Source organism: Pristiophorus japonicus, unplaced genomic scaffold (genome assembly GCF_044704955.1).
Source record: "Pristiophorus japonicus isolate sPriJap1 unplaced genomic scaffold, sPriJap1.hap1 HAP1_SCAFFOLD_58, whole genome shotgun sequence".
NCBI classification, from domain to species: Eukaryota; Metazoa; Chordata; class Chondrichthyes; family Pristiophoridae; genus Pristiophorus; species Pristiophorus japonicus.
In genome coordinates, this window is record NW_027254488.1 from 3,923,533 (window position 1) to 3,995,621 (window position 72,089).

At 45.9% G+C, this 72,089-nt stretch overlaps 3 non-coding genes across 3 annotated transcripts; 1 reads left to right on the plus strand and 2 right to left on the minus strand.

Moving 5' to 3' along the window:
* Window positions 1-17,708: 17,708 nt before the first annotated feature.
* On the minus strand, window positions 17,709-17,782 carry trnan-guu (transfer RNA asparagine (anticodon GUU)). The gene has a single exon. It is a non-coding gene; the product is annotated as a tRNA-Asn (tRNA).
* A 7,619-nt stretch (window positions 17,783-25,401) lies between these two features.
* On the minus strand, window positions 25,402-25,474 carry trnai-uau (transfer RNA isoleucine (anticodon UAU)). The gene has a single exon. It is a non-coding gene; the product is annotated as a tRNA-Ile (tRNA).
* A 34,516-nt stretch (window positions 25,475-59,990) lies between these two features.
* Window positions 59,991-60,064, plus strand: trnan-guu (transfer RNA asparagine (anticodon GUU)). The gene has a single exon. It is a non-coding gene; the product is annotated as a tRNA-Asn (tRNA).
* The last annotated feature ends 12,025 nt before the right edge of the window (window positions 60,065-72,089 follow it).

Below are 72,089 nucleotides of genomic sequence, written 5' to 3' on the forward strand. Positions count from 1 at the left end.
TTGTTGGGCGTTGGCCTGAGTGTCTGCTGTTTGCAGTGCTCAGGCCTGTCCGGACTGTGACTGGGCTCTCCTCCCTTTGGTTCCGGTGTTCGGTCACCTGTGGTGGAGTGAACTCTGTATCGTTCTCTTCCTCTGCTTCTTCTATGGGGTTGCTGAACCTTCTTTTTGTTTGATCCACATGTTTGCGGCATATATGTCCATTGGTATGTTTAACTACCAGAAACCTATTTCCCTCTTTGGCAATCACAGTGCCTGCGAGCCATTTGGGCCCTACAGCGTAGTTGAGGATAAAAACAGGATAATTTACATCAATACATCGTGCCCTCGCATTCCTGTCATGGTAGTGATATTGTGACTGGCGCCTGCTCTCGACAATTTCTTTCATGGTGGGGTGTATAAGGGATAATCGGGTTTTGAGCGTCCTTTTCATTAGTAGCTCTGCGGGTGGAACCCCTGTGAGCGAGTGTGGTCGGGATATATAGGCCAACAGGAAGCGTGATAAGCGGGTTTGTAGGGAACCCCCTTGGAATCAGAGTATCCCCTGTTTGATTATCTGCACTGCACGTTCTGCCTGGCTGTTTGAGGCCGGCTTGAACGGTGCCGTTCTAACATGGTTAATTCCATTGCCTGCCATGAAGTCCTGGAATTCAGTGCTTGTGAAGCACGGGCCATTGTCACTGGCCAAGATGTCCAGTAGACCGTGGGCGGTGAACATTGCCCGTAGACTTTCTACCGTGGCAGAGGATGTGCTTGAATTTAAAATGTCACACTCGATCCATTTGGAGTAGGCTTCTACTACAACCAAAAACATTTTCCCCATGAAAGGACCTGCGTAGTCCACATGGATGCGTGACCAAGGCTTGGCGGGCCATGGCCAGGGGCTAAGGGGGGCTTCCCTGGGCGCATGGCCCAGCTGGGCACACGTGTTGCACCTGCGAACACAAAGTTCCAGATCTGCGTCTATACCTGGCCACCAAACATGTGACCTGGCAATTGCCTTCATCGTGACAATGCCCGGGTGCCCATTGTGGAGTTCTCTGATGAACACCTCTCTGCCCATCTGGGGCATGACTACGCGGTTTCCCCACAGTAGGCAATCGGCCTGAATCGAGAGTTCATCCTTGCGCCTGTGAAATGGTTTAAATTTCTCAGGGCATGCCCTGTACGTGGCTGCCCAGTCCCCATTCAGGACACATTTCTTGACTAGAGACAATAGCGGGTCTCTATTTCTCCAGACTTTAATCTGACAGGCTGTCACGGGTGAGCCTTCGCTTCAGAAAGCTTCAACAGCCATGACCATCTCAGCACCATGTTCGGTAGCCCCCTCAGTGGTGGCTAGTGGGAGCCTGCTGAGTGCATTGGCGCAGTTTTCGGTGCCCGGTCTGTGCCGAATTGTGTACTCATAGGCAGCTAACGTGAGTGCCCACCTCTGTATGCGGGCCGATGCGTTTACATTTATGGCCTTGTTGTCGGCCAAAAGGGACGTTAGGGGTTTGTGATCTGTCTCCAGCTCAAATTTCCTGCCAAACAGGTACTGGTGCATTTTCTTTACCGCATATACACATGTGAGCGCCTCCTTTTCTACCATCCCGTAGCCCCTTTCTGCCTGGGACAGACTTCTGGAGGCATAAGCTACCGGCTGTAACTGACCCTTGGCATTGACATGCTGCAACACACATCCGACACCATAGGATGACAGATCGCACGTTAACACAAGTTTCTTACATGGGTCATATAGCGTCAACAGATTGTTGGAACATAACAAATTGTGTGCTCTATTAAAAGCCCTTTCCTGGCTGTCCCCCCAGACCCATTCACGACCTTTGCATAGGAGCACGTGTAGCTGCTCTAGCAGCGTGCTCAATTTTGGAAGAAAGTTGCCAAAATAGTTCAGGAGCCCCAGGAACGAACGCAGCTCCGTCGTGTTCCCGGGTCTGGGTGCTCTCTGGATTGCTTCCGTCTTGGATGCAGTTGGGCTGATCCTGTCTGCTGCTACCCTCATCCCCAGGAATTCTAACTCTGGAGCTAGGAAGACGCACTTCGCCTTTTTCAGTCGCAGACCTACCCGGTCCAGTCTGCGTAGCACCTCCTCCAGGTTGTGGAGATGTTCTTCAGTATCGTAACCCGTGATGAGGATGTCGTCCTGAAAAACCACCGTCCCTGGAATCGACTTGAGGAGGCTTTCCATATTTCGTTGGAAGATCGCGGCGACCGAGCGAATCCCGAACGGACATCTGTTGTACTCAAACAACCCCTTGTATGTCGTGATGGTGGTCAGCTTCTTCGACTCACTCGCCAGCTCCTGGGTCATGTAAGCTGAGGTCAGGTCCAATTTTGAAAAAAGTTTGCCACCGGATAGCGTCGCAAAGAGGTCCTCCGCTCTCGGTAGTGGGTACTGGTCTTGGAGTGACACCCAATTGATGGTGGCCTTGTAATCGCCACATATCCTGACCGACCCATCCGCCTTGAGCACCGGCACAATCGGGCTCGCCCAGTCACTGAATTCGACTGGCGAGATGATGCCTTCCCTCAACAGGCGGTCCAATTCGCCTTCTATCTTTTTCCGCATCACGTACGGCACCGCTCTGGCCTTGTGGTGTCCTGGCCTGGCGTCCGGGTTTATGTGAATCACTACCTTGGCCCCCATGAAAGTGCCAATGCCGGTTTGAAATAACGAGTCAAATTTGTCCAGGACCTGTGAGCATGGTACTCGCTCCACAGAGGAAATTGCATTGACATCGCCCCATTTCCATTTCATGACAGCAAGCCAACTCCTCCCCAGTAGTGCGGGACCGTCCCATGGGACAATCCAGAGTGGCAACCTGTTCTCTCAATCTTTGTGGGTCACGACTACCGTGGCCCTGCCTTGCACCGGAATGATCTCCTTGGTGCAAGTCCGTAACTGTGCGTCAATCGGCGCTAATTTTGGCCTCCTGGCCTTGGATGCCCACAACTTTTTGAACTGTTTGATACCCATCAGGGACTGGCTGGCACCCGTGTCTAACTCCATTGATACTGGGATGCCATTGAGGAGCACTTTCATCATTATTGGTGGCGTCCTGGTGTATGAACTGTATACGTGCTCCACATGAACTCACTGAACTTCAGCTTCCAGCTATTTCCCCCAGTGTCCATTTCTGCAATTTCTTCAGGTATTTTGCTCATCTCTGCAAACTCCAGCTGAATGCATGCCTCCACGCCTCCAGCATGAGTTATGGTTTGAAACAAAAGGTCCCTTGCCAGTCGGTCGTCCCTGACTGACCCTGTTATTGTCCTTGAGTGCACCATTAACAGGTGTTGATGGCCCCATTACTGGCCGCATTGTCCCTTGCAATGGCGTGAATCGCTGTTCAGCTTGCCATTGTCTCTGTCGAACTCCCCCTCTGGTATCGACTACATGTTGGGGCATGCCTGACTGCCCTTGTCTGCCTGGAGAACTGTGTGCTGCTTTAACAATGTTGAATCTCTGTCCCAACCATTCCTTAACACAATACCTCTCGTCTGTTCTGCTAGTGGCCATGCTCGCGTGGTTTAAATCCCAGTTTCTTGTCGCCATTGAAGCGTCCTTACTTCACAGTATAAATGCACACAAGGCCTATGCTTGAGAGAAGGTCAGTCTGTGACCTGTCCTTTATTCCATAGCACTCAAGTGATGAAAGTGGGTGGAGTTTCCACTTTTATACCTGAAGGTCCAGGTTAGGAGTGTCTCCCACCGAGTGGTCAGTGTTCTCACGGTGTACAACTTCGGTCAGTTTATACATGGGTTACAATGCTGGTTGAATACATGACAATGCCTGCGACATTTTCCATCATTGATAAAATATTCTACGTGATCCTTGCAGTCACTGCTCTTCCTGGTCAGTAATTATAGTCATTGACGTTGTGTAACTCTGTGTGTGATCCATATTTGGCCTTGTTCTGTATCTTAAATGTAGTGATGACCATTAAATGATAGGGGCAGTGACATAATTTCAATAAATCGGAAGTCCACATTAGCCAAATTCCCACTGCTCATTTATGCCGTTCCTTTAACAGAAACCGTAACTCTGTTATCTGCAGACACGCAAATGATGAAGTTATTGCTGTTGTTGGAACACTTTGTATACTTGCACCTGCCCGAGGCACTAAAAGCTCTCTAAAGTTTGTTTCTTCGGAAACTGCTGCCTGGTGCAGTGCCCAGAGAGAAGTGTTCAGCGACAAGCTGAAATGCTGAATCCCTTTTTATGAAAAAATTCCTTTCACAAACATTTCTCTGACCGAAACGGCACAAAACAAAAATGTTCCTTTCAAATGTGCCAATTATTTTCGTTAAACTTTCATTTTGCTTTCATGGGATAACATAATTAATGATTCGATAATTTTCTTTTGCACAATGAAAGAAATACTAACTGAGGGAAAGTCACTACGTCAATAATTTGTTCTGTGCTCTGCATGTTTGTAATGTCGCCAAGTTTGCTGATGATACAAAGATAGGTGGGAAAGCAAGTTGTGAGGAGGACGCAAACAATCTGCAAAGCGATATTGATAGGCTCAGTGGGTGGGCAGAAATTTGACAGATGGAGTATAATGTGGGAAATATGAGGTTATCCACTGTGGTAGCAATAATAAAAAAGCAAATCATTATTTAAATGGGGAGAGATTACGAAATGCTGCGGTGCAGAGGGACCTGGGGGTCCTTGTACATGAAACACAAAAGGTTAGTCTGCAGAAACATTCTCTCTGCATCCTCCTTGTCAAGCCCCCTCATAATCTTACACGTTTCCATAAGATCAGCTCTGAATCTTCTGAATTCCAATGAGTAGAGGCACAACCTACTCAACCTTTTCTCATAAGTTAGCGGCCTCATCTCCGGAATCAACCTAGTGAACCTTCTCTGAACTGCCTCCAAAGCATCTATATCCTTTCTTAAATATGGAAACCCAAACTGCACGCAGTGTTCCAGGTCTGGCCTCACCAATACCCTGTATAACTGCAGCAAGACTTCTTTGTTTTATACTCCATCCCCTTTGCAATAAAGGCCAAGATTCCATTGGCCTTCCTGATCACTTGCTGTACCTGCATACTAACCTTTTGTGTTTCATGCACAAGTACGCGCAGCTCCCGCTGTACTGCAGCACTGTGCAATTTTTCTCCTTTTAACTAATAACTTGTTCTTTGATTTTTTCTGCCAAAATGCATCACCTTGCACTTTCCAACATTATACACCATCTGCCAAATTTTTCACCACTCACTTAACCTGGCTATGTCTTTTTGCAGATTTTTTGTGTCCTCCTCACACATTGCTTTTCCTCCCATCTTTGTATCATCAGCAAACTTGGCTACATTACACTCGGTCCCTTCATCCAAGTCATTAATATAGATTGTAAATAGTTGAGGTCCCAGCACTGATCCCTGCAGCACCCCATTAGTTACTGATTGCCAACCAGAGAATGAACCATTTATTCCGACTCTCTGTTTTCTGTTCGTTAGCCAATCCTCTCTCCATGCTAATATATTACCCCCAACCCAGGAAACTTCTATCTTGTGCAGTAATCTTTTATGTGGCACCTTGTCAAAATGCCTTCTGGAAGTCCAAATACACCACATCCACTGGTTCCCCTTTATCCACCCTGTTCATTACACCCTCAAATAATTCCAGCAATTTTGTCAAACATGACTTCCCTTTCATAAATCTCGGAGGAGCAGTGACCGGAGGAGGTGTGAGCAGCGGCCTATAAAGGCCCAGTGGGAGTCCGGGAATCGACGGCAGTCGGAGGAGCAGTGGCTGGAGGAGCAGCGAGCAGCGAGCTACAGCTGGTGCAGGGTCAAAAGTAACAAAGAAGTCAAAAATAATCAAAGGGTGACGTCACAGCCAAGAGGGTAAGTGATTGGCTGGTTGAGTGGTGAGTAGTTTTCTGTTTCTTTGATTTCTTCTTGTTCTTAGCAGCAAGGAAACTTTGGAATTGTTGCCAAATTAAGTAAATCTAATGGTTAAGTCACAGCAGGAGAGCTCGGACACATGTCATGCTCCTCCTGTGCTATGTGGGAAGTCAGGGATGCTTTCAGTGTCCCTGATGACTACATGTGCAGCAAGTGTATCCATCTGCAGCTCCTGACAGGCCACATTGCGGCACTGGAGCTGCACACGGATTTACTCTGGAGCATCCGAAATGCTGAGGATATCGTGAATAGCACGGTTAGTGAGTTGATCACACTGTAGGTAAAGGTTACTCAGGCAGAGAGGGAATGGGTAAACATCAGGAAGAGCAGTGGAAGGAAGACAGTGCAGGAGTCCCCTGCTGTCATCCCCCTGCAAAACAGATACACCACCTTGGGTACTGTTGGAGGAGATGACTCATCAGGGGAAGGCAGCAGCGGCCAAGTCCATGGCACCATGGGTGGCTCTGCTGTACAGGAGGGCAGTAAAAAGAGTGGGAGAGCGAAAGTGATAGGGGATTCTATTGTAAGGGGAATATATAGATGTTTTTGCGGCTGCAATCGAGACTCCAGAATGGTATGTTGCCTCCCTGGTGCAAAGGTCAAGAATGTCTCGGAGTGGCTGCAGCGCATTCTGGAGGGGGAGGGTGAATAGCCAGCTGTTGTGGTGTATATAGGTACCAACGATATAGGGAAAAACGGGATGAGGTCCTACAAGCTGAGTTTAGGGAGCTAGGAATTAAATTAAAAGGTAGTAATCTCAGAATTGCTACCAATGCCACGAGCTAGTCAGAATAGGAAATGCAGGATAGCTCAGATGAATATATGGTTTGATGAGTAGTGCAGGAGGATGGGATTCAAATTCCTGGGACATTGGAACCGGTTCTGGGGGAGGTGGGACCAGTACAAATCGGACGGTCTGCACCTGGTCAGGACCGGAACCAATGTCTCGGGGAATGTTTGCTCGTGCTGTTGGGGAGGGGTTAAACTAATATGGCAGGGGGATGGGAACCTATGCAGGGAGATAGAAAGAAGTAAAATGGGGGCAGAAGCAAAAGATAGAAAGAAGAAAAGTAAAAGTGGAGGGCAGAGAAACACAAGGCAAAAATCAAAAAGGGCCACATTACAGCAAAATTCTAAAGGGACAAAATGTATTAAAAAGACAAGCTTGAAGTCTCTGTGATCAATGCGAGGATTATTCGTAATAAGGTGGATGAATTCCCTCAGAGGCAGCAATTCACGAATATGTTATAATTGGGATTCCAGAGATATGGCTCCAGGGTGACCAAGGCTGGGAACTCAACATCCTGAGGTATTCATCATTCAAGAAGGATAGACAGAAAGGAAAAGGAGGTCGGGGAACGATGCTGGTTAAAGAGAAAATTAACGCAATATTAAGGAAGGACATTAGCTTGGATGGTCTGGATTCTGTATGGATAGAGCTGCGGAATACCAAAGGGCAGAAAACACGAGTGGGAGTTGTGCACAGACCACCAAACAGTAGTAGTGAGTTTGGGGACAGTATCAAACAAGAAATTATGGCTGCGTGCAATAAAGATACAGCAGTTATCTTGGGCGACTTTAATCTACATATAGATTGGGCTAACCAAACTGGTAGAAATACGGTGGAGGAGGATTTCCTGGAGTGTATTAGGGATGGTTTCCTGGACCAATATGTCGAGGAACCAACTTGAGTGCTGGCTATCCTAGACTCGGTGATGTGTAATGAAAAAGGACTAATTAGCAATCTTGTTGTGCGAGGCCCCTTGGAGAAGAGTGACCATAATATGGTAGAATTCTTTATTAAGATGGAGATTGAAACATTTAATTCAGAGACTAGGGACCTGAAGTTAAGGAAAGGTAACTTCGATTGCATGAGATGTGAATTGGCTAGAATAGACTGGCAAATGAGACTTAAAAGGTTGACGCTGGATAGGCAATGGCAAACATTTAAAGATCACATGGATGAACTTCAACAATTGTACATCCCTGTCTGGAGAAAAAATAACACGGGGAAGGTGGCCCAACCGTGGCTAATAAGGGAAATTAGGGATCGTGTTAAATGCAAGGAAGAGGCCTATAAATTTGCCAGAAAAAGCAGCAAACCTGAGGACTGGAAGAAATTTAGAATTCAGTAGAAGAGGACAATGGGTTTAATAAGGAATGGGAAAATAGAGTATGAGAGGAAGCTTGCTGGGAACATAAAAACTGACTGCGAAAGCTTCTATAGATTTGTGAAGAGAAAAAGATTAGTGAAGACAAACGTCGGTCACTTGCAGTCAGAATCAGGTGAATTTATAATGGAGAACAAAGAAATGGCGGATCAGTTAAACAGATACTTTGGTTCTGTCTTCACGAAGGAAGACACAAATAACCTTGCTAATGTACTCAGGGACCGAGGGTCCAGAGAGAAGGAGGAACTGAAGGAAATCTTTATTAGTCATGAAATTGTGATCTGGAAATTGTTGGGATTGAAGGCTGATAAATCCCAGGGCCAGATAGTCTGCATCCCAGAGTAGTTAAGGAAGTAACCCTCGAAATAGTGGATACATTGGTGATCATTTTCTAACAGTCTATCGACTCTGGATAAGTTCCTATGGACTGGAGGGTAGCTAATATAACACCACTTTTTTAAAAAGAAGGAAGAGAGAAAACGGGTAATTATCGACTGGTTAGCCTGACATCAGTAGTGGGGAAAATGCTGGAATCAATTATTATGGATGAAATAGCAAAGCATTTGGAAAGCAGTGACAAAATCGGTCCAAGTGAGCATGGATTTAGGAAAGGGAAATCATGCTTGACAAATCTTCTAGAATTTTTTGAGGATGGAACAAGGAGAGTGGACAAGGGAAAACCAGTGGATGTAATGTACTTGGACTTTCAAAAGGCCTTTGACAAGGTCCCACACAAGAGATTAGTGTGCAAAATTAAAGCACATGGTATTGGGGGTAATGTATTGACATGGATAGAGAACTGGTTGGCAGACAGGTAGCAGAAAGTCGGGATAAATGGGTCCTTCTCAGAATGACAGGAAGTGACTAGTGGGGTGCTGCAGGGCTCAGTGCTGGGACCTCAGCTATTTACAATATACATCAATGATTTCGATGAAGAAATTGAGTGTTATATCTCCAAGTTTGCAGGTGACTCTTAGCTGCGTGACGGTGTGAGCTGTGAGGAGGATGCTAAGAGGCTGAAGAGTGACTTGGAAAGGTTAGGTGAGTGGGCAAATACATGGCAGATGCACTATAATGTGGATAAATGAGATGTTATCCATTTTGGTGGCAAAAACGTGAAGGTAGATTATTATCTGAGTGGTGGCAGATTAGGAAAAGGGAAGGTGCAACGAGACGTGGGTATCATGGTACATCAGTCATTGAAAGTTGCCATGCAGGTACAGCAGGCGGTGAAGAAGGCAAATGGCATGTTGGCCTTCATAGCTGGGGGATTTGAGTATTGGAGCAGGAAGGTCTTACTGCAGTTGTACAGGGCCTTGGTGAGGCCTCACCTGGAATATTGTGTTCAGTTTTGGTCTCCTAATCTGAGGAAGGATGTTCTTGCTACTGAGAGAGTGCAGCGAAGGTTCACTAGACTGATTCCCTGGATGGCAGGACTGACATATGAGGAGAGACTGGATTGACTGGGCCTGTATTCACCGGAGTTTAGAAGAATGAGAGGGGATCTCAAAGAAACATATAAAATTCTGACAGGACTGGACAGGTTAGAGGCAGGAAGAATGTGCCCGATGTTGGCGATGTCCAGAACCAGGGGTCAGAGTCTAAGAGATAAGGGGTAAGCCATTTAGGATCGAGATGAGGAGAAACTTCTTCACTCAGAGAGTTGTTAACCTGTGGAATTCTCTGCCGCAGAGAGTTGTTGATGCCAGTTCATTTGATACATTCCAGAGGGAATTAGCTGCGGCCTTTATGGCTAAAGGGCTCAAGGTGTATGAAGAGAAAGTAGGAAAGGGGTACTCAGGTGAATGATCAGCCATGATCTTATTGGAATGTAGAAACATAGAAATTAGGTGCAGGAGTAGGCCATTCGTCCCTTCGAGCCTGCACCACCATTCAATGAGTTTATGGTTGAACATGCAACTTCAGTACCCCATTCCTGCTTTCTCGCCATACCCCTTGATCCCCCGAGTAGTAAGGGCTACGTCTAACTCCTTTTTGAATATATTTAGTGAATTGGCCTCAACAACTTCCTGTGGTAGAGAATTCCACAGGTTCATCACTCTCTGGGTGAAGAAGTTTCTCCTCATCACGGTCCTAAATGGCTTACCCCTTATCCTTAGACTGTAACCCCTGGTTCTGGACTTCCCCAACATTGGGAACATTCTTCCTGCATCTAACCTGTCTAAACCCGCCAGAATTTTAAACGTTTCTATTAGATCCCCTCTCATTTGTCTGAACTCCAGTGAATCCAGTCTTTCTTGATATGTCAGTCCTGCCATCCCGGGAATCAGTCTGGTGAACTTTCGCTGCACTCCCTCAACAGCAAGAACGTCCTTCCTCAAGTTAGGAGACCAAAACTGTACACAATACTCCAGGTGTGGCCTCACCAAGGCCCTGTACAACTGTAGTAACACCTCCCTGCCCCTATACTCAAATCCCCTCGCTATGATGGACAACATGCCATTTGCTTTCTTAACCGCCTGCTGTACCTGCATGCCAACCTTCAATGACTGATGTACCATGACACCCAGATCTCTTTGCACCTCCCCTTTTCCTAATCTGTCACCATTCAGATAATAGTCTGTCTCTCTGTTTTTCAACCGAAGTGGATAACCTCACCTTTATCCACATTATACTTCATCTGCCATGCATTTGCCCACTCACCTAACCTATCCAAGTCACTCTGCAGCCTCATAGCATCCTCTTCGCAGCTCACACTGCCACCCAACTTAGTGTCATCTGCAAATTTGGAGACACTACATTTAGTCCCCTTGTCTAAATCATTAATGTACAATGTAAACAGCGAGGGCCCTTGCGGTACCCCACTCGTCACTGCCTGCCATTCTGAAAAGTAACCATTTACTCCGACTCTTTGCTCCCTGTCTGCCAACTAATTTTCAATCCACGTCAGCACACTACCCGCAATCCCATGTGCATTAACTTTGCACACTAATCTCTTGTGTGGGACCTTTTCGAAAGCCTTCTGAAAGTCCAAATACACCACATCAACTGGTTCTCCCTTGTCCACTCGACTGGAAACATCCTCAACAAATTCCAGAAGATTTGTCAAACATGATTTCCCTTTCACAAATCCATGCTGACTTGGACCTATCATGTCACCTCTTTCCAAATGCGCTACTATGACATCCTTAATAATGGATTCCATCAATTTCACCACTACTGATGTCTGGCTGACCGGTCTATAATTCCCTGCTTTCTCTTTCCCTCCTTTTTTAAAAAGTGGGGTTACATTGGCTATCCTCCACTCCATAGGAACTGATCCAGAATCTATGGAGTGTTGGAAAATGACTGTCAATACATCCGCTATTTCCAAGGCCACCTCCTTAAGTACTCTGGGATGCAGATCATCAGGCCTGGGGATATATCGGCCTTCAATCCCATCAGTTTCCCCAACACAATTTCCCGACTAATAAGGATTTCCATCAGTTCCTCCTTCTTACAAGAACCTCTGACCACTTTTATATCCGGAAGATTGTTTGTGTCCTCCTCAATGAATACCGAACCAAAGTACTTGTTCAATTGGTCTGCCATTTCTTTGTTCCCAGTTATGACTTCCCTTGATTCTGACTGCAGGGGACCTACGTTTGTCTTTACTAACCTTTTTTTCTTTACATATCTATAGAAGCTGTTGCAGTCCATTTTAATGTTCCCTGCAAGCTTCCTCTCGTACTCTATTTTTCCTGCCCTAATCAAACCCTTTGTCCTCCTTTGCTAAGTTCCAAATGTCTCCCAGTCCCCGGGTTCGCTGCTATTTCTGGCCAATTTGTATGCCACTTCCTTGGCTTTAATACTATCCCTGATTTCCGTTGATAGCCACGGTTGAGCAACCTTCCCTTTTTTATTTTTACACCAGACAGGGATGTACAATTGTTGCAGTTCCTCCATGCGGTCTCTAAATGTCTGCCATTGCCCATCCACTGTCAACCCCTCAAGTATCATTCGCCAATCTATCCTAGCCAATTCACGCCTCATACCTTCAAAGTTACCCTTCTTTAAGTTCTGGACCATGGTCTCTGAATTAACTGTTTCATTCTCCGTGGTGGTGCGGCTCGAAGGGCCGAATGACCTTCGCCTGCACCTATTTATTTCTGCACGCAGAGGGTTGTGGGGGTCTGGAACTCACTGCCTGAAAGTGTGGTAGAGGCAGAAACACTCACCACGTTTAACAAGTGCTTGGATGTGATCTGAAGTGCTGTAACCTGCAGGGTTATGGACCTAGAGCTGGAAAGTGGGATTAGGTTGGATAGCCTCTTGTTGGCCGGCGTGGACACGATGGGCTGAATTGGCCTTCTTCCGTGCTGTAAACCTCTTTGATTCTATGAACTCCTTCACAAAGAGTTGAGGTATGTGTGGGGTGATTTGGGCACATCTTTCCTCACGTGACAACATTTCAAAGGTAACTCAACGGCTGTAAAGCGCTTTGGGGCGTTATGAGCTCCTGACAGACGCTGCAGAAATGCAAGTCCTTCTTTGCAAAAGTTCGATGCAAATTCAAAATTCACGGCAAAAAAAGGGCTCGCCCGGGATCGCTCGCAAATTTCAAGTAACAACCCCAAAGTTAGAATCATACAACTAGACCAACGAGCCAACTGCTTAGAAAGTATGGAGATAAAGGCCTTACGAAGTGCTATCTGTTAATAAACGTCCAGTAAAATCTTCTCAGATTATTAAAAGCATTGCCAAAGGAAAAGCATGTGTTTTACCCGATATCTCAAGGGATATTTTGATGACTGCAATCAAGAGTTGCCACAACAAAGTAGCACAAGTAGAACTTTGATGGGAAGAATGTATTCACACTACCGTTGTGGTGTCTTTAGACTGTAGAGGCTGCACGAGATAAAGTGTAACCATTATTGAAGCATTTTTAGTGTGTGTTGTTATTCTTGATCGGAGGAGCACATGAGACGGAATCAGTGACTTTGCATTTTCGACATGTTTTCTGAAGCGCTGCACGGTCTCACTCCTGCAGTCAATGAGCTGTTGGGACGTTAATGTATCCATCATCATCATCATCATAGGCGGTCCCACGAAACGAGGATGACTGGCTTCCACGCCGAAAAAGGATAGTTCACAGGTGTTTTAATGAAGGACCCGAACTACATCACGAAGGGTGGAAGATCCCTGTGCGTGGATTTTTTTAAACGTGTGGCAGCCATCACACGGGCTTGACAGAGCGAGGTCTTGGTCCAGTGGCAAGGGTTAAGCAGGTCGACTGGAGACCAGTTCTGCTGCACGGACCATGTGCACACATATCGCAGTGTGGGCTGGCCCGTGCTAACCCTGGGCCACTGGCCACGAACTCATGCCTCCCCTGGGCCCTGATCACATCCCTCCACAGTCTCTCGCCGCTCCTTCGCCCCGATCTCACCGCTCCTGCTGTACCTGCCCACGCGCCAATCCCCGACCTGGACCTTGATGATGTCACTCTTCGCTGCCGCCGCCCTCCTGCACCAGCTCGCGCTGCTCCCTGGAGTCGTCTCCCGGGACCTCCAAGCTGCTCCCAGGGCCGTTCGCCGTTCCTTTTATGGCCCCGACCTGCCGCTGGTGTTCTCCCGTTAGTGTATCCAGGCTGTGGGTGGCCACCCCGAGCGCAGCAGAAGGGTTTCTGCATTAGTTCTGGGTGGGGACAGTATCTTTCCCCTTCTCTCTTCCTCTTGCATATATCCCTGTGCTTTATTTCTCTATTTATTCCCCCTGTCTCAGTCTCTAGTGTTTCAAAGGGAACAAAAGATGAAATGAGTGTCACTGTGGAACAATTTCTCTCACTCAAAGTTAGATACACTTCCATTGCACCATGAGGTCTAGGTAGCTAGCCGTTGATATTCAGGTTCAAATAAGAATATATATAAATATATCTACATGTATCATAACTCTTCCCTGGTGGTCGAGGGGTTAAGATCCGGCGCATTAACCTGGTTTCAATTGTCGATAAATTCATCGCATAAAAATAATTGAGGTTTGTGAGACGATTAATAATTGCTGTCGTCACCATGAATACCAATAGTTTCTGTGATAGACCGAGCTTACAGACTATCTGGCTTCTCCTGCCCTTTGCCGGGCACGTATTCCGGGTTTAATTTAGTAAACTGGGCGAGTTCGCTGATCGCGGGGAGATGGTAGGAGCCTCTGTGGCCCCACTGTGAGGATGTGGAATTGAACACGGTGGCTGGGTGATCCGTGACATTTCTGTGAAGGGCAGTGGAGGAGAAGGATTGAGAACTTTCAGTGTGGGACAGAAGTTGTTTCAGGTGAGCCAACACATTCCTGATCAGCACAGAGGGAGCTCACTGGTCAGCTCCCCTTTGTTGTGCCAGCTGTGCCAGAGGTTTCTGTCGTGTAGTGGTTATCACGTGTGCTTATCACGTTTGCATTACACATTAAAGGTATGAGGTTCGGTCCCGGGAAGGAGCATTATGTTTAAACTTACTATAGAGGAACAATCATAGGCGAGTTTTGTCTCCTGGCAAATGCTGCCTGACCTGCTGAGATTTCCAGCATTTGCTGTTTTTATTTGCTATTTATTCTCCTGGCAAAAGTGATCCCTTATTCCTAAAGTTCTCTTTATTTCACTTCAATAAATAGATAACTTTCAGTGAGAGAAAACGGATTCACCGGGGAAGTTTCGTGTGTGACGCCAACGTGATATCCGTTACACTGCAGCCCATCAAAAGGTGAGAAACCACTGAATAGAAAGGATGAGCTCACAAATATCAGGGGCAGTGCAGTCTGGTCAACGTCAGACCCTCCTTTCTTATTCAGCAGAGGCATGAACGGGAGTCAGACGCCACAATGTTTAATTAAAGACACAAATACAATAACACTTCCAAATCTTTTCACTGTAAAATTCTTAAACTTTATTTGAAATCCTACTGCGTTGAATCTGAAAATGAGCACCATGGGCTTTTACCTTCACTACTGATTCTATTTTCTGTGCATGGTCGGAATAACCGGTGCTGTTAAATTTGACAAAAGTTGCCCCAGATTCCTGATGTCATCGGCAATGAAGATTTTGAACCAGATCCTAGAATACAGTGTGTAAAATGGGTCAACGTGCAGAATAACATAAGAACATAAGAAATAGGAGCAGGAGTCGGCCATACGCCCCTCGAGCCTGCTCCGACATTTAATACGTTCATGGCTGATCCGATCATGGACTCAGGTCCACTTCCCTGCCCGCTCCCCAAAGCACAGGACAAATGATTGAAGTATCGACTGTCCCTCAGTTAGCATTTCTTTCATTGTGCAAAAGAAGGTGAGGGGTTAATTAATGATGCTTTCCCGTGAAAGCAACACAAACGTTTAAGAAAAAAACATACAGTGACTGGGAGGTGAGCGCTGCTTCTGACACCAGGTGGGAATGGGCGGAGATTTTAAAGCTCCTTGTATTGTGACACCTTCATATCGACGAACATCTGAGTCTTATGACGTCGACCTCGTGGCGCAATGGTAGCGTGACTGATTTCAGTTCCGAAGGTAGCGTGTTTAAATCACATCAGGGTTACTGTACTTTTAGATATTGTTCTTCCACAATTAATATATTCTTTGGTGTTTGGCAATAACCAGACCCTTGCTCCAAGGTTTGTCTCACTGTTTCCCCGGTGTCAGACAGAGATACGCCTGCTGCCCTCATTTATTTCATGTGACAGGATACAAAAGTTCAAAATCAACCTGCAGATGGCCACATACAGCATTAAATACTCAGGATGGCCGAGCGGTCTCAGGTGCTGTGTTCAGGTTGCAGTCTTCTCTCGAGGTCTGTGTTTAAATCTGACATTTCTTATTTTTAATCATTAAGTGAAACTCATTGTTTGACACCACGATCAACTCCTTCAAAGTGGGATTCAGCAGTTCACCTGCTCGCTTAACATTTCCGTCTGACCGGGTGCTGAAAGTGGAGATGTTTCCGCAGTATAGTGGTTAACACGTTCACCTCACACGCGAAAGCTCACCGGGTGGGAATATTTTCTGGAGCTATCTCCTCATGCATGCTCAGGGGCGAGTTTGTTCTCCTGTGAAAGGTCAGAAGGTCATAAACATGTAAGGATTAGGGGCCGGAGTAGGCCATTCGGCCCCTCGAGCCTGGTCCACCATTCAAGAAGATCCTGGCAGTTCCTTGACAGCAAGTTTATACATCTGGGGCGGAGCCAACAGGCGCCTGGCTGCAATCAACGACAAAAACGTCTATTTGGTAGAAGCCCCGTGAGATCAATCGGTCGAGCATGAGAATCTTAATCTCGAATTTGGGGCTTCGAGCCCCACGTTAACTGTTAAAGCATGTCCCAATTTGCACAGTGTGTTCAAAATGTTCATTGCTGGTAACATCAACAGGAGACTGGGCAAATAGTGAGAAAGACTTTAGAGCAAAGGTCTGGTTATTGTGAAACACCAAAGGAAATATAAATTCAAGAAACAGAGAAAACATAGAAAATAGATGCAGGGGTAGGCCATTCGGCCCTTTGAGCCTGCACCGCCATTCAATGAGTTCATGGCTGAACATGCAACTTCAATACCCCATTCCTGCTTTCTCACCATAGCCCTTGATCCCCCTAGTCTGAAGGACGACATCAAACTCCTTTTTGAGAAGAATAACCTCGAAAAGAAATGTGACCCCGACACCCACGAAGAAGTGTTAAGGCAGAAGATTAAATGCTGCATTCATCTGTTCAAAAAATTATTTTCACAAACATTTCTCTGACCGTAACTGCACAAAACAAAAATGTTCCTTTCAAAGTCATTAAACTCCCGAATTTCCGCGCCCCCCGAATCTCCTGAATCAGATGCCTCTAGTTTTGCCGACTCAATCCATGTCCCTTTGCAATGTTCTGCTTCCACCCACACTATGAAATGTACCACTAACTTATAGAATCATGGAATGGTTACAGCACGGAAGGCCATTCGGCCCGTCGAGCCCGTGCCGACTCTCAGCGAGTCCCACTCCCACGCCCTTTCCCTGCAATTGTTTTTCATTCAGACACTGATCCAGCTCCCGTTTGAAAGATAAGATTGAGTCTGCCTCCACCACCCTTTCAAGCCGTGCATTCCAGATCCTAACCACTCGCTGCTAAATGGCCACCTCCTGTTCCTATGTGTAAAGTCTGGGAAACACTAGACCAATTCCTGCCGCACTCACAGCCTTCCTAAATATAGCACCATCACTCTATTCTCATAAAACTAGGTCCTGAAGTACAGGCCAGCTGTGTACGTTAAAGCTCTGGTTATGTTCCGAACATTGCTGTAGTGTTTCCGTAATGTAGTGGTTATTAGACTCACCTCACACGCGAAATGTCCCTGGTTCAAAACTGCGCGGAAACATTTTGAAAACATGTTCAATTAAATATTTGAAGAAATGGATTTATTCATATTAGTGGTTCAATATTAACAAAAAACAATGTCCCACAACCTTGTTAAATTTTCTGATATCTCTGTTAAGTTCTGTATACACTCAAACTGAATGCTCATAAAAATATTGGAGTGGGAACTCACTGGATAACAGCACAGCTGGCAATGTTTGTGGAATATATTCACTCAGCCAAAACGCACAATGACAACCTGGAATCGTGCAGCATCGAATCCACGGGGAAAAACAGTTAAATGCTTCGTCCCTGGGTGGGCTCGAACCACCAACCTTTCGGTTAACAAGCGAACGCGCTAACCCATTGCGCCACAGAGACTGACACAATTGCACACTGCAAGACATCCCAAACCAGGGTGTCAGTCAGTTAAAGCTTCAGATTGCTCTGACCGGGATGGAACGTGTCCACTCTCAGTTGTACTTTTCCCAAGTAAAGGGTGGGACATTCATTGTAGATGTGTGGAAGCAGTCTGGTCCCTCACACTGCAGACACTTCCATGTCACCACCAACCAGCTCTCCCACAACCGGTGTGATCTACCTTCCAGCCTTCCGGTGCCTTGTCTGTGACGAAGTATTCTGATTGTCCCGAAGCCGGTATTCGGTTTTAATTCCTTTTCAGCTCCTGCCTGCGGATATTGCTGTGATTTAACGCGAACACAATGCTAACAGGGACAGTTCAATTCACCGTTTCTTTGCTTGGTGAAATTTCAAAGATTGAAAGCGACGCACATCAACCCCAACCCTCGTCACCTACTCGCTAACTCGACAAAACTTTGCATTTTCTTTCCATGCCAAGCATTTTACATTCATACATTGCAATGCCAACGCACTTTTTACCTGGCAAGACTGAAGTACAAGCTGTGATGAACAGTGTGAAACAGAAACAGCTACTTGTAAAACCATAGCCTCGATGGCATCTGTGTGAATTGTTCTGCATCGATAATTAGCAGAGAGCAAAGAGAGGAAACTGATGGTGTGGATGAGAAAAGGCCGAGCCAAAGTGTACTGTTGGAGATGATTTTGTTGTTTTTGAGAAAAGTTTGAAATATTTAATCATGGTTGGTTCCATCGTGTAATGGTGAGCATTCTGGGATCTGAGTTCAAATCTCGGTGGAACCTGATTCCTTGTTGTCCCAGCTGCTGAAAATTTGGGACAAACAAGTGAAAGACACCTGGTGCTGGTGGGCAGTTTTGTTGCCTTTGTCATTGATGCTTGATCTACAAGTCTAGTTATCCAATCGTGTGCTCAACCATCAGTTATCTGTTACAAAATGTTGTAAACGGCTGTCTTGCTCTTTTTGCTTCGTTGCTTTTAACCTCGAATTACCCGCACACATTCAGTTGTTGTAAAGGCAGGATCAGGTCTTTTATTTAAACATTCATACCAAACAAACCAAGTATGAAAGTTACTGAGAACACTTCACAAAGGCAGCTTGCTTCGATTTCCGTGGCTGCTTGAGACACACACCTTCCGAATGTCCAGTGTCTCTGGTGTCTGCGTGTGTGAGTCTCATCGTTATACTCTTATTTCTTTGCATTTAGACAATCACGGCTAACTGCTTTGTGAATTGTTTAACATATAGACTTAATATTACTTGTTTAACCTACAGATGTCATTAAATAGTAACAAAGGTACAATCAAATATTTAACATACAGACAATGACCAGTTACTCATTTCAATGGCTGAAGGCACCACATTGTCGAACAGTCTCTTTCCATCCAAACTTCAATCTTCCTGTTTTTTAATTCAAACTTCAGACTGCATGCTGAAGCAAAGAGTTCAGCAATGCGGGACTGTGCTCCCACATTCCCCCACTTCTTCTCCTCGCCTCTCTGCAGGTCTTATCTGGGTAACATACATTTGCATGGTGGCTCGAGCTCGTTCAACAGCATTGTCCAGTTGTTGTCCTTGTTTTCCAACACGACATCCGCAGTAAATCAAAATGACCAGCACGATCAGCTGAACCAGCACCAGCATAAGGACAGGGTGTATCATGGTGTTCATCACACCTGTTGCCGTTCAGGCTCCATCCCAACAATGACTCCCACCAGCTTACATGTTCAATCTGCTCCAAAGTTGTGTGAACGTTCTCGATTTCCGCAGTGTGATGGTTAATGTCCACAACGATTGCTTGATTCAAACTCTGTAGCTGTTGCAATGTTGTATTCCATTTCTGTATTTCCTTCTTCCAAATAGCAGCACGCTTCGGGTCAAAGTAGGGTTGTTGTAGATTCAGATTCTCAGGATGCCATTTTAAAGTCCGTTGGTCTGTGATCACCATATCCATTTTTACTGAAAAGTAAATTTTCAATTTTTGATGTTTCCAACTGAATTCCATGCTGTTTACATTCAGAAATGTAAACTCACAGTCGGTTTCTTCGACTAAGGCTGTTACCCTCTGCACAGGTTTTAACAATTTCCTCTGCTTTGTGGGAGAAGTGTAACAACATACAGTAAAGGATGACGGAAATGCTGAATAGTCAGTCGAGAGACCCAGTCCTTCTCTCAGTTCACCCATCGGAACTGCTGTAATTCACTCTCTCGACATTTGCAACGATCCAACTTCTATTTCGCATCCTTCAAGATCATGTTTGTAACTCCCACATTTGAGCTTTTCACTGAACATCTCATCAGTTCTGAGACAGCCCATTCCTGCAGACAATTTAAATGTTTCTGAACAAGCTTCTCGCACTGCTTTCATCTCTGACTGTTCAGTAACTGCTCCTCGTGTATCTGGGATGTTGGGGAACTGTCTCTGAAGAGGGGAATCCCCTTCCTCCAGGAGCACCTTCATTTGTCCGGCAGACCCTGTGTCCATTTCCCGCTGCCCTTCCACACAAGCCTCGATAAGGGTATGGCCACCCCTATCCTGAAGTAAGGGTCCTAAAGGAACGACATGTGTGGTTGAGGCACGGCATTCCTATAGGGATCCTCCCTCACCTGCGGAATCTACCCCCGACCTCAGCAACTAAACCGAGGTATCATTCCTGTCTGTGTCTCCAGCTTCTCTTTCCTGATTCTTCAACTTTTCTTTTAACTTTTCTAATTCTTTAGCCAGTCTCTCCCTGTCCTCTATCAACTGACGGCCAACACCTGGTCCCGCTCCTTTTATGTGACTCCTCGCGGGATTCATCCACTCAGGCCCTTCTGTCTTCCATCGCTGTAACCCCTGTCTCTCTTCCATGACTGAAATTGCTGCAGCTCCCTGATACAAGCTTTCTACCCTTGCCAACCATTTATCAAAACGTTCGTCCCCACCCCAGGCATCTACTTCCAGAACTACTGACGGGGATAGGAGAGTCAAAATGATCTCTCTATGTGTACCATCCCCGTAATGACTGATATCAATCCAATTACTTCCCAAACTTTTACACAACTGGAATATGCGTTCCCCAGCTTTCCTGGGTCCTTCCCCTGGTAATAATGCAAGCCGCTTTATTAACTGTGGCCCGAGTGAGTAACAAAGATTGCAGCTATTATTCTACCAAGCATGAGACCTGGAAGTTGTTTCAAAACCTACTACCTTTCCCCGGTGATTCCCAAAAGCTCACAGAACCATGTGAACCCTCGGTTTCTCTGATATGTTCCCAGACTGCCACCATCCCAGAATATTACACCACCACTGGGCAAACTTATTAAGATCCTGAAGAGGTGCAGGTCCCACCTCACTCAGGATAGCTCTCATGTCCTGTAACTTGACCCCTCCTCGCTCATACCATGTATCCCCAAAACCACTTAAGGTCGTGTTCCCTTCACGACCTCCATAGGGAGTAGAGGAATCATGATCCTGCTCTCGCCTTGTCCGCTCGAGCGTGCTTCCCCCACTCTCCACATTACCGGAAGGTCGTGTGTAATGTTGTGGGGTGTTAAGCGTCTGAGTAACCGAAGAGGCATCTAACTGCTCCGCCTCTGATCCTAACGTTGCCACGTGAACCACACGGGTTCGAGGCTCCGAAGTCAGAGAAGACAACGGAGCTGTGGATGGGAACGGTGGGCATTCTCCCTGTCCCTTAATCCCCTTTTCAACTCTCAGACCCGGGGAATCCTCCGAATACCACCCAGCTTTATCAATTGCTGTCTCCGTGGGCAACCGAATACCACCACCTGCTGCAGCTTAGATATTCCTTTCTCTCAATCTTGTTTACACTTCTGTTCATCAGCAAGATGCTGATCGAGTGTCAGAACAGTCCTGGCTGCCCCGAGTGCGTGAAATCACCAATTCTCTACTTCTTTACTCACTGCTGTTAGCTGCTCTCTGAGTTCTGAGACTTCCCTATCTCGAGCCTCAGCCTCCTCTCCTAACGTTTGAATCCCCAGCATGAGACACTGCAACACGAACGCTTTTCTCTTTTTATCACTTTTATCTTTTTTAACTGGACACTCTCCACTAAGGACTGCCGTGTCTCTCTCCATCCTCCTGTCATTGTTTCCTGTCGTATCCGATAAGTTCCCCCTTTCGACTTAATCCACTCATTGAGAAATGGCTGGAGCTCAACTGGAATATCCCCTGAGCCTCCCATTACTAACTGAAGATCCCTTTAATCACGACAACTAAGAGAATGCTCACCCCTCGAACTGATGTGTGGGAAACACTTCTTCCAACAACTCAGCCAACTTTCTGCTTCATGTCGGGGACTTCGAATAAGCCAACGAACTTCTGAAAATCATGTCGGGGTCACCAAAATGTTGTAAACGGCTGTCTTGCTCTTTTCGCTTCGTTGCTTTTAACGTCGAATTACCCGCACGCACTCCGTTGTAGTAAAGGCAGGATCGGGTCTTTTATTTAAACATTCATACTAAACAAACCAGGTATGAAAGTTACTGAGAACACTTCACAAAGGCAGCTTGCTTCGATTTCCGTGGCTGCCTGAGACACACACCTTCCGAATGTCCAGTGTCTCTGGTGTCTGTGTCTCTACAGTCCATAAATGTCTCATCTTTAGACTGAAAAAGCCTTTGAACTCTTATTCATTCCATTTAGACAATCCTGACTAACTGCTTTCTGAATCTTTTAACAGACAGACTTAATATTGCTTGTTTAACCTGCAGATGTCATTAAATAGTAACAAGGTTGCACTCAAATACTGAACATACAGACATCACCAAATCGTTTAGTCCTGAGTTTCCATTATTCCCACCTTAACAAGGTACTCAAATATTTAACATCCAGACAATGACCAGTTACTCATCTCACTGGCTGAAGGCACCACATTGTCTAACAGTCTCTTTACCATCCAAACTTCAATCTTCCTGTTATTTAATCCAAACTTCAGACTGCATGCTGAAGCAAAGAGTTCAGCAATGCGGGACTGTGCTAACACAGAGCACAGGGTTTGACAACTTGACTTGTAGATCAAGCATCAATGACAAAGGCAACAAAACTGCCCACCAGCACCAGGTGTCTCTCACTTGTTTGTCCCAAATTTTTAGCAGCTGGGACAGCAAGCATTCAGTTTCCACCGAGATTTAAACTCAGATCGCTGGATTCATGTCCAGAGTGCTCACCATTACACCATCGAACCAACGATGCCAAATTCTTTGAAACATTTCTCAAAAACAAGATCATCTCCAACATTACATTTTGGCTCGGCCTTTTCTCATCCACACGGTCAGTTTCCCCTCTTTACGCTCTGCTAATTATCGATGCAAAGCAATTCACACAGATACCGTCGAGGCTATGGGTTCTCAAGTAGCTGTTTCTGTTTCACACTGTTCATCACAGCTTGTACTTCAGTATTGCCAGGTAAAAAGTGCGTTGGCATTACAATGCATTAATGCAAAATATTTGGCATGAAAAGAAAATGCAAAGTTTTGTTGAGTGCAAAACATGCAGTGCCTGCATTTAAAAAAGCGTTGCTTTTATTCATCCTGCTGATTGCATATTGCACAGATAATCTCAGCACACATTGTGCAGGCAAAGGCAGCATTAGACAACAAACTGATTTCTCCTCCGCTGATGTGTAACAGGTAACTGATGGTTGAGCACACGATTTGATAACTAGACTTGTAGATCAAGCATCAATGACAAAGGCAACAAAATTGCCCACCAGCACCAGGTGTCTTTCACTTGTTTGTCCAAAATTATTAAATTATTGACTCTCATTCAGTTAGCATTTCTTTAATTATGCAAATGAAGATCATCGGTTAATTAATGAAGTTTTCCGGTGAATGCAGGATAACATTTAACAAAAAGCTCCAAAGCGGGGCTCGAACCTGCGACCCTAAGATTAAGAGTTTCCTGCTCTCCCAATTGATCGAGCGGGGCTTCTGCCAAATGCGGGTTTTTGTCGCTGATTGCAGCCAGGCGCCTGTTGGCTCCGCCCCAGATGTTGAAACTTGCTGTCGACGAACTGCCAGGATCTTCTTGAATGGTGGACCAGGCTCGAGGGGCCGATTGGCCTACTCTGGCTCCGAATCCTTACATGTTTATCATCTCATGACTTTTCTCAGGAGAACAAACTCGCCCCTGAGCATGCATGAGGAGAAAGCTCCAGAAAATATTCCCGCCCGGTGAGCTTTCACGTGTGAGGCGAACGTGTTAACCGCTACACTGTGGAAACATCTCCACTTTCAGCACCAGGTCAGACGGAAATGTTAAGCGAGCAGGTGAACTGCAGAATGCCACTTTTGAAGAGTTGGTCGAGGTGTCAAACAATGAGTTTCGCTTAATGATTAAAAGCAGAAAGTGTCAGACATTGGATTTTAACCCACTCCTCCACATGCAATTGCAATCCAAACACAGCACCTTTGACCGCTCAGCCATCCTGACTAGGTCCTGCTGTGTTTGGCCACCTGCAGGTTGATGTTGATCTTTTGTGTCCTGTCACATGAAATAAATGAGGGCAGCAGGCGTATCTCTGCCTGACACCGAGGAAACAGTGAGGCAGACCTTGGAGCAAGGGTCTGGTGATTAAGACACAGTAAAGAAAATATTGATTCCGGAATTATACCAAAGGTCAGGAACCCTGACATGATTTCGATAGCAGTGTCCTCATCTCGAGTGAGATGTGTTACCGTTGCACCACGAGCTCTACACAACGAATATGAGATGTTTATCGATATGAACGTTCCTCGAAATAAGGGCTTTAAAATCCCCGCACATTCCTACTCGGAGTCAGAAGCAGCGCTCACTTGCCAGTCACCGTCCGTTTTTTTGTTGAACTTTTGTTTTTATTTCACGGGAAAGCATCAATACTTAACCCAATGTCACCTTTTGCACAATAAAAGAAATGCTGACTGAGCGACAGTCGACACTTCAATCATTTCTTCTGTGTTTTGCATGTTAACTGTTAAACCAGATCCCATTTTACACAATTTTTGTCGCGGATTGTTTCAAAATCTTCATTGCTGATGACACCGGGAATCTGGGGCAACTTTGGTCAAATTTAACAGCACCGGTTAATCCGACCATGCACAGAAAATAGAATCAGTCGTGAAGATAAAATCCCACGGTGCTCATTTTCATATTCAACATCGTTGGATTTCAAATAAAGTGCAAGAATTTTACAGTGAAAAGATTTGGAAGTGTTATTTGAATTTTTGTCTTTAATTAAACTTTGTGGTGTTTGACTCCCGTTCATGCCTCTGCTGAATAAGAAAGGAGGTTTTGAGGTTGACCAGACTGCACTGCCCCTGATATTTGTGAGCTCATCCTTAATATTCAGTGGTTTCTCGCCCTTTGATGGGCTGCAGTGTAGCGGATATCACGTTGGCCTCACACGCGAAAGGTCCCCGGTGGATCCGTTTTCTCTCACTCAAAGTAATCTATTTATTGAAGTGGAATAAAGAGCAATGAAGGAATAAGGGAGCCCTTTTGTCAGGAGAATAAATAGCAAATAAAAACAGCAATTGCTGGAAATCTCAGCAGGTCAGGCAGCATTTTCCAGGAGACTAAACTCACTTCGGATTGTTCCACTAGAGCAAGTTTAAACATAATGTTTCCGCCCGGGATTGAACCAGGGAGCTTTCACATATAAAGCAAACGTGATAGCCACTACACTACGGAAACCTCTGGCAAACGTGACACAACAGAGGGGAGCTGACCAGTGAGCTCACTCTGTGCTGATCGGGAATGTGTTGGTTCACCTGAAACAACATCTGTCCCACACTGAAAGTTCTCAATCCTTCTCCTCCGCTGCCCTTTACAGAAATGTCACGGATCACCCAGCCACCGTGTTCACTTCCACATCCTCACAGTGGGGCCAGAGAGGCTCCTACCGTCTCCCCGCGATCAGCGAACTCAAAATTAAACCCGGAACACGTGTCCAGCAACGGGTAGGAGAAACAAGAGAATCTGTAAGCTCGGTCCATAACAGAAAGTAATGGGGTTATTCATGGTGATTACAGCAATTACTAATCGTCTCACAGACCTCAATTATTTTTATTTGACAAATTGATCGAGTATCGTTCCAGGTTAGTGCGCCGGATCTTAACCCCTCGACCACCAGGGAACAGTTATGATACATGTCGATATATTTATATGTATTTATATATGAACCTGAATATCAACGGCGAGCTGCCTAGGCCTCATGGTGCAACGGTAGTGCATCTAACTTTGAGCGAGAGAAATTAATTTCTACAATGAAACCCATTTCATCTTTTGTTCCCTTTTAAACACTAGAAACTGAGACAGGGGGAATAAATAGAGAAATAAAAGTATAGGGATATGAACAAGAGGAAGAGAGAAGGGGAAATACTGTCCCCACCCAGAACTAATGCAGAAACCCCTCTGCTGCGCTCGGGGTGGCCACCCAAAGCCTGGATACACTAACGTCCCAACAGCTCATTGACTGTCGGAGTGGGACCGTGCGGCACTTTAGAAGACAGGTCGAAAAAGCAAAGTCACTGATTCAGTCTCGTGTGCTCCTGCAGCAAAGAATAGACACACACAATAACATGCTTTTATAATGGTTACACTTTATCGCCATTCTTGTCAAGCAGTTGTTTCGTTGGTCCAGGGGTATGATTCTCACTTCAGGGTTGTTCATGGCAATTTGCGAGAGATTCCACGTTTAAATACCGAATGAGCCCTTTCAATTTGCATGGAACTTATGTAAACAAGTGTTATGTATGTAAACCTGTAAATACCTTGTTTAACCACCAGAGGGCTCATCCCATGGAGTCCCAAGGGATCCCACAATCCCTTGGGAGCACTTGCACTTAAGGAGGCCTCACAGGCTGGAGAAGCACTCTGGAGACCTGCAATAAAAGACTAAAGTCACAAATTACTTTGAGCTCACAGTATCTGGTCAGACTCTTTATTCATGCACTACAACTGGCGATGAGATACAGATGACGAACCCCACCGCAACGATGCAGAGACCAATGGGCATCCTGGAGAAATTTTCGGAGGGAGATGATTGGGAAACCTTAGTGGAGCGACTCAACCAATACTTCGTGGCCAGCGAGCTGGAAGGAGAAGCGAATGCTGCCAAAGGAAGGGCGATTCACCTCACTGTTTGCGGGGCACCATTTATGGCCTCATACAAAAGCTGCTTGCTCCAGCCAAACGCACAGAGAAATCGTATGTTGATATGTGCACACTGGTCCGGGAGCATCTTAACCTGAAGGAAAGCGTTCTGATGGCGAGGTTCCGGTTCTACATGTGCAAAAGGTCTGAAGGCCAGGAAGTGGTGAGCTATGTCATCGAGCAAAGACACCTTGCAGGCATTTGGAATTTGAAGGACATTTGGAGCACATGCTCAGGGACTTCTTTGTACTTGGCACTGGCCATGAAGTAACACTTCGTAAACTAATTTTGAGAGTCGAGACCCCATCCTTGAGTAAAGCCATAGCGATAGCCCAAGCGTTCATCGCCACCAGTGACAATACCAATCAAATCTCTCAGCACACGAGTGCTGTATAAGTACTGTAAACAAAGTAATGTTGTTTTCAAATCGTTACGTACAGGGCAGACCTCACATGCCTGCAGCTGTACGTCTGCAGATGTCTCAGAGTCCACCATCAAGGGTGATGAATGCTACGCCATTAACACCTTGTTGGCGCTGCGGGGGTGATCATCGTTTCCATTCATGCCGCTTCAAAGGATACGTTTGCAAGTGCTGTGGAACAATGGGACACCTGCAATGAATGTGCAGGCAAGCTGCAAACCCTGCTAAACCTGCAAACCACTATGTTGCAGAGGAGGGCAGATCCACGGCAGATCACAACGAACCAGAGCATCAGACCGAGGAGGTAGAGGTATATGGGGTGCATACATTTACCACAAAGTGCCCCCGATAATGCTGAAGGTTGAATTAAATGGACTCCCGGTGTCAATGGAGCGAGACATGGGCGCGAGCCCGTCCATTATGAGCAGAAAGACGTTCGATAAATTGTGGTGCAGCAAGGCCTCAAGGCCAGTCCTGACTCCCATTCGCACTAAACTGAGAACTTACACAAATGAACTGATTCCCGTAATCGGCAGTGCTACTGTAAAGGTCTCCTACGATGGAGTGATACACAAGTTACCACTCTGGGTGGTACCGGGCGATGGCCCCACGCTGCTCGGCAGGAGCTGGCTGGGAAATATACGCTGGAACTGGAATGACATCCGGGTGCTCTCGCCCATCGACGACATTTCGTCTGCCCAGGTCTTAAACAAATTCTCCTCGTTGTTCGAACCAGGCATCGTGAAGTTCCAAGGAGAAAAAGTGCTGATCCACCTAATTACCGGGGCGCAACCTATCCATCACAAAGCGAGAGCAGTACCGTACATGATGAGAGAGAGGGTGGAGATCGAGCTGGACAGGCTGCAACGAGAGGGCATCATTTTGCTGATCGAATTCAACGAGCGGACCAGTCCGATTGTTCCAGTCCTCAAGGGAGAGGGCACCGTCAGATTCTGTGGTGATTACAAAGTAACTATCAAATGTTTCTCCCTTCAGGATCAATGCCCACGACCAAAGGCAGACAACCTTTTTGCGACGCTGGCGGAGGAAAGACGTTCACGAAGCTGGACTTGACCTCGGCCTACATGACGCAGGAGCTGGAGGAATCATCGAACGGCCTCACCTGCATGAACACGCACAAAGGTCTCTTCATTCACAACAGATGCCCATTTGGGATTCGATCAGACAGAGAATTCCAGAGAAACATGGAAAGCTTACTGAATTCGGTCCCGCGCACCGTGGTCTTCCAGGACAACATCTTGGTTACAGGTCGGAACACAGATGAGCATCTGCAGAACCTGGAGGAGGTTCTTAGTCGGCTTAATCGCGTGGGGCAAAGGTTAAAATGCTCGAAGTGCGTTGTCCTGGCGCCCGAAGTGGAGTTCCTGGGGAGAAGAATTGCGGCGGACGGCATCAGTCCCACCGATTCGTAGATGGAGGCAATCGACAACGCACCGAGGCCACAGAACGTGACGGAGCTGCGGTCGTTTCCAGGACTCCTGAACTACTTTCGTATCTTCTTACCGGGTCTCAGAACACTGTTCGAACCACTGCACGCTTTACTGCATAAAGAAAACGAATGGGTATGGGGTAAAAGCCAAGAAAATCCCGTTGTAAAAGCTAAAAAGCTGTTATACTCTACCAAATTGCTTGTGCTGTATGATGCATGTAAGCGTTTGGTGCTAGCATGTGATGCGTCGTCATACGATGTTGAGTGTGTATTGCATCAAGCTCATGAATCTGGGAAATTGCAACTGGTTACTTATACATCCAGGAGTCTGTCTAAGGCTGAGAGGGCCTACAGCATGATCGAAAAAGAAGTGTTAGCATGTGTTTATGGAGCACAAAAAATGCACCAATATCTGTTTGGGCTCAAATTTGAATTGGAAACTGACCATAAGCCACTTAGATCCCTCTTTTCTGAAAGTAAGGGGATAAATACAGATGCATCGGTCCGCATCCAGAGATGGGCGCCCACATTGTCCGCATACAACTACGCCATCCGCCACAGACCAGGCACAGAAAACTGTGCCGATGCTCTCAGTAGGCTGCCATTGCCCACCACAGGGGTGGAGATGGCACAGCACCCAGATTTAGTTATGGTAATGGAAGCATTCTAGAGTGAGCAATCACCTGTTACCGCCCGACAGATTAGAACCTAGATGAGCCCAGATCCCTCATTGTCCTTAGTAAAAAACTGTGTGCTCCTCGGGAGTTTGTCTAGTGTTCCGTTAGAGATGCAGGAAGAAATAAAGCCGTACCAGCGGCGCAGAGATAAAATGTCCATACAGGTAGACTGTATCAAGTAGTGGTGCCAATAAAGGGCAGGGACACTTTCATTAGTGATCTCCACAGTACCCACCCAGGCATTGTAATGACGAAAGCAATAGCCAGATCCCACATGTGGTGGCCCGGTATCGATGCGGACTTAGAGTCCTGCGTTCACAGATGTAATACATGCTAGCAGTTAAGCAATGTACCCAGGGAGGCGTTGCTAAGTTTTTGGTCTTGGCCCTCCAAACCGTGGTCTAGGGTACACGTCGACTATGCAGGCCCGTTCTTGGGTAAAATGTTCCTTGTGGTTGGAGATGCGTACTCCAAGTGGATTGAATGTGAGATGATGTCCGCTGCCACCACTGAAAGCTTGCGGATCACGTTTGCCATGCACAGCCTGCCTAACGTTCTTGTCAGTGACAATGGGCTGTGCTTCACCAGTGCTGAGTTCAAAGAGTTCATGACACGCAATGGGATCAAACATGTCACATCTGCCCCGTTTAAACCAACATCCAATGGTCAGACAGAGAGAGCAGTGCAGCAATCAAGCAGAGCTTGAAGAGGATAACTGAGGGCTCACTGCAGAGTCACCTATCCCGATTCCTGCTTAGTTACCGCACAAGACCCCACTCGCTCACTGGGGTTCCATCCGCAGAACTGCTCATGAAAAGGGCACTTAAGTCAAGGCTCTCGTGAGTCCACCCTGATCTACACAAACAGGTAGAGAGCAGGCGGCTTCAAGAGAATACATATCATGATCAAGCAAATGTGTCACACGAAATCGAGATTAATGATCCTGTATTTATGTTGAACTATGGACAAGGTCCCAAGTGGCTTCCCAGCACTGTCGTGGCCAAAGAGGGGAGTAGGGTGTTCCTGGTCAAACTTCAATACGGACTCACCTGCAGGAAACACTTGGACCAAACCAAACTCAGGTTCACGGACTATCCAGAACAACCCACAATAAACTCTACCTTTTTCGCTCCACCAACACACACACAAGTGGCAAACAACCCAGCGGTTGACCACGAAGCAGAACCCATCACCCGCAGCAGCCCAGCAGGACTCACCACGCCCAGCAGGCCAGCGAGGGCCCAACAAATGACTCACCAAAACCAGCATTTGCACTGAGACGTTCAACCAGGGAAAAGAAGGCCACAGATTGACTCAAATTGTAAATAGTTACACTGCTGACTTTGAGGAGGCTGGGGGGAGCGGTGCCGGGGGTAGTGTTGTTACATATGTAAACCTGTAAATACCTTGTTTAACCATCAGAGGGCTCATCCACTGGAGCCCCAAGGGATCCCACAATCCATCAGGAGGCCTCACAGGTTGGAGAGGCACACTGGAGACTTGTAATAAAGGACGACGGTCACACCTTACTTTGAGTTTGCGGTATCTGGTCAGATTCTTTATTCAAGACATAACACTCTGTATTTCGGAGGCTGGTTTAAAATGTTTATTGCTCATGTGACAAGGAATCTGGGGCGACTTTTGTTCAATTTATTTCACAGCAAAAATAGTCTCAAAAATCACGTTCCGCCCGGGATCCTTTCGCGTGTGAAGCGAACGTGATAACAACGATGCTACGGAAACACTGCGGTTCAAATGATGTTAGGAACATAACCAGATGTTTAAACTTGCTGTCGAGGAACTGCCAGGATCTTCTTCAATAGTGGACTAGGCTTGAGGGGCCGAATGGCCTGCTCCGGCCCCTAATCCTTGCATGCTTATGATCTTATGAACTTTCACAGGAGAACAAACTCGCCCCTGAGCATGCATGAGGAGAAAGCTACAGAAAATATTCCCGCCCAGTGAGCTTTCACTTGTGAGGTGAACGTGTTAACCGCTACACTGCGGAAACATCTCCACTTTCAGCACCTGGTCAGACGGAAATGTGAAGCGAGCAGGTGAACTGCTGAATCCCAGTTTTTAGGAGTTAGTCGTGGTGTCAAACAATGAGTTTCACTTAATGATTAAAAGTAAGAAATGTCAGATTCAAATCCACACCTCCAGAGGAGACTGCGAACAGAACACAGCACCTGAGACCGCTCGGATATCCTGACGATTCAGTGCTGGGTGTGGCCACCTGCAGGGTGATTTTGAACTGTTGTGTCCTGTCACATGAAATAAATGAGGGCAGCAGGCGTAACTCTGCCTGACACCGGGGAAACAGTGAGACAAACCTTGGAGCAAGGGTCTGGTTATTGCCAAACAGCAAAGAAAATATTAATTCTGGAAGAACAATTTCCAAAAATACAGTGCCTTCGACGTGATTTGAACATGCAACCTTCTGATATGAAGTCAGACACGCTACCATTGCGCCACAAGGTCTACACAGGGAGGATGGGATGGTCGTCTATATGAAGGTTTCACAATACAAGTGGCTTTAAAATCTCCGCCCATTCCCACCTGGTGTCAGAAGCAGCGCTCACCTGCCAGTCACTGTATGTTTTTTTCTGACACATTTGTGTTGCTTTCACGGGAAAGCATATTTAATTAACCCCTCACCTTCTTTTGCACAATGAAAGAAATGCTAACTGAGGGACAGTCGGATACTTCAATCATTTGTCCTGTGCTTTGGGGAGCGGGAAGGGAAGTGGACCCGAGTCCATGATCGGATCGGCCATGATCGTATTAAATGGCGGAGCAGGCTCGAGGGGCGTATGGCCGACTCCTGCTCCTATTTCTTATGTTCTTATGTTCTTATGCATATTAACCCATTTTACACACTGTATTTTAGGAGTCTGGTTCAAAACCTTCATTGCCGATAACCCCAGGAATCTGGGGCAACTTTTGTCAAATTTAACAGCACCGGTTATTCCCACCGTGCACAGAAAATAGAATCAGCAGTGAGGATAAAATCCCATGGTGCTCATTTTCAGATTCAATGCAGTAGGATTTCAATTAAAGTGAAAGAATTTTACAGTGAAAAGATTTGGAAGTGTTACTTGTATTTATGTCTTTAATTTAACTTTGTGGCATCTGACTCCCGTTCATGCCACTGCTGAATAAGAAAGTAGGGTCTGACGTTGACCAGACTGCACTGCCCCTGATATTTGTGAGTTCACCATTTATATTCAGTTGTTTCTTGCCCTTTGATTGGTTGCAGTGTAGCGGATATCACGTTGTCCTCACATGCGAAAGATCCCCGGTGGATCCGTTTTCTCTCACTGAATGTTATCTCTTTATTGAAGTGAAATAAAGAGCAATTAAGTAATAAGGGAGCCCTTTTGCCAGGAGAATAAATAGAAAATAAAAACAGCAAATGCTGGAAATCTCAGCAGGTGAGGCAACATTTGCCAGGAGAATAAACTCGCCTCTGATTGTTCCTCTTTCGCAAGTTTAAACATAAAGTTCGTGGCCAGGATTGAACCAGGGACCTGTCACATGTAAAGAAAACGTGATAACCGCTGTACTGCAGAAACCTCTGGCACAGCAGCCCCAACAAAGGGGAGCTGACCAGTGAGCTCCCTCTGTGCTGATCGGGAATGTGTTTGCTCACCTGAAACAACTTCTGTCCCACACTGAAAGTTCTCAATCCTTCTCCTCCGCTGCCCTTTACAGAAATGTCACGGATCACCCACTCCTCACAGTGGGGCCACAGAGGCTCCTACCGTCTCCCCGCGATCAGCGAACTCGCCCAGTTGACAAAATTAAACCCGGAACACGTGCCCGGCAAAGGGCAGGAGAAGCCAGATAGTCTGTAAGCTCGGTCTATCACAGAAAGTATTGGTATTCATGGTGATTACAGTATTTATTAATCGTCTCACAGTCCTCAATTATTTTAATGCAATGAACTGCTCGAGGGTGAAACCAGATTAGTTCACCGGATCTTAACCCCTCGACCACCAGGGAACAGTTATGATACATATAGATATATTTATATATATTTATATATGAACCTGAATATCAGTGGCTAGCTGCCTAGACCTCATGGTGCAACGGTAGTGCGTCTAACTTTGAGTGAGAGAAATTGTTCCACAGAGACATCCATTTCATCTTTTGTTCCCTTTTAAACACTAGAAACTGAGACAGGGGGAAGAAATATAGAAATAAAAGCACAGGGATAGAGACAAGAGGAAGAGAGAAGGGGAAAGAGACTGTCCCCATCCAGAACTAATGCAGAAACCCCTCTGCTGCGCTCGGGGTGGCCACCCACAGCCTGGATACACTAACGGGAGAACACCAGCGGCAGGTCGGGGCCATAAAAGGAACGGCGAGCGGCCCTGGGAGCAGCTTGGAGGTCCCGGGAGACTGCTCCAGGGAGCAGCGCGAGCTGGTGCAGGAGGGCGGCGGCAGCGAAGAGTGATGTCATCAAGGTCCAGGTCGGTGATTGGAACGTGGGCAGACACAGCAGGAGCGGCGAGATCGGGGCGAAGGAGCGGCGAGAGACTGTAGAGGGATGTGATCAGGGCCCAGGGGAGGCATGAGTTCGGAGCCAGGAGCCCACGGGCAGCACGGGCCAGCCCACACTGTGATATGTGTGTGCACTCGGTCCGTGCAGCAGAGCTGGTCTCCAATCCTCTTGGTTAACCCTTGCCACTGGACCAAGACCTCGCTCTGTCAAGCCCGTGTGATAGCTGGGGTGCAACGGCTACCACACATCAAAAAAGTCCACGCACAGGCATCTTCCACCCTTTGGGATGTCGTCCGGGTCCTTCATTGAAACACCTGTGAACTCATCCTTTTTCGGTGTGGAAGCAAGTCATCCTCGTTTCGAGGGACCGCCTATGATGATGATGATGATGGATACATTAACGTCCCAACAGCTCATTGACTGCAGGAGTGGGACCGTGCGGCGCTTCAGAAGACATGTCGAAAAGGCAAAGTCACTGATTCCGTCTCATGTGCTCCTCCGATCAAGAATAGCAAAACACACTAGAAATGCTTCAATAATGGTTACACCTTATCTCCACATTTGCAAAGCAGTTGGCTCGTTGGTTTTGGAGTATGATTGTAGTTTTGGGGTTGTGACTTGAAATTTGCGAGAGTTTCTCAGTTCAAATCCCGCACGAGCCCTCAATTTGTCGCAAATTTTTAATTTGCGTCAAACTTTTGCAAAAAGGACTTGCATTTCTGCAGTGCCTGTTTGGAACTCATGACGCCCAAAAGCGCTTTACAGCCATGGAGTTCCTTTGAAGTGTTGCCAGTGAGAAAAGATGTACCCAAATCACCCCTCACGAACCTCAACTCTTTGCGCAGGAGTTCATAGAATCATAGAAGTTTACAGCACTGAAGGAGGCCATTTCGGCGAATCGTGTCCGCGCCGGCCAATAAGAGGCTATCCAGCCTAATCTCACTTTCCAGCTCTCGGTCCATAACCCTGCCGGTTACGGCACTTCAGGTGCACATCCAAGCACTTTTTAAATGTGGTGAGGGTTTCTGCCTCTACCACTCTTTCAGGCAGTGAGTTCCAGACCCCCACCACCCTCTGCGTGAAGAAATTTTTTCTCTAAACTTTCTACCAATTACTTTAAATTTATCCTCCTGGTTGTTGACCCCTCTGCTTAGGGAAATAGGCCCTTTCTATCCACTATATCTAGGCCGCTCATAATTTTATACACCTCAGTGAGGCCTCTCCTCAGCCTCCTCTGTTCCAGGGAAAACAAACTCAGCCTATTTAATCTGTCCTCATCGATAAGATTCTCCACTCCCGGCAACATCCTCGTAAATCTCCTCTGCACCCTCTTCAGTGCAATCACGTACTTCCTGTAATACGGCGACCAGAACTGCACGCATTACTCCAGCTGTGGCCTAACCAGTGTTTTATACAGTACAAGTATAAATCCCCACCCCATCTCTTGTAATCTATGCCTCGGCTAATAAAGGCAAGCATTCCATATTCCTTCTTAAACACCTTATCTACCTGGCCTGCTGCTTTCAGGGATCTGTGGACATGCACTTCCTGGATTCTGTGAGGACCCAGCTGATTGGAAAACTGCAAATATAACGCCCTTATTGAAAAAAGGAGGCAGACAAAAAGCAGGAAAGTATAGACCAGTTAGTCTAACATCTGTGGTTGGGAAAATGTTGGAGTCCATTATTAAAGAAGCAGTAGCAGGACAGTTGGAAAAAATAATTCAATCAGACAGAGTCAGCAGGGATTTATGAAGCGGAAGTCATGTTTGACAAATTTGCTGGAATTCTTTGAGGATGTAATGAACAGGGTGGATAAAGGGGAACCCGTGGATGTGATGTATTTTGACTTCTCGAAGGCATTTTGACAAGGTGCCACATAAAAGGTTACTGCACAAGATCAAAGTTCACGGGGTTGGGGGTAATATATTAGCATGGATAGAGGATTGGCTAACGAACAGAATACAGAGAGTCGGGATAAATGGTTTATTCTCGGTTTGGCAATCAGTAATTAGTTGGATGCCGCAGGGATATATGCTGGGGCCCCAACTATTTAAAATCTATATTAATGACTTGGGAAAATGGATCGAGTGTAACATAGCCAAGTATGCTGATGAGACAAAGATGAGAGGAAAAGCAATGTGTGAAGAGGATACAAAAAATCTGCAAAAGGACATAAGCAGGCTAAGTGAGTGGGCAAAAATTTGGCAGATGTATTATAATGTTGGAAAGTGTGAGGTTATGAACATTGGCAGAAAAAATCATAGAGCAAGTTATTATTTAAGTGGAGAAAGATTGCAAAGTGCTGCAGTACAGTGGGACCTGGGGTAATTTTGCATGAAACACAAAACGTTAGTATGCAGGTACAGCAAGTGATAAGAACTTAACATGAGAAATAGGAGCAGGAGTAGGCTATACAGCCCTTCGAGCCTGCTCCTCCATTTAATACGAACATGGCTGATCCGAACATGGGCTCAGGTCCACTTCTCTGCCCGCTCCCCATTACCCCTTATTTCCTTATCAGTTAAGAAACTGATTATCTCTGTCTTAAATTAAATTTATGATCAGGAAAGCCAATGGAATCTTGGCCTTTATTGCAAAGGGGATGGAGGATAAAAGCAGGGAAGTCTTGCTGCAGTTATACAGGGTATTGGTGTGGCTACACCTGGAATACTGCGTGCAGTTTTGGTTTCCATATTTACGAAAGGATATACTTGCTTTGAAGGCAGTTCAGATAAGGTTCCCTAGGTTGATTCCGGAGATGAGGGGGTTGACTTATGAGGAAAGGTTGAGTAGGTTGGGCCTCTACTCATTGGAATTCAGAAGAATGAGAGGTGACCTTATCGAAACGTATAAGATTATGAGGGTGCTTGATAAGATGGATGCAGAGAGGATGTTTCCACTGATCGGGGAGACTAGAACTAGGAGGCATAATCTTAGAATAAGGGGCCGCCCATTGAAAAGTGAGATGAGGAGAAATTTCTTCTCTCAGAGGGTTGCCCCAGAGAGCTGTGGAAGCTGGGTCGTTGAATAAATTTAAGACAGATATAGACAATTTCTTAAACGATAAGGGAATAATGGGTTATGTGGAGCGGGCAGGTAAGTGGATCCAGTCCCTGATCAGAGCAGCCATGATCATATTAAATGGCGAAGCAGCTCGAGGGGCCGTATGGCCTGCTCCTATTTCTCATGTTCTCATAATCTTATGTCCCTTTGTTCCTCTACACTTCTCAGTGTCCTACCATTTAATGTCTATTCCCTTTCCTTGTTAGCCCTCCCAAAATGCATGACCTCACACTTCTCCGGATTAAACTCCATTTGCCACTGTTTTGCCCACCTGACCAGTTGCTTGATTTCCTCCTGCATTCCGCAGCTTTCTTCTTCATTATCAACCACACCGCAGATTTTAGTATCAACTGCAAACTTCTTAATCATAACCCCTATATTCATTGATGTCAATCACAAAAAGCAAGGGTCCGAGTACTGAGCCCTGCGGAACCCCACTGGAAACATCTTTCCAGTCGCAAAAACACCCATCAACCATTACCCTTTGCTTCCTGCCTACGAGCCAGTTTTGGATCCAACTTGCCACTTTGCCCTGGATTCCATGGGCTTCTACTTTTGTGACCAGTCTGCCATGTGGGACCTTATCAAAAGCTTTGCTACAATCCATATACACTACACCATATGCTTTGCCTTCATCGACCCTCCTGGTTACCTTCCCAAAAAATTCAATCAAGTTAGTCAGACACGACCTTCCCTTAACAAATCTGTGCTGACTGTCGTTGATTAATCCGTGTCTTTCTAAGTGAAGATTTATCCTCTCCTTTAGGTTTTTTCCAATAATTTACCCACCACCGAGGTTAGGCTGACTGGCCTGTAATTACTCGGTCTATCCCTTTCTTCCTTCTTAAACAAAGGTGCAACGTTAGCAGCCCTCCAGTCCTCTGGCACCACACCTGAAGCCAGAGAAGATTGGAAAATGATGGTCAAAGCCTCTGCTATTTCCTCTTTTGCTTCACTTAACAGCCTGGGATGCATTTCATCTGGGCCTGGGGATATCCACTTTCAAAGCTGCTAAACCCCTTAATACCTCATCTCTCACTATGTTTATTTCATCTAATATTTCACACTTCTTCTCCTCGATAGTAGTGTCTGCATCGCCCCTCTCTTTTGTGAAAACAGACGCAAAGTATTCATTAAGAACCATCTCCACATCTTCCGCCTCCACACACCGATTACCCTCATGGTATCTAATAGACCCACCCTTTCTTTAGTTATCCTCTTGCTCTTAATATATTTATAAAACATCGTGCATATGCTGGAGAAATAAAGAGCTGATGTTGAATTAAGACCGACACGACTCGACTCATTAGAAGAACCAGAGGTGCTCTCGGTAGAAAAGCAACTGAGACAGTGCGGGCACATTTCACCCGGACAAGGTCCGGTCTTTGAAGTGCTACATCAACAGCCCCTCTCTTTTGTGAAAAAGAGGCAAAGTATCGATTAAGAATCATAGCCACGTCTTCTGCCTCCACACACAGATTTCCTTTGTGGTCTCTAATAGGCTCCAATCTATCCCGAGTTATCCTCTTACACTTAATGTCTTTGTGTTTGTGTTTTTCCTGATTTTACTTGTCAACATTTTTTCATGCTCTCTCTTTGCTTTCCTGATATATTTTTTAATTGCACCCCTGCACTTCTTATATTCCTTTCGAGTTTCTGCACTTGGTGGTCTCACAATTGTACAGTTGTAGCAGGATTTCTCTGCTTTTATACTCCATCCCCCTTGTAATTAAGACTAACATTCCATTTGCCTTTCTAATTACTTGCTGTACCTGCATACTAACCTTTTGTGTTTCATGTACAAGGACCCCCAGGTCCCTCTGCACCGCAGCATTTCGTAATCTCTCCCCATTTAAATAATTATTTGCTTTTTTATTATTGCTACCACAGTGGATAACCTCATATTTCCCACATTATACTCCATCTGACAAATTTCTGCCCACCCATTGAGCCTATCAATATCGCTTTGCAGATTGTTTGCGTCCTCCTCACAACTTGCTTTCCCACCTATCTTTGTATCATCAGCAAACTTGGCGACATTACAAACATGCAGAGCACAGAACAAATTATTGACGGATTGACTTTCTCTCAGTTAGCATTTCTTTCATTGTGTAAAAGAAGATTATCGAATCATTAATTATTTTATCCCATGAAAGCAAAATAAAAGCATAACGAAAATAATTGGCACATTTGAAAGGAACATTTTTGTTTTGTGCAGTTTCGGTCAGAGAAATGTTTGTGAAAGGAATTTTTTGCAGAAACGGATTCAGCATTTCAGCTTGTCGCTGAACACTTCTCTCTGGGTACTGCACTAAGCAGCAGTTTCCGTAGTGTAGCGGTTATCATGTTCGCCTCACCCGCGAAAAATCCCTGGATTGAAAACCAAATGAAAATGTTATTTTTGTAACAAAAACTGATTTTAATTGTTCATTCCCTCCTTCCGTCCTGTAAACTTCTCTGATTCCATGATGAGCAATGAACATTTAAAACCAGTCTCCTAAAATACAGAGTGTGTAAAATCAGAAAGGGAATAAAACTTCCTCAATGATTAAAGTTTCACAAATTATTAAAATGAAGTTGTTGAAGTATCGACTGTCCCTCAGTGATCATGTTAGCATTTCTTTCATTCTGCTCAACAATGCTATCGGTTAATACCAGCAGATCTAAGCCGCATTTCAAACCCGGAAACAACTCATTCATTATTCACCCTTCCCAGTTCCAGTGCACAGAGGGTTATTTATACTCCATCCCCGAAACTCAAGTCCAACTTCTGACATTCCTTATTTCTAATTATCAACGCATTTGTTTTGACACCACTCTGAAGTGCTTTGGGTCATCTGTGTAATTTAATTAAATTACTTCACTTCGTGGTAGCAAAATTACTTCCCTAACTGGGAATCGAACCCTGGTAACTGAAGTGATTGGAAAGTTTTTGTGAAGCATTTAAATATGCCCTGCAAAAATCTAGCACTGCTAATTAAAAAACACGGTTACAATTTGCGTCAGTGCGAAAGAAGGGGATTGAAAATGACAACAAAAACACCAGGCAGCAAGTGCATTAAGACAAATTCAAACTTTTCACAAAGTTGGTACTCCGAATCAACGGCTGAGCTAAAGTGGGCACTGACCAATAGTTAAGAAACATCTCATTATAAACGATGAGCCCACAAATATCAGGAAGAGTGCAGTCTGGTCAATGTCAAACCCCTCCTTCCTTATTCAACAGAGATATGAATGGCAGACAGACGCCACAAAGTTGAATTAAAGAGCGAAATACAAGTCACATTTAATTTCCAAATCCTTTCACTATGAAATTCTTTCACTTTATTTCAAATCTTACTGCGTTGATTCTGAAAATGAGCACCATGTGATTTTATCTTTAATACTGATTCTATTTTCTGTGCACGGTAGGAATTACCGCTCCAGTTTTGAGCCCAATTTGACAAAAGTTGCCCCAGATTCCTGGTGTCGTCAGCAAAGAATATTTTGAACCAGACTCCTAAAATAGTGTTTCATTATATTAGTTCACAGGATCTGGGTGTCACTGGCAAGGCCAGAATTTATTGTCGAACCCTAATTGCCCTTGAGAAGGTGGTGGTGAGCCACCATCTTGAACCGCTGCAGTCCGTGTGGAGAAGATGCTCCCACAGAGCTGTTAGGGAGGGAGTTCGAGACTTTTAACCCAGTGACGATGAAGGAACGACCGATATATTTCCAATTCAGGATGGTGTGTGACTAAATCTAACAATGTCTGGTGTCGCAGGCACCAAACATATTTAAGCAATGTCCTAAAATGCAGTGTGTAAAATGAGACAAGATAATAATTCACAGAAAAATAGAAACATAGAAAATAGGTGCAGGAGTAGGCCATTCGGCCCTTTGAAACTGCACCGCCATTCAATGAGTTCATGACTGAACATGCAACTTCAGTACCCCATTTCTGCTTTCTCGCCATACCCCTTGATCCCCCTAGTAGTATGGACTACATCAAACTCGTTTTTGAATATATTTAGTGAATTGGCCTCAACAACTTTCTGTGGTAGAGAATTTCACAGGTTCACCACTGTCTGGGTGAAGAAGTTTCTCCTCATCTCGGTCCGAAATGGCTTACCCCTTATCCTTGGACTGTGACCCCTCGTTCTGGACTTCCTCAACATTGGAAACATTCTTCCTGCATCTAACCTCTCGAACCCCGTCAGGATTTTAAATGTTTCTGAGATCCCCTCTCATTCTTCTGAACTCCAGTGAATACAATCCAGTTGATCCAGTCTTTCTTGATATGTCAGTCCCGCCGTCCCGGGAATCAGTCTGGTGAACCTTCACTGTACTCCCTCAATAGCAAGAATGTCCTTCCTCAAGTTAGGAGACCAAAACTGTACACAATACTCCAGGTTCGGCCTCACCAAGGCCCTGTACATCTGTAGTAACACCTCCCTGCCCCTGTACTTAAATCCCCTCGCTATGAAGGCCAACAGGCCATTTGCTTTCTTAACCGCCTGCTGTACCTGCATGCCAACCTTCAATGACTGATGTACCATGACACCCAGGTCTCATTGCACCCCCCCCTTTTCCTAATCTGTCACCATTCAGATAATAGTCTGTCTCTCTGTTTTTACCACCAAAGTGGATAACCTCACATTTATCCACATCATACTTCATCTGCCGTGCATTTGCCCACGCATGACATGCAAAGCAGGGAAAGTAATGTCTAAAATGGGGCTGTATAAAATTAATGTGAATATTTTTCTGCCTGACAGGGTTTTGGAAGCAGATTTAATATTAACTTTCCAAAGGGAAAGATAGTTGAAAAATAAACATTTGCAGGGTGCTGGGGAATGGGACCAATTGGAACCTTCTTTCACAGAGTCAGCACAGATAACAACATAAGAAATCGGAGCAGAAGTAGGCCATACGGCCCCTCAACCCTGCTCCACCATTCAATGTGATCATGACTGATCGTCGATCTCAACTCCACTTTCCCGCTCGATCTGTCGATCCCTTGATTCCCTGAGACTCCAAAAATCTATCGAACGCAGCCTTGAATATATTCAGAGACTCAGCATCCACAGGCCTGTGGGGCAGAGAATTCCACAGATTCATAACCCCCTGAGTGAAGAAATTCCTCCTCATCTCTGTCTTAAATGGCCGACCCCTTAACCTGAGACTGTGCCCACAGGTTCTAGATACTCCAGCCCGGGGGAAGCAACCTCTCAGCATCTACCCTGTCAATCCCCTTCAGAATATTGTGTGTTTCAATGAGATCACCTCTCATTCTTCTAAACTCCGGAGAGTAACGGCCCATTCTACACAATCTCTCAACTTAATACAGTCCTCTCATCCCAGGAATCAATCTGGTGAACCTCTGTTGTACAACCTTCCCGGCAAGTGTGTCCTTCCTCAGATAAGGAGACCAAAACTCTGTGCAGTACTCCAGGTGTGGTCTCACCAGGGCCCTGTACAATTGTAGCAAGACTTCCTTATTCTTGTACTGTGGGCTATATATTCGGTACTATGGGGCAACTGCAAACAGTGCTCCCTGGCAGTCTACTGGATAGGGTTTGGTGTTCTCATTGCTGTGGTCAGTGTTTGATTTTCGGTCAGGGAAAGCATTGTTACAGAGCAAGTTGATTAAAAATAATTCAAGTCGGTGAAATACTGAATAATTGTTTCAATCAGCATTAATGCACCGACATGTATTGCACACTGAAGGAAATACAAATATGTTTGCCCAGCGACTGTTGAATTTTAATAACTTTTTATACAACCGTATAATCAGCAGAAAAACAGGATATTCGCCCATAGTACTTATCTAAGGAAAGATATACTTGCCTTGGAGATGGTGCAACAGAGGTTCAACAGATTGATTCCTGGGATGAGAGGGCTGTCCTATGATGAGAGATTGTGTAGAATATGCCGATACTCTCTGGAGTTTCGAAGAATGGGAGGTGATCTCGTTGAAACGGACAATATTCTGAAGGGGATTGACAGGGCAGATGTTGAGAAGCCCGGCTAGCTCAGTCGGTAGAGCATGAGACTCTTGATCGCAGGGTCGTGGGTTTGAGCCCCATGTTCGTCGATTACTGTTCCTTAAAATTTATGTTGCTTTCACGGAAAAACATCAGTAATGTACCCATAATCTTCTATTATTTTGAGAGCACCTTTCAATGCTTCACCAAACCATTCCTTTCGCTGCAGCCACCCAGGATCGTTTCCTGGTTTGGGAAGTAACTTTGATATCACCGTTTGGAATTGAAGTGGAGTAATTTTATGAAGTTCGATGGATGTCCCAAAGCACTTCAGAATGGTGTCAAAACAACTGAGTTTCTAATTAAAAACACTGAATGTCAGGAGTGGGATTTGAATCCACACCACCAGAGGAGACTGTGACCTGAACGCAGCGCCTTAGACCGCTCGGCCATCCTGACTGTTGGATGCTTCAGTTACAAGTTATTACTCGGGAAAGTTTCAGACCGGGCGCTTGTTCAGTGTTGCTGGAAGGCCCAGTGATCGGGATATCCTCTCCCCCGGGGTTTTCTTGAGCCTGTGCTCGGTGCACGAGGAGCTTTGCCCCGGGTCTGAGGTAGTTTGCATCCCAGGGATGGACAATAACCCTCTGAGCTCTGGAACTGGGGAAGAGCGAATAATTAATGAGTTGTTTGTGGGTTTCAAATGGAACTTAGATCTGATGGTATAAACCGATAGTGTTGTTTCGCAGAATGAAAGAAATGCGAAAAGGGACAATCGAAATTTCAATAACTGAACTTTAATAATTAGTGAAACTTTAACGCTTGATGAAGTTTTATCCCCGATCTGATTTTACACACTCTGTATTTGAGTAGATTAGTTTTAAAATGTTCATTGCTCATGCGACAATGTATCCCGGACAGCTTTTGTTCAATTTTATTGCAGACAAGTTTTTGCTTCACAAATAATGTTTCCGCACAGGCTCGAAACAGAGACTTTTCGCGTGTGAGGTAAACATGATAACCGCTACACTACGGAAACTGCTGCTTAGCTCAGTGCCCAGAGAGAAGTGTTCAGCAACAAGCTGAAATGCTCAATCCCTCTCTCTGCAAAACGTTCCTTTCACAAACATTTCTCTGAACGGAACTGCACCAAACAACAATGTTCTCCTTTCAAATTCATTAAACTCCCAATTCCCACATATGCAATTTTAAGGACAAGGACTGACAGCGCTTTGCGATCAGAAAATTGCAGGAAACCCCTGTGGTTAATGACAGGGCTTTTGATGGTTGATTTCTGTACACACCTTGTGTTATGTATTTAACCCTTGGCGATCTGTATCACACCACCACCAGAGGGCCTACCTGTTGGAGTCCCAAGGGATTCCAGCATCCCTTGGCAGCACAGTATAAAAGCACTCTGGAGTTTTATTAAAGGAGCTAATGTCACACTTACTCATTGTTCACAGTACTCAGTTAAATTCTTTATTATGAGTGTATCAATTGGCGACGAGACAACGAACAACCACGCGAAAATCCAAGTAACAGTTGGTATAACTTGATAACAGCACAGCTGGCAATGGTTGCGGAATATATTCGTGCAGCCAAAACGCACAATGACAACCTGGAACTGCACGGCACAGAATACTCAGTGAAAAACAATTAAAGGCTTTGTCCCTGAATGGGCAATGATCCACCAACCTTGCAGTTAATAGCTGAACGCACGTATCCATTGCACCACAGAGACTGATAGATGCACATATTGCAAGACATCGCTGTGATATCTTCACAGAGCACAGCACACACAGCTTCCGAAAATGCAGGCTGCTCTCTCGGAACTCTCCGGAAAGAGCCTGTTCTGTTTCATGATTAACGATACAGTTGCAGTACACAATACGTCCACATCCACAGTGTGGAGCTACAAGCATTACATGCTTACAGACATTACAATCCCAAACTGCGGTATCAGTCAGTTAAAGCTTCAGATTGCTCTGACCGGGATGGAACTTGTCCACTCTCAGTTGTACTTTTCGCAAAAAAAGGGTGGGACATTCATTGTGGATGTGTGGAAGCAGTCTGGTCCCGCACACTGCAGACACTTCCATGTCACCGCCAACCAGCTCTCCCACAACCGGTGTGATCTACCTTCCAGCCTTCCGGTGCCTTGTCTGTGACGAAGTATTCTGACTGTCCCGAAGTTGGTATCCTTTGTCATCAATCGGGTTTTAAGTTGTTTCGGTAATTTTTACCTGCTGGACAGTCGAGGCACAAATTGTAGAGTGGAACACTTGCGTGGACCCCGGTTTTCTAGTGGTTGATTTTCCTGGTTGGGTCCGTCGGTCGCGGTGGTCCGGTTGATGCCTGTTACCAAGTCAGTTGGTATTGATGTTCCACTGATTGGTTTTTTGAAGTTCTTTTCTCCGATGTCGTGATGTCTCTTCCTGTGTTTTCTTGCCGTGTGTTCTCGATCTTGATCTTGTTGTTGCAAAGTAATGGTCAGAAAAATAGGTTGCTCTTGGTACGATAGGCTCCCAGTTATACTCTGAGAGGCTGCTTAATCTTCGTGCCAAATCTAACGTTTCTTTTGTTTAAGTTTTGCTGCCCATTGATTTAAGTGGTCTTCTTTGTATAAGTTTTGGCGGACTAGCTAACTGAGGCTTGATTAAATGTTTTAATCTGGTGTTGATAGACTTTGGGATGGTGATACTCCTTATTTATGAACTGATGAACTCTTGTCCATTGTAATAGCACTGCTTTGGCTTCGGGAAGTCTGAGCTGAGCCAGATATTTCTATACATGTTGAAAAGGTGTTGGAATATGGATGTGATATTTGGGTACTGTGGGTAAGGTGGATAATGTTCCTTCCGTGGTCGATTGTTTAAATGCTAATGTTTTCTGGGGGCCTGACTATGGTTAAAGAGCTCCCCCAGACAAACTGATTAGCTACAATATCCAAACTCTAAATCCCACCCCTCTGTCACTGCAGCTTTTCCCCACAGGCCCAAACATGCATTTTAAAATCCCAAACTTGGTTAAGAATAGTAGATTTCTTCCATATGCTTTTTAGAATCCCAAACTTTATGTTTAATAGGCCTAAATCGAATTTCCTTTTCAGTCAGTCCAAACACTGGGGGGTTTCCATGAATTTTGGAATCTACATTGGCAGTCCCTCGGAATCGAGGAAGACTTGCTTCCACTCGTAAAGTGAGTTCTTTGGGGGCTGAACAGTCCAATACTAGAACCACAGACCCTATTACAGGTGGGACAGATAGTTGTTGAGGGAAGGGATTGGTGGGACAGGTTTGCCGAACGCTCTTTCTGCTGTCTGCACTTGATTTCTGCATGCACTCGGTGTTGAGACTCGAGGTGCTCAGAGCCCTCTCGGATGCACTTCCTCCACTTAGTGTGGTCTTGGGTCAGGGACTCCTGGGTGTCAGTGGGGATGTTGCACTTTATCAGGGAGGCTTTGAGTGTGTCCTTGTAGTGTTTCTGCTGCCCACTTTGGCTCGTTTGCCATGAAGAAGTTCCGAGTAGAGCACTTGCTTTGGGAGTCTCGTGTCTGGCATGTGGACTATGTGGCCTGCCCAGCAGAGCTGATCGAGTGTGGTCAGTGCTTCAAAGCTGAGGATGTTAGCCTGAATAAGGCCGTTGATGTTGGTGCGACTGTCCACCCAGGGGATTTGTAGGATCTTGCGGAGACATCGTTGGTGATATTTCTTCAGCAACTTGAGGTGTCGACTGTACATGGTCCATGTCTCTGAGCCTTACAGGAGGGCAGGTATTACTACAGCCCTGTAGACCATGAGCCTGGTGACAGTTTTGAGGGCCTGGTCTTCAAACACTCTTTTCCTCAAGCGGCCGAAGGCTGCACTGGCGCATGGAGGCCGTGTTGAATCTCGTCGTCGATGCCTGCTCTTGTTGATAGGAGGCTCCCGAGATATGGGAAGTGATCCATGGTGTCCAGGGCCGCGCCGTGGATCTTGATGACTGGGGGGTAGTGCTGTGCGGTGAGGACAGGCTGGTGGAGGACCTTTGTCTTTCGGATGTTTAGCGTAAGGCCCATGCTTTCATACGCCTCAGTAAATGCGTCGACTATGTCCTGTAATTCAGCCTCTGTATGTGCGCGGACGCAGGCGTTGGTGAGGCCTCACCTGGAATATTGTGTACAGTTTTGGTTTCCTAATCTGAGGAAGGACATTCTTGCTATTGAGGGAGTGCAGCGAAGGTTCACCAGACTGATTCTCGGGAGGGCAGGACTGACATGTAAAGAAAGACTGGATCAACTAGACTTTTCTTCACTGGAATTTAGAAGAATGAGAAGGGATCGCAGAGAACATATACAGGTCTGATGGGATTGGACAGGTGAGAGGGAGGAAGTATGTTCCCGATGTTGGGGAAGTCCAGAACCAGAGGTTACAGTCTAAGGACAAGGGGTAAGCCATTTAGGACAGAGATGAGGAGAAACTTCTTCACTCAGAGAATTCTGAACCTGTGGAATTCTCGAGCACAGAAGGTTGTTGAGGCCAATTCATTAGATATATTCAAAAGGGAGTTAAATGTGGCCATTACGGCTAAAGGTATCAAAGGTATGGAGAGAAAGCAGGAAAGGGGTACTGAGGTGAATGATCAGTCATGATCATATTGAATGGTGGTGCAGGCTCGAAGGGCCGAATGGCCTAATCCTGCACCTGTTTTCTATGTTTCTATCTTTCTATGCAAAGCACAGGAACAAATGGTTGAAGTATCGACTGTCCCTCAGTTAGCATTTCTTTCATTGTGCAAAAGAAGGTGACGGGTTAGAAACATAGAAACATAGAAAATAGGTGCAGGAGTAGGCCATTCGGCCCTTCTAGCCTGCACCGCCATTCAATGAGTTCATGGCTGAACATTCAACTTCAGTACCCCATTCCTGCTTTCTCGCCATAGCCCTTGATCCCCCTAGCAGTAAGGACCTCATCTAACTCCTTTTTGAATATATTTAGTGAATTGGCCTCAACAACTTTCTGTGGTAGAGAATTCCACAGGTTCACCACTCTCTGGGTGAAGAAGTTCCTCCGCATCTCGGTCCTAAATGGCTCACCCCTTATCCTTAGACTGTGACCCCTGGTTCTGGACTTCCCCAACATTGGGAACATACCTGGAGTAATTAATGATGCAATCCCGTGAAAGCAACACAAAAGTTGAACAAAAAAACATACAGTGACTGGCAGGTGAGCGCTGCTTCTGACACCCGGTGGGAACGGGCGGGGATTTTAAAGCCCCTTGTATTGTGAAACCTTCATAGAGTCAAACATTTCCGATGTGCTGTATCGACCTCGTGGCGCAACGGTAGCGTGTCTGACCCCAGATCACGTCGAGGTCACTGTTTTTCAGGGTAATTCGGGAATTAATATTTTCTTTGCTGTTTGGCAATATCCAGACCCTTGTTCCAAGGTCTGTCTCACTGTTTCCCCGGTGCCAGGCAGAGATACGCCTGCTGCCCTCATTTATTTCATGTGACAGGACACAAAAGTTCAAAATAAACCTGCAGTTGGCCACATATTGCCCTAAATAGTCAGGATGGCCGAGCGGTCCAAGGTTCTGTGTTTAGGTCGCAGTCTCCTCTGGAGGTGTGGGTGCACATCACACTTCTGACACTTCCTGTTTTCAATCATGAAGTGAAACTCATTGTTTGACACCACGACCAACGCCTAAAAAGTGGGATTCAGCAGTCCACCTGCTCGCTTAACACTTCCGTCTGACCTGGTGCTGAAAGTGGAGATGTTTCCGCAGTGTCGCGGTTAACACGTTCGCCTCACACGCGAAAGCTCACCAGGCAAGATTATTTTCTGGAGCTTTCTCCTCATGCATGCTCAGGGGCGAGTTTGTTCTCCTGTGAAAAGTTCATAAGATGATAAACATGTAAGAATTAGGGGCCCGAATAGGCCATTCGGCCCCTCGAACCTGGTCCACCATTGAAGAAGATCCTGGCAGTTCCTCGACAGCAAGTTTAAACATCTGGGGCGGAGCAAACAGGCAACTGTCTGCAATCAGTGAGAGAACGGTATGTTTGGCAGAAGCCTGGCGAGCTCAGTCAGTGAAACATAAGACTTTTAATCTCAGGGTCGTGGTTTCGACACCCACATTGGACATTTACATTTTTCATAGAATTATAGATTGAGAGAAGTTTGCAGCACATAAGGAGGCCATTTTGGCCAATCACTTCCACCCCGGCCAACAAGAGGCGATCCAGCTTCATCCCACTTTCCAGCTCTGGGTCCATAACCCTGCAGGTTACGGCACTTCAGGTGCACATCCAAATACTTTTTACTTGTGGTATCTACCTCCGCCATTCTTTCAGGCAGCGAGTTCCTGACCCCCACAAACCTCTGCATGAAGAATTTTATCTTCAAATCCTCTTTAAACCTTCTACCAATTACTTTCAATATATGCCACCTGATTGTCAGAAGTTGGATTCAAACCCACACCTCCAGAGAAAACTGCGATCTAATCACAGCACCTTCGACCGCTCGGCGGTGTGTGTGGCCACCTGCAAGTTGATTTTGAACTTGTGTGTCCTGTCACATGAATTAAATGAGGGCAGCAGGCGTATCTCTGCCTGAGACCGGGGAATCAGTGAGACAGACCTTGGAACAAGTGTCTGGTTATTGCCAACAGCAAATACAATACTAATTCTGAAAGAACAGAGTGTCCAACGTGATTTGAACACGCAACCTTCTGGTCTGGAGTCAGACACGCTACCGTTGCGCCACGAGGCCTACACAATGTGTTTGAGATGTTCCTCTATATGAAGCTTTCACGATACAAGGGGCATTAAATTCCCCGCCCATTCCCACCAGGTGTCAGAAGCAGTGCTCACCTGCCAGTCACCGTGTGTTTTTTTCTTAAACTTTTGTGTTGCGTTTATGGAAAAGCATCATTAATTAACCCCTCACCTTCTTTTGCACAATGAAAGAAATGCTAACTGCGGGACAGTCGATACTTCAAACATTTGTCCTGTGCTTTGCGGAGCGGGCAGGGAAGTAGACCTGAGTCCATGATCGCATCGATCATGATCGTATTAAATGGTGGAGCAGGCTCGAGGGGCGTATGACCGACTCCTGCTCCTATTTCTTTTGTTCTTATGTTCTTCAGCATGTTGACCCATTTTACACACTGTATTGCCGATGTCACCAGGAATCTGGGGCAACTTTTGTCAAATTTAACAGCACCGGTTATTCCTTCCATGCAGAGAAATTAGAATCAGTCGTGAAGATAAAATCCCATGGTGATCATTTTCAGATTCAACGCAGTAGGATTTCAAATAAAGTGAAAGAATTTTACAGTGAAAAGATTTGGAAGTTTTACTTGTATTTGTATCTTTAATGAAACTTTGTGGCATCTGACTCCCGTTCATGCCACTGCTGAATAAGAAAGTAGGGCTTGACGTTGACCAGACTGCACTGCCCCTGATATTTGTGAGTTGATCCTTTATATTCAGTGGTTTCTCGCCCTTTGATGGGCTGCAGTGTGGCGGATATCACGTTGGCCTCACACGCGAAAGGTCCCCGGTGGATCCGTTTTCTCTCACTGAAAGTTATCTATTTATTGGTTAAATAAAGAGCAATTCAGCAATAAGGGAGCCTTTCTACCAGGAGAATAAATAGCTAATAAAAACAGCAAATGCTGGAAATCTCAGCAGGTCACACAGCATTTTCCAGGAGACTAAACTCTCCTCCGATTGTTACCTTATAGCAAGTTTAAACATCATGTTTCTGCCCAGAATCAAACCGGGTACTTTTCACGTATAAATCAAATGTGATAACCACTGCACTACAGAAACCTCTGGCACAACAGCCCCAACAGAGGGGAGCTGACCAGTGAGCTCCCTCTGTGCTGATCGGGAATGTGTTGGCTCACCTTAAACAACTTCTGTCCCACACTGAAAGTTCTCAATCCTTCTCCTCCACTGCCCTTTACAGAAATGTGACGGATCTCCCAGCCACCGTGTTCACTTCCACATCCTCACAGTGGGGCCACAGAGGCTCCTACTGTCTCCCCGCGATCAGTGACCTCGCCCAGTTTACTAAATTAAACCCCAAACACGTGCCCGGCAAAGGGCAGCAGAAGCCAGATAGTCTGTGAGCTCGGTCTATCGCAGAAAGTATTGGTATTCATGGTGATTATAGCAATTATTAATCGTCTCACAAACCTCAATTATTTTCATGCGATGAATTGATCGAGAATTGAAACCAGTTTCGTGCGCCGGATCTTAATCCCTCGACCACCAGGGAACGGTCATGATACATATAGATATATTTATATATATTTATATATGAACCTGAATATCAACGGCTCGCTACCTAGACCTCATGGTGCAACGGTAGTGCGTCTAACTTTGAGTGAGAGAAATTGTTCCACAGTGATAACCATTTCATCTTTTGTTCCCTTTTAAACACTAGAAACTGAGACAGGGGGAATAAATAGAGAAATAAAAGCACAGGGATAAAGACAAGAGGAAGCGAGAAGGGGAAAGATACTGTCCCCACCCAGAACTAATGCAGAAACCCCTCTGCTGCGCTCGGGGTGGCCACCCACAGCCTGGATACACTAACGGGAGAACACCAGCGGCAGGTCGGGGCCATAAAAGGAAAGGCGAGCGGCCCTGGGAGCAGCTTGGAGGTCCCGAGAGACGACTCCAGGGAGCAGCGCGAGCTGGTGCAGGAGGGAGGCGGCAGCGAAGTGTGACGTCATCAAGGTCCAGGTCGGTGATTGGAGCGTGGGCAGATACAGCATGAGCGGCGAGATCGGGGCAAAGGAGCGGCGAGAGACTGTAGAGGGATGTGATCGGTGCCCAGCAGAGGCATGAGTTCGAGGCCAGGGGCCCAGGATTAGCACGGGCCAGCCCACACTGCGATATGTGTGTGCACTAGGTCCGTGCAGCAGAGCTGGTTGCCTGTCGTCTTGGTTAACCCTTGCCACTGGACCAAGACCAAGCTCTGTCAAGCCCGTGTGATGGCTGGGGTGCAACGGCCACCACACGTTAAAAAAAATCCATGCACAGGCATCTTCCACCCTTCGGGATGTCGTTCGGATCCTTCATTGAAACACCTGTGAATTCATCCTTTTTCAGCGTGGAAGCAAGTCATCCTCGTTTCGAGGGACCGCCTATGATGATGATGATGATGGATACATTAACGTCCCAACAGCTCATTGACTGCAGGAGTGGGACCGTGTGGCGCTTCAGAAGACATGTCGAAAAGGCCAAGTCACTAATTTCGTCTCATGTGCTCCTCCGATCAAGAACAGCAACACACATTAAAAATGCTTCAATAATGGTTACATCTTATCTCCACATTTGCTAAGCAGGAAGTTTGTTGGGCTAGGGGTATGATTCTTGCTTCGTTGGTTGTGACTTGAAATTTGCAGAAAAATCCTGGCTTCAAATCCCAGACCAGCCTTGAGATTGCATTGAAATTTTGCAAAGAAGGACTTGTATTTCTGCAGCGTCTGTCAGGAACTCATGATGCCCCAAAGCGCTTTACAGCCGTTGAGTTGCCTTTGAAATGTTGTCATGTGAAGAAAGATGTGCCCAAATCACCTCAACTCTTTGCAAACGAGTTCATAGAATCAAAGAAGTTTACAGCACGGAAGGAGGCCATTTCGGTCCATCGTGTCCGCGCCGGCCAACTCGAGGCTATCCAGCCTAATCCCACTTTCCAGCTCGAGGTCCATAACCCTGCAGGTGACGGCACTTCAGGTGCACATCCAAGCACTTTTTAAATGTGGTGAGGGTTTCTGCCTCTACCACCCTTTCAGGCAGTGAGTTCCAGACCCCCACAGTCCTCTGCATGAAGACATTTCCCCTCTAAACTTTCGGCCAATTACTTTAAATTTATGCCTCCTTGTTTCCCTCTGCTAAGGGAAATAGGTCCTTTCTGTCCACTATATCTCGGAACCTCTTCATTTTATACACCTCAATGAGGTCTCCCCTCAAGCTCTGTTCCATGGAAAACAAACCCAGCCTATCTAATCTGTCCTCATGGCTAAGATTCTCCACTCCCAGCAACATCCTCATAAATCTCCTCTGCACCATCTTCAGTGCAATCATGTCCTTCCTGTAATATGGCGACCAGAACTGCACGCAGTACTCCAGCTGTGGCCAAACCTGCCCCACCGACCCCATCTCTTGTATTCTATGTCTCGGCTAATAAAGGCAATCATTCCATATTCCTTCTCAACCACCTTAGCTACCTGGCCTGCTACTTTCAGTGATCTGTGGACATGCACTCGCTGGATTCTGGGGAGGACCCAGCAGATTGGAAAACTGCAAATGTAATGCCCCTATTTAAAAGAGGAGGCAGACATAAAGCAGGACACTATAGACCAGTTCGCCTAACATCTGTGGTTGGGAAAATGTTGGAATCCATTATTAAAGAAGCAGTAGCAGGATATAGAAACATCGAAACATAGAAAATAGATGCAGGAGTAGGCCATTCGGCACTTCGAGCCTGCACCACCCTTCAATAAGATCATTGATGATCATTCAGCTCAGTACCCCTTTCCTGCTTTCTCTCCATACCCCTTGATCCCTTTAGCTATCAGGGCCACATCACCCTCTTGAATATATCTAACATCTGGCATCAACAACTCTGCGGCAGAGAATTCCACAGGTTAACAACTCTCTGAGCGAAGAAGTTTCTCCTCATCTCAGTCCTAAATGGCTTACACCTTATCCCTTAGACTCCGACCCCTGGTTCTGGGCTTCCCCAACATCGGGACCTGTCCAGTCCCGTCAGAATTTTATATGTTTCTATGAGATCCCCTCTCAGTCTTCCAAACTCCAGTGATCTCTCGATCCCTTGATTCCCCGAGACTCGAAAAATCTATCTAACGCAGCCTTGAATATATTCAGAGACTCAGCATTCACAAGCATGTGGGGCAGAAAATTCCAAAGATTCATATCCCTCTGAGTGAAGAAATTCCTCTTCATCTCTGTCTTAAATGGCCGACCCCTTAACCTGAGACTGTGGCCCCTGGTTCTAGACACTCCAGCCCGGGGGAAACAACCTCTCAGCATCTACCTTGTCAATCCCCTTCAGAATATTGTGTGTTTCAATGAGATCACTTCTCATTCTTCTAAACTCTGGAGAGTATCGGCCCATTCTACACAATCTCTCAACTTAAGACAGTCCTCTCATCCCAGGAATCAATCTGGTGAACCTCTGTTTTACCACCTCCCAGGCAATTATTTCCTTCCTCAAATAAGGAGACCAAAACTGTGCGCAGTACTCCAGGTGTGGTCTCACCAGGGCCCTGTACAATTGTAGCAAGACTTCCTTACTCTTGTACTGTGGGCTATATATTAGGTACTATGGGCCGAGTGCCCTGTTTTTTGGCTGTTTCGATGGTTGTATAAAAAGTTATTAAAATTGACAGTTGCTCGGGAAATATATTTGTATTTCCTTCAGTGTACTCCTTACTCTTCAAGGGCTAGATTTTCCCCAAGCAGTTTTGTCGGCGCACTGACCTCAAGCGCATTGACTTTGCGTGCTGGAAATGGCTCGGGGAAAAACTCGCCCCATCCTGGCCGCTGTGTACAGTCCCCGGAGTCCTGGCGTGGCGTCGATGGTGAAGTGGGGGGCGGAGCCAAATGCCTGCGCTGAAAACACTGCTGACACCTTCGCACATGGGCAGTAGGGAGAGAAAACTTGGCACTCTGCCATTTTTAAACAGTGTCAAACCGGATGAAAAGCACAGCAGCTTCTCAGCTTCTCCGGTCGCTCGGCGGGCTCTCCCCCTGTCCCTCCCCGATAAAACGCATAGCTCCAGCAGCTGCAACTTCTCCGGTCCACAAGCTCACACTTCTCCGGTGTGTAGAGGCAGTATTTCCCCTTCTCTCTTCCTCTTGTCTATATCCCTCGGCTTTGTTTTCTGGATTTATTCCCCCGGTCTCATTTTATGTGTTTAAAAGGGAACAAAAGATGAAGTGTGTGACACTCTGGAAAAATTTCTCTCACTCAAATATATCTATTTAGTGAAGTGAAATAAAGAGCAATTGAAGAATAAGGGAGAAGCCACTGTCACCCTTTTGACAGGAGAATAAACTCGCCCATGGCTGTTCATCCACAGAAACTTTAAACATAATCTTACTGCACAGGATCCTTCCGCGCGGAAAGCAAACGTGATAACGGCTCCACTGCGGAAACCGCTCTGACCAGAAGTACAGCAGAGGGCAGCTGACCAGTGAATGCCTTCTGTGATGATCGGGAATGTGTTGGCTCACCTTAAACAACTTTTGTCCCTCACTGACAGCTGTCAATCCTTCTCCTCCGCTGCCCTTTACACAAACATGTCACTGATCCCCACCCACCACCCCACATCCCCATCGTGTTATCTTCCATGTTAGCACAGTGGAGCTGCGGAGACACCTACTCTCTCCCCGCGGTTAGTGAACTTAGTCAGTCTGTAAAATTAAAGGGGAACAAGTGTCCCGCAAAGGACAGGGGAAGGGAGAGAGTCTGTAACCTGGGTTTAATTGTTTGTGAAAGGCTACCCGTCCTGTTGTGTATTTCCAGCAGTTTCCTACTTTCACAGGTGGAGATACCGGGGCTGGACCATGTTCCTTAAATACAATGAGGTCGGGATAAATGTTCCTCACATACTCAGGGCAAATTAAATGATTGAAGTTCTACAATGGATTAATTAATGATGTTTAAATCAATGAATCTTTTTTTCCACATGAGATGCATGTAACTCTTTCTTCTAAGGTTTTAATTTTGATGGAAGTGCAATTTCCCTGGCCGGAATCGACCCAGGGCCGCGGTGGTGAGAGCGCCGAATCCTAATCACTGGACCACCAGGGAACGCTGCATTGCTGCATCGCTGCATCGTAATGCTTGGTGTCATTATTGTCCTTTTCAATCCACTTGTTTCACAACGAAACATATTGTAACCGTGATCTGAATTTAACGCCACGTCATTCTTTGAAATCACCTTTAAATGATTGGGTAAAACCACTCCTTGTACCAGCGAAAAACAGCTTCGATTCCAGGTCAGGGCGGTAACTTCTGTAACAGCTTTTTTCAATTCAAAACCTTATAAAATTGAAGACATGCAGCAAATAAGAAAAAATAAGAATTAATTAAATCACAGTTAAATAACCGATAAACTTTTTCAGGATGAAATAAATATTAATATAGCTACTGAGGTACAGTAGTATCTTTAATCATTCATTTTCTCTTTACATGTGATGAATTTTTATCCCGATCTCATTTAAATGCTGTATGAGAAATTGTAAGTGTTTATGACTCAGTTGTAAAACCATTGATTGTGTGTGTGTCTATTCTTGATAAGATGAACACTTGAGACCAAAGTTCCAGTTCGATATATGCATCAATAGAATCAATTTTCACCAGTTCCTTTAAACCCAATAACATAATTTATTTTGATTGGACTGGATGGAAGAACATGATCCATGTAAAAATTTTTTATCGTTTTACTTGTGCTGAATGCTCATAAAAATATTGGAGTGGGAACTCATTGGATTACAGCAAAGCTTGCAATGTTTGCGGAATATATTCGTGCAGCCAAAATGCACAATGACAACCCGGAACTGTGCGGCACCGAATCCTCGGGGAAAAACATTAAAAGGCTTCGCCCGGAGATGGGTTTGGATTACCCACCTTCCAGTTACCAGCCGAATGCGCTGAACCATTGAAACACAGATACACACTGCAAGACATGCAAAACCAGGGTGTCAGTCAGTTAAAGCTTCAGATTGCTCCGACCGGGATGGAACTTATCCACTCTCAGTTGTACTTTTCCCAAGTAAAGGGTGGGACATTCATTGTGGATGTGTGGAAGCAGTCTGGTCCCGCACAATGCAGACACATCCATGTCACCACCAACCAGCTCTCCCACAACCGGTGTGATCTACTTTCCAGCATTCCAGTGCCTTGTCTGTGACGAAGTATGTTTCAAATGTTTTGGAATAGTTGGTTCCATGGTGTAATGGTGAGCCCTCTTGATTTTAAATCTAGCGATCTGAGTTTAAATCTCGGTCAAACCTAAATTCTTGTTGTCCCAGCTGCTGAAAATTTGGGACAAACAACTGAAAGACACCTGGTGCTGGTGGGCAGTTTTGTTGCCTTTTTCATTGATGCTTGATCTACAAGTCTAGTTGTCAAATTGTGTGCTCAACCGTCAGTTATCTGCTACAAATCAGCGGAGGACAAATTACTTTGTTTTAATGCTGCCTTTGCCTGCACAATGTGTGCTGAGATTATCTGTGCAATATGCATTCAGCAGGATGAATAAAAGCAATGCTTTTTGAAATGCAGGCACTGCATGTTTTGCACTCGACAAAACATTGCATTTTCTTTTCATTAATTTTAATTTAATGCATTGCAATGCCAACGCACTTTTTACGTGGCAAGATCGATAATTAGCAGAGCGTAATGAAGACATCGCAAAGTTTCTGTTTAAAGAATGGACTCAGTCGAGAATATTTTGTGGATTTTATTTTTCTGAGGCTATTTTCCGTGTGCTGGGAACACCCTGCGCAATATGTGAAAAAGCTGGTTTTGTTAAAACTCCAGAGACCGCATGGCAGTTCGCTGGGACAAAAGAGCTGTCAGTCATCCATTGACAAAAGAGCTGTCGGCCAGGAAGGGGGGCCACTGACAAAGCCACTCTAATTTGTAAAAGCACTTCTCACCTCCATCTCAGAAGGAGACACAGAACAATGAATCCACCAGCATGGCCAGCCAAGGAGGAGCTGGGTCTTTCCCAACACAAAGGCTCAGAGAGATGCCCAGACTAAGGGCCATCAGCCCAATGCATGGGTGGGATGGCCCATCACTGACTAAGTACCCGTGCTTAGAAACAAAGGGGTTTTAAAGATTGGCGGGAAAGATAGGGGTAGCAAGACTCCCAGAAAGACAGGGTCCTTTCCACTTTATTTTTAGCTTGGAGCTTGGTGTGAAGCTTGGAGCTTGCAGCTTGCAGCTTGTGTCGAGAGAGAGCCCCCTCTCCCTCTCGTTCTCGCTCCACCGATCGATGTACCAGAGGAAGGGGCTGCAGTACTGCAGAAGAAGCCACCGAGACTGAAGACCAGGCAGTGACTTCCCACAGCTGAGCTGAGCAAGGAAACGGGCTGCGTGTGGTGGTGAACATGGTCGCGAGTGTCCCAAGCCAGTAACCAGATATCCCTGGCCAGCTGGGTAAGGGCTCAGGGTATTCTCAGAAGTGAAGCTTTCCAGGGCTATTCTGGGGAGGGTAATTCATTGGTAGGGGTGGGGTTAGAATCCACCAGGGAATTACTGCGTGTTACGAGGTTCATTTCTGTACTTTATGTATGTTGTTTGTAACCGGGATTTTATTCTCCACAGAGACAGTGATTTTGTTTAGCAGTGCATGTTTTAGACAGTGTATGTTAGACCAAATAAATATACTACGATTTATCACTGAAGCATCCCTTTCCGTGACTCATTTAATTTACACTCTGAATAATAATTCCCGGATCTAGAACTTTCGTAAGGTGGGGGCGATTCAAACCGTCCGTCTGGCAAATGTGCGAGGATCACAAACACTTACAATATTTACGAAAGGATATACTTGCTTTGGAGGCAGTTCAGAGAAGGTTCACTAGGTTGACTCCGGAGATGAGTGGTTGACTTATGAGAAAAGGTTGAATAGGTGGGGCCTCTACTCATTGGAATTCAGAAGAATGAGAGGTGATCTTATCGAAACGTATAAGTTAATGAGGGAGCTTGATAAATTGGATGCAGAGAGGATGGTTCCACTGATAGGGGAGACTATAACTAGGGGGCATAATCTCAGAATAAGGGGCTGCCCATTTAAATCTGTGATGAGGAGGAATTTCTTCTCTCAGAGGGTTGTAAATCTGTCGAACTCACTGCATCAGAGAGCTGAGAAAGCCACGACATTTAATAAATTTAAGACAGAGATAGCTTCTTAACTGATAAGAGAATAAGGCTTATGGGGAACGGGCATGGATGTGGACCTGAGTCCATGATCGGATCAGCCATGATCATATTAAATGGTGCAGCAGGCTCGAGGGGCCATATGGCCTACTCCTGCTCCTAGTTCTTAAGTTCTTATGTTCTGAATAGCGACACACAAAAAAATGCTTTGATCATGGTTACACCTTATCTTCACGTTTGGCAAACAGTTGGCTCATTGGTCTCGGGCTGTGATTTCCCTTCGGATTTGTTCATTGAAATTTACGAGGGGTCCCAGAGGAGCCCTGATATTGCTCGCATATTTTGAAATTGCATCGAACTTTTGCAAAGAAGGACTTGCATATCTGCAGCGCCTTTCAGGAACTCATGACGCCCCAAAGCGCTTTACAGCCATTGAGTTATGTTTGAAGTGTTGTAGTTTGGGGAAAGATGTGCCCAGATCAACAAACATGTACCTCAACTCTTTGCAAAGAGTTTGGTGCAAATAATCAAGCGTCTCAGGGACTTGGACTTTCTTTGAATAAGTTCTGCTTGTACCTGCATTCAAGCTTGAAACAGCAACTGGGCTTCCATCTCACGGGACGTTTGGGGTTGATGTGCGTTGCTTTCAATCTTTGAAATTTCACCAAGCAAAGAAACGGTGAATCCAACTGTCCCTGTAAGCATTTAGTTCCCGTTTAATCACAGGAATATCCGCAGTCAGGAGCTGAAAAGGAATTCAAACCTAATACCGGCTTCGGGACAATCAGAATACTTTGTCACAGACAAGGCACCGGAAGGCTGGAAGGTAGATCACACCGGTTGTGGGAGAGCTGGTTGGCGGTGACATGGAAGTGTCTGCAGTGTGCGGGACCAGACTGCTTCCACGCATCCACAATGAATGTCCGTCCATTTATTTGGGAAAAGTACAACTAAGAGTGGACAAGTTCCATCCCGGTCGGAGCAATCTGAAGCTTTAACTGACTGACACCCTGGTTTTGGATGTCTTGCACCTTCGACTTCCATCAGTCTCTGTGGCGCAATGGGTTAGCGCGTTCGGCTGTTAACCGAAAGGTTGGTGGTTCGAGCCCACCCAGGGACGAAGTGTTTAATTGTTTTTCCCCGAGTATTCGGTGCCGCAAAGTCCCAGGTTGTCATTGTGCGTTTTGGCTGCACGAATCTATTCCGCAAATGTTGCCAGCAGTGCTGTTATCCAATTAGTTCCCACTCCAATATTTTATGAGCATTCAGTTCAAGTAAAACGATATATTACATGGATCATGTTTCATCCAGCCCATTAGAAATAAATTATGTTATTGGGTTTAAAGAAACTGGTGGAAATTGATTCTATTGGTACATATATAGAACTGGAACTTCGGTCTCAAGTGCTCCTCCTATCAAGTATAGACACATACACAATCAATGGTTTTACAACTGAGTCATAAACACTTACAATTTTAAACCATTCTCATACAGCGTGTAAATGAGATAGGGATAAAACTTCATCACATGTAAAGAGAAAATGAATGATTGTGGATACCACTGTTCCTCAGTAATTATATTATTATTTATTTCATTCTGAAGAAGGTTATCGGCTAATTAATGGTGATTAAAAGAATTCTTACTTTTGCACGTTGGCTGCATGTCGTCAATTTTATAAGGTTTTGAATTTAAAAATGGGTTACAATGCTGGTTGAATACATGACCCCAAAGTCTTTTTGGGATCACAGGTTGAGTCTCTCTGGTGGTTTACGCTCTCTTGTAGAGCGCCTGAGTTGGGGCTCCGGTTGTTGGGCGCTGGCCTGTGTGTCTGCTGTTTGCGGTGCCTCAGGCCTATCCGGACTGCCCACAGTGACTGGGCTCTCCTCCCTTTGGTTCCGGTGTTCGGTCACCTGTGCTGGAGTGAACTCTGTATCGTGTTCTTCCTCTGCTTCTTCTATGGGGTTGCTTAACCTCCTTTTTGTTTGATCCACATGTTTGCGGCAGATTTGTTCATTAGTTAGTTTAACTACCAGAATCCTATTGCCCTCTTTGGCAATCACAGTGCCTGCGAGACATTTAGGTCCTGCAGTGTAGTTGTGGACAACAACAGAGTCGTTTACACCAATATATCGTGCCCCCGCATTCCTGTCATGGTAGGTATATTGTGATTGGCGCCTGCTCTCAACAATTTCTTTCATGGTGTGGTGTATAAGGGATAACGGCATTTGAGCATCCTTATCATTAGCAGCCCTGCGGGTGGAACCCCTGTGAGCGAGTGTGGTCGGGATCTATTGGGCAACAGGAGGCGTGATAAGTGGCTTTGTAGGGAACCCCCTTGGATTCTGAGCATCCCCTGTTTGATTATCTGCACTTTTCGTTCTGCCTGGCCGTTTGAGGCTGGCTTGAATGGTGCCTTTCTGACATGGTTAATTCCATTGCCTGCCATGAAGTCCTGGAATTCAGTGCTTGTGAAGCACAGGCCATTGTCGCTGACCAAGATGTCCGGTAGACCGTGGGCGGCGAACATTGCCTGTAGACTTTCTACCGTGGCAGAGGATGTGCTTGAATTTAAAATGTCACACTCGATCCATTTGGAGTGAGCGTCTACTGCAACCAAAAACATTTTTCCGATGAAAGGACCTGTGTAGTCATCATGGATGCGTGACCAAGGCTTGGCGGGCCATGGTCAGGGGCTAAGGGGGGCTTCCCTGGGCGCATTGCCCAGCTGGGCACACATGTTGTACCTGCGAACACAAACTTCCAGATCTGCATCTATCCCTGGCCACCAAACGTGTGACCTGGCAATTGCCTTCATCATGACAATGCCCGGATGCTCATTGTGGAGTTCTCTGATGAACACCTCTCTGCCCATCTGGGGCATGACTACGCGGTTTCCCCACAGTAGGCAATCGGCCTGAATCGAGAGTCCATCCCTGCCCCTGTGAAATGGTTTAAATTCCTCAGGGCATGCCATGTACGTGGCTGCCCAGTCCCCATTCAGGACACATTTCTTGACTAGAGACAATAGCGGGTCTCTATTTGTCCAGACTTTAGTCTGACGGGCTGTCACGGGTGAGCCATCGCTTGCGAAAGCTTCAACAGCCATGACCATCTCAGCGGCATGCTCGGTAGCCCCCTCAGTGGTGGCTGGTGGGAGCCTGCTGAGTGCATCGGCGCAGTTTTCAGTGCCCGGTCTGTGCCGAATTGTGTAGTAATAGGTGGCTAACGTGAGTGCCCACCTCTGTATGCGGAGCGATGCGTCTGCATTTATGGCCTTGTTGACGGCTAAAAGGGACGTGAGGGGTTTGTGATCTGTCTCCAGCTCAAATGTCCTGCCAAGCAGGTACTGGTGCATTTTCTTTACCGAATATACACATGCGAGCGCCTCCTTTTCTATCATCCCGTAGCCCTTTCTGCCTGGGACAGACTTCTGGAGGCATAAGATACCGGCTGTAACTGACCCTTGGCATTGACATGCTGCAACACACACCCGACACCATAGGACGACGCATCGCACGTTAACACAAGTTTCTTACATGGGTCATATCGCGTGAACAGATTGTTGGAACATAACAAATTGTGTGCTCTATTAAAAGCCCTTTCCTGGCTGTCCCCTCAGACCCATTCGAGACCTTTGCTCAGGAGCACGTGGAGCGACTCTAGCAGCGTGCTCAATTTGGGAAGAAAGTTACCAAATAGTTCGGGAGCCCCAGGAACAAACGCAGCTCCGTCGTGTTACGGGGTCTGGGTGCTCTCTGGATCGCTTCCGTCTTGGACGCAGTAGGGCGCATCCCGTCTACTCCTAGCCTCATCCCCAGGAATTCTACCTCTGGAGCTCGGAAGATGCACTTCGCCTTTTTCAGTCGCAGCCCTACCCGGTCCAGTCTGCGTAGCACCTCCTCCAGGTTGTGGAGGTGTTCTTCAGTCTCGTAACCCGTGATGAGGATGTCGTCCTGAAAACCCACCGTCCCTGGAATCGACTTGAGGAGGCTTTCCATATTTCGTTGGATGATCGCGGCGGCCGAGCGAATCCCGAACGGACATCTGTTGTACTCAAACAACCCCTTGTGTGTCGTGATGGTGGTCAGCTTCTTCAACTCTCTCGCCAGCTCCTGGGTCATGTAAGCTGAGGTCACGTTCAATTTTGAAAAAAGTTTGCCACCGGATAGCATCGCAAAGAGGTCCTCTGCTCTCGGTAGCGGGTACTGGTCTTGGAGTGACACCCGATTGATGGAGGCCTTGTAATCACCATATATCCTGACTGACCCATCCGCTTTGAACACCGGTACAATCGGGCTCGCCCAGTCACTGAATTCGACTGGCAAAATGATACCTTCCCTCAGCAGGCGGTTCAATTCACCTTCTATCTTTTCCCGCATCACGTACGGCACCGCTCTGGCCTTGCGGTGTCCTGGCCTGTCCGGGTTTATGTGAATCACTACCTTGGCCCCCATGAAAGTGCCAATGCCGGGTTGAAATAATGAGTCAAATTTTTGCAGGATCTGTGAGCATGAAACTCGCTCCACAGAGGAAATAGCATTAACATTGCCCCAGTTCCAGTTCATGACAGCAAGCCAACTCCTCCCCTGTAGTGCGGGACCGTCCCCCGGGACAACCCAGAGTGGCAACCTGTTCTCCGAATCTTTGTGGGTCACGATTATCGTGGCGCTGCCAATCACCGGAATGATCTCCTTGGTGTATGTCCGTACCTGTGCGTCAATCGGTGATAATTTTGGACGCCCACAACTTTTCAAACTATTTGATACCCATCAGGGACTGGCTCGCCCCCGTGTCTAGCTCCATTGATACTGGGATGCCACTGAGGAGCACTTTCATCATTATCGGTGGCGTCCTGGTGTATGAGCTGTATACGTGCTCCACATGAACTCACTGAACTTCTGGTTCCAGCGATTTCCCCCAGCTTTCATTTCTGCAATTTCTGTAGGTATTTTGTTCATCTCTGCAAACTCCGGCTGAGTTTGTGCCTCCATGCCTCCAACATGAGCTGTTGTTGGAAACAAAAGATCCCTTGCTCATCAATCGTCCCTGACTACCCCTGTGACTGTCCTTGAGTGTGCCATTAACAGGTGTTGATGGCCCCATTACTGGCCACATTGTCCCTTGCAATGGTGTGAATCGCCGTTCTGCTTGCCATTATCTCTGTCGAATTCCCCCTCTGGGTTCGACTACATGTTGGAGCATGCCCGATTGCCCTTGTCTGCCTGTAGAACTGTGTGCTGCTTCAGCAATGTTGATTCTCTGTCCCAACCATTCCTTAACACAGTATCTCTCGTCTATTCTGCCAGCGGCCATACTCACGTGGTTTAAATCCCAGTTTCTCGTCGCCATTGATACATCCTTACTATACAGTAGAAATGCACACGAGGCCCATGCTTGAGAGAAGGTCAGTCTGTGGCCTGTCCTTTATTCCTTAGCACTCAAGTGATGAAAGTGGGTGGAGCTTCCCCTTTTTTACCTGAAGACCCAGGTTAGAAGTGTCTCCCACAAGTTCACCACCTAGTGGTCATTGTTCTCACAGTGTACAACTGAGGTCAGATTATATATGGGTTACAATGTTGGTTGAATACATGGCAATAAGCACTTAAAATTTTAAACCATTCTCCTAAAATACAGTGTGTAAACGAGATAGGGATAAAAGTTCATCACATGTAAAGAGAAAATTAATGATTGAAGCTCGTAAAAGATCCTCTCGGAATAAGTGATCACAGTATGGTTGAATTTGTAATACAGATTGAGGGTGAGGAAGTAGTGTCTCAAACGAGCGTACTATGCTTAAACAAAGGGGACTACAGTGGGATGAGGGCAGAGTTGGCTAAGGTAGACTGGAAACACAGACTAAACGGTGGCACAATTCAGGAACAGTGGAGGACTTTTAAGGGGCTCTTTCATAGTGCTCAACAAAAATATATTCCAGTGAAAAAGAAGGGCAGTAAGAGAAGGGATAACCAGCCGTGGATAACCAAGGAAATAAAGGAGAGTATCAAATTAAAAACCAATGCGTATAAGGTGGCCAAGGTTAATGGGAAAATAGAAGATTGGGAAAATTTTAAACGACAGCAAAGAATGACTAAGAAAGCAATAAAGAAAGGAAAGATAGATTACGAAGGTAAACTTGTGCAAAGCATAAAAACGGATAGTTAAAGCTTTTACCGATATATAAAACGGAAAAGAGTGACTAAAGTAAATGTTGGTCCCTTAGAAGATGAGAAGGGAGATTTGAAAATGGGAACTGTGGAAATGGCTGAGACCTTAAACAATTATTTTGCTTCGGTCTTCACAATGGAAGACACAGAAACCATGCCAGAAATTGCTGGTCACAGGAATGTGGGAAGAGAGGACCTTGAAACAATCACTATCACTAGGGGGCTAGTGCTGGACAGGCTAATGCGACTCAAGGTAGACAAGTCCCCTGGTCCTGATTAAATGCCAGGGTATTAAAAGAGATGGCGGAAGTTATAGCAGATGCATTCGTTATAATCTACCAAAATTCTCTGGACTCTGGGGAGGGACCAGCGGATTGGAAAGCAGCTAATGTAATGCCTCTGTTTAAAAAAGGGGGCAGACAAAAGGCAGGTAACTATAGGCTGGTTAGTTTAACATCTGTAGTAGGGAAAATGCTTGAAACTATCATGAAGGAAGAAAGAGCGGGACATCAAGATAGGAATAGTGCAATCAAGCAGCGCAGCATGGATTCATGAAGGGGAAATCATGTTTAACTAATTTACTGAAATTCTTTGAGGATATAACGAGCATGTTGGATAGAGGTGTACCGATGGATGTGGTGTATTTAGATTTCCAAATGACATTCGATAAGGTACCACACAAAAGGTTACTGCAGAAGATAAAGGTACGCGGAGTCAGTGGAAATGTATTAGCATGGATAGAGAATTGGCTGGCTAACAGAAAGCAGAGAGTGAGGATAAATGGGCCCTTTTCGGGTTGGAAATCGGTGGTTAGTGGTGTGCCACAGGGCTCGGTGCTGGGACCACAACTGTTTACAATATACATAGATGACCTGGAAGAGGGGACAGAGTGTAGTGCAACAAAATTTGCAGATGACACAAAGATTAGTGGGAAAGCAGGTTGTGTAGAGGACACAGAGAGGCTGCAAAGAGATTTAGATAGGTTAAATGAATGGGCTAAGGTTTGGCAGATGGAATACAATGTCGGAAAGTGTGAGGTCATCCACCTTGGGAAAAAAACCAGTAAAAAGTGAATATTATTTGAATGGGGAGAAATTGCAACATGCTGCGGTGCAGAGGGAACTGGGGGTTCTTGTGCATGAATCCCAAAAAGTTAGTTTGCAGGTGCAACAGGTAATCAGGAAGCCCAATGGAATGTTGGCCTTCATTGCGAGAGGCATGGAGAACGAAAGCAGGGAGGTCCTGCTGCAACTGTATAGGGTATTGGTGAGGCCGCACCTGGAGTACTGCGTGCAGTTTTGATCACCTTAATAAAGGAAGGATATACTAGCTTTGGAGGGGTACAGAGACAATTCACTCGGCTGATTCCGGAGATGAGGGGGTTACCTTATGATGATAGATTGAGTAGACTGGGTCTTTGCTCGTTGGAGTTCAGAAGGATGAGGGGTGATCTTGTCGAAACATTTAAAATAATGAAAGGGATAGAAAAGATAAAGGCAGAGAGATTGTTTCCACTGGTCGGGGAGACGAGAACTTGGGGGCACAGCCTCAAAATACGGGGAGACATCCATTGTGGATGTGTGGAAGCAGTCTGGTCCCGCACACTGCAGACACTTCCATGTCACCGCCAACCAGCTCTCCCACAACCGGTGTGATCTACCTTCCAGCCTTCCGGTGCCTTGTCTGTGACAAAGTATTCTGATTGTCCTGAAGCCGGTATTAGGTTTTAATTTCTTTTCATCTCCTGACTGCGAATATTCCTGTGATTCAACGTGAAGTAAATGCTTACAGGGACAGTTGGATTCAGCGATTCTTTGCTTGCTGAAATTTCAAAGATTGAAAGCGATGCACATCAACCCCAAACCTCGTCACCTACTCGCTAACCGCTACACGCTGCTTCCGTGAGATGGAAGCCCAGTTGCTGTTTCAAGCTTGAATGCAGGAACAAGCAGAACTTATTCCAAGAAAGTCCAAGTCCATGAGGCATCTGATTATTTGAACCGAACTCCTTCGCAAAGAGTTGAGGTTCGTGTGGGGTAATTTGGGCACATCTTTGCCCACACTATAACACTTCAAATATAACTCAACGGCTGTAAAGTGCTTTCTCTCTTCCTCTTGTCTGTATCCTGTGCTTTTATTTCTCTATTTATTCCCCCTGTCTCAATTTCTAGTGTTTAAAAGGGAACAAAAGATGAAGTGGGTGTCACTGTGGAACAATTTCTCTCGCTCAAAGTTAGATGCACGACCGTTGCTCCATGAGGTCTCGGCAGCTAGCCGATGATATTCAGGTCCATAAATAAATATATTTTTTTGTATTTATACAAATTATCGAAGCTGGTCTCTGGTCGCGTGGTTAAGATATCGAGCATTAAACCTCTTTCCATTCTCAATCAGTTCATCGCAGAAACATAATTGAGGTGTGTGAGAGGATTAATGATTGCTGTAATCGCCGTTAATAACCCCACTACTATCTGTTGCAGAACGAGCTTACACACTCTCCCACTTCTCCTGCCCTTTGCCGGACACGTGTTCGGGGTTTAATTTTACAAACTGGGTGTGTTCGCTGATCGCGGAGAGATGATAGGAGCCTCTGTGGCCCCACTGTGAGGGTGTGGAAGTGAACACTGTGGCTGGGTGATCCGTGACATTTCTGTAACGGCAGCAGAGGAGACGGATTGAGAGCTTTGAGTGTGGGACAGAAGTTGTTTAAGGTGAGCCAACACATTCCCGATCAGCACAGAGGGAGCTCACTGGTCAGCTCCCCTCTGTTGGGGTTATTGTGCCAGAGGTTTCCGTAGTGTAGTGGTTGTCACGTTTGCTTTATATGTATATGATCACTGGTTCGATCCCAAGTGCGAACTTTATGTTTCAACTTGCTGTGGATGAACAATTGGAGCCGAGTTGAGTCTCCGAGCAAATACTGCCTGACATGCTGAGATTTCCAGCATTTGCTGTATTTATTGATTAAAGTATCAACTCTCCCTCAATTAGCATTTCTTTCATTTTGCAAAAGAAGGTGATGGGTTAATTAATGATGCTTTCCCGTGAAAGCATCACAAAAGTTTAACGAATAAACATACGGTGACTGGCAGGTGAGCGCTGCTTCTGACACCCAGTGGGAATGGGCGGGGATTTTAAGGCCCCTTTTATTGCAGAACCTTCATTTCGATCAACATCTCAGACTCAGTGTTTCGGCCTCGTGGTGCAGCGGTGGTGTGTCTGCCTCTTGATCAGATAGTTGCATGTTTAAATCATGTTGAGGTCTCTGTTCTTTTTGGCAATTACAGAATTAATATTTTCTTTGCTGTTTGGCAATAACCAGACCCTTGCTCCAAGGTCTGTCTCAATGTTTCCCCGGTGTCAGGCAGAGATACGCCTGCTGCCCTCATTTACTTCATGTGACAGGACACAAAAGTTCAAAATCAAACTGCAGGTGGCCACACATAATATTGAGCAGTCAGGATGGCCGAGCGGTCGAAGTTGCTGCATCAGGTTGCCGTCTGCTTTGAAAGCGTGGGTTCCGTAGTGTAGTGGTCATCACATTCGCTTAACACGCAAAAGGTTCCTGTTTCAAAACCAGCTGAAAACGTGTTCAATTAAATATGAGAAGCATTGAATAATGTGCATTTCTGGTTCAGTATTAACAAAGCATAATGTCTCCCAGTCCTGCTACATTTGTTGAATACTCTGTACAGTTCGGTACACATTCAAACTCTACAGTTTCCAGCCCTGACGGTGCAGAAAGCCCCTCACAAAGCTGCACATTCCGGCTGCATTCAGTTGAGTTGTGAGAGATTATTGACGGATCCTGGAGCTGTGAAAAGGAATGATGTGTTAGGGGGGTCATCAAACGAGGCCATGTGGGTTGAATTAAAGAACAAAAATGGGGCGATCACACTACTGGGAGGGCACTATAGACCCCCAGGCAGTTAGAGGGAGATAGAAGAACAAATATATGGGCAGATTGTTGAGAAGTGCAAAACCTCTAGAGCTGTAATAGTGGAGGATTTTAACTACCCGAATATTAACTGGTGAAATGATAGTGTGAATGGTACAGATGGTGGAGAATTCCTAAAATGCATTCAGGAGAACTTCTTTATCCAGTATGTAACAAGCCCATCAAGGGAGGGTCGGTTCTGGACTGGGTATTGTGATCGAAGAGGGGCAGGTATGAGGGGTATTAGTGGGAGAGCATTTTGGTGCGAGTGATCATACTCAGTAAGGTTTAGGGTAGTTATAGAAAAGGACAAAGGGGACCAGGAATAAAAGTTCTCAATTGGGGTAAAGCCAATTTTGCTGAGCTGAGATGGAATTTGGCCAAAGTGGGAGAGAACGGCTACTTGCTGGTAAATCAGTGTCAGAGCAGTGGGAGACATTCAAGGAGGAGATCCTGAGGGTACAGAGCAAGTATGTTCCCTTAAAACAAAGGTGGGACTAACAAATCTAGAGCTCCCGGGATGTCAGGGGACATACAGGGAAAGTTAACGAAAAAAAGGGAAGCTTATGACAGATACCGATAACTCAATACTGCAGAAATTCTAGAGATGCAGAGGTGCAATTAAAAAATATATCAGGAAAGCAAAGAGAGAGCATGAGAGAATGTTGGCAATTAAATCTGGGAAAACCCAAAGATGTTTTAAAATACATTAAGAGCATGATGATAACAAGATAAAGAGTGGGGCCTATTAGCGTCCATAAAGGGAATCTGTACGCGGAGGCGGAAGGCTTGGGTAGGATTCTTTATGAATACTTTGCATCTGTTTTCACAAAAGAGAGGGGCGATGTGGACTTTGCAATGAGGGTGGAGAAGTGTGAAATATTAGATGAAATAAACAGAGTGAGAGAGGAAGTATTGGTGGTTTAGCAGCTTAGAAAGTGGATAAATCCCCAGGCCAGGATGAAATGTATCCCAGGCTGATAAGAGCAGCAAAAGAGCAAATATCAGAGGCTCTGACCACCATTGTCCAATCCTCACTGGTTACAGGTGCGGGGCCAGAGGATTGGAGCACTGCTAACATTGTACCTTTGTTTAAAAAGGGTGAAAATGATTGAGTAAATACAGGCTGGCCAGCCGAACCTTTTACAATTATTTGTAAAAATCCTGAGGGACAGGATAAATCTTCATTTGGAAAGTCATGGATTAATCAAGGATAGTCAACATGAATTTGTCAAGGGAAGGTCGTGTCTGACTAAATAGATTGCATTTTTCGAGGAGGTAACCAGGAGGGTTGATGAGGGCAGTGGTATGATGTAATGTATATGCACTTTAGCAAAGCTTTTGATAAGGTCGCACTTGGAAGACTGGTTACGAATGTAAAAGCCCATGGGATTCAAGGGCAAAGTGGCAAGTTGGGTCCAAAATTTGTTCAGAGGCAGGAATCAAAGCGTAATGGTTGATGGGTGATTTGTGATCCAGTGGGGTTCCGCAGGGCTCAGTGCTAGGTCCCTTGCTTTTTGTGGTATACATCAATGACTTGGACTTAAATGTTGAGGGTATGAGTAAGAAGTTTGCAGATGACACTAAAACAGGCTGAGTGGTTGATAATGAAGAAGAAAGTGGCGGACTACAGGAAGATATCAATGGATGTCTCAAGGCGCTTTGCAGCCAAAGAAGTACTTTTTGAAGTGCGGTCACTCTTGTAGTGTGGGAGACACAGCCGCCAATTTGCACACGGCAGGCACTTATAGGCAGCAGTGTGATGATGACCAGATCATCTGTCTCTGTGATGTTGATTGAGGGATAAATATTGACCAGGACACGAATCCTGGCCACATTGATCCGCCCACCACTTCACACTGTTCTCCGAGGGACCAGCGCGATGATACTAAAACAACAAGCGAAGTTGGTAAGCTATCCATGCAGTCCATCGGAATCCAGCCACACCACCTTATACCACGGGTAACATCTCTCCATGGATTCTGGAATCTGGATCAACAAACCATAATCCCATCTTATAAGGAATTCCGGGAGGTGCTTCAAGCTTTATTCCATATATATGAACAGTTTTCAGGTATTTAAACAAATACCGACGTTTTTGAGATGGGCGTCTGGGTGACGTCATCAAAACCATGGTCGTCATTTTGGAGCGTGAGCAGGAACATCGGCAGGGCCCAGGTACAGAGGAGTGGGAAGGTCGGGGCGGATGAGCGGTGAGTGTTTGTGGCGAGATGCGGTGAATGTTTATGGTGGAGGAGCGGCGACAGATCGTGGAGGAGGTGCGACAGATGACGGTATGGGACCCAGAAGAGCCGAGGGCCCAGGGGCAGCACGGGCCAGCCCACACTGCGATATGTGTGGGCACTGGGTCCATGCAGCAGAGCTGGTCTCCTGTCGTCTTGGTTAACCCTTGCCACTGGACCAAGACATCGCTCTGTCAAGCCCATGTGGTGGCTGGTGTGCAACGGCCACCCCACGTTAAAAAAATCCACACAAAGGCATCTTCCACCCCCTGAATTGGAGTCCAGGACTGGAACATCGGGTCCTTCAACGAAACACCTGTGAACTCATGGAAGCAAATCGTCCTCGATCGAAGGACCGCCAATGATGATGATGATCAATGTACTGGTCAGGTGGGCAGAACTGTGGCAAATGGAATTCAATCCAGATAAGTGTGAGGTAATGCATTTGGGGAGGTTTAACAAGGCAAGGGAATATACATTAAATGGTATGACACTGAAAAGTGCAGAGGAACAAAGGGACCTTGGAGTGCAGGTCCGCAGATTCCTGAAGGTAGCAGGCCAGGTAGTTAATGTGGTTAAGAAGGCATATGGAATACTTGTCTTTATTAGTCAAGGCATGGAGTACAAGAACAAGGAGGTTATGCATGAACTGTTCAAAACACTGGCTACACCACAGCTGGAATACTGCATGCAGTTCTGGTCACCACATTACAGGAAAGATGTGATTTCACTGAAAAGGGTGCAGAGGAGATTTACTAGAATGTTGCCTGGACTGGAGAATTTTGGCTATGAGGATAGTTT